Source organism: Anolis sagrei, chromosome 11, assembly GCF_037176765.1.
Source record: "Anolis sagrei isolate rAnoSag1 chromosome 11, rAnoSag1.mat, whole genome shotgun sequence".
NCBI classification, from domain to species: Eukaryota; Metazoa; Chordata; class Lepidosauria; order Squamata; family Dactyloidae; genus Anolis; species Anolis sagrei.
Window position 1 is genome coordinate 7,990,076 of NC_090031.1, and position 60,948 is coordinate 8,051,023.

A 60,948-nucleotide genomic window follows, 5' to 3' on the forward strand; every position below is an offset into this window, starting at 1 on the left:
TGTAATTCTGTAAGGTGGCTCTCTTGTTTGCAAATAAAGTGTGTGGGAAGGAGGAAGGGAGGGAGAGGGAGAAAAGGAAGGGAGGGAGGGAGGAAGGAAGGAAGGTAGGAAGGGAGGGAGGGAGGAAGGAAGGAAGGAAGGGGGAAGGGGGGAAGGAGAGAAGGAAGGAAGGAAGGGAGGGAGGGAGGGAGGGAGGGAGGGAGGGAGGGAAGGAAGGAGGAAAGGAGGAAGGAGGAGAAAGAGAAGAGAAGAGAAGAGAAGAGAAGAGAAGAGAAGAGAAGAGAAGAGGAGGGAGTGAAGGAGGGAAGGAAGGAATCATAGTGTTGAAAAAGACCTCGTGGGCCATCCAGTCCAACCCCATTCTGCCAAGAAGCAGGAAAATCGCATCCAAAGCACTCCCAACAGATGGCCACCCAGCCTCTGCTTCAAAGCCTCCAAAGAAGGAACCTCCACCATACTCTGGAGCAGAGAGTTCCACTGCTGAACAGCTCTGTCACACAGTTAGGAAGTTCTTCCTCATGTTCAGGTGGAATCACCTTTCCTGTAGCTTGAAGCCATTGTTCTGAATCCTAGTCTCCAGGGCAGCAGAAAAATAGATTTGTCCTTCCTTTCTATGACTTCCGCTCATATATTTAGGAAGGAAGGGAGGGAGGGAGGAGAGAAAGAAGGATGGAAGGAGGAATTGAAGGAAGGAAGGAAGAAAGGAAGGAAGGAAGGAAGGAAGGAGAAAGAAGGATGGAAGGAAGGAAGGAAGGAAGGAAAGAAGGAAGGAAGGAAGGAAAAAGGACAGAAGGAAGAAATTAAAGGAAGGAAAGAAGGAAGGAAGGAAGGAAGGAAGGGGAAGGGAAGGGAAGGGAAGGGAAGGGAGGGGGAGGGGGAGGGGGAGGGGAAGGGGAAGGGGAAGGGGAAGGGGAAGGGGAAGGGGAAGGGGAAGGGGAAGGGGAAGGGGAAGGGGAAGGGGAAGGGGAAGGGGAAGGGGAAGGGGAAGGGGAAGGGGAAGGGGAGGGAAAGGCGGGAAGGCAGGAAGGAAGGCAGGAGAGAAAGAAGAGTGGAAGGAAGGAATTGAAGGAAGGAAGGAAGGAAGGAAGGAAGGAGGAAAAGAAGGGAAGGAAGGAAGGAAGGAAGGAGAGAAGGAAGGAAGGAAGGAGCGAAAGAAGGACAGAAGGAAGGAATTGAAGGACGGAAGGAAAGGAAGGAAGGAAGGAAGGAAACGGAAGGAAGGAAGGAAGGAAGGAAGGAGAAAGACACTTCTTTGCATTTCCAGTTTCCCTCTCTTCTGTTTCCTTTTCCTTCTTATTAAACTGTATTAATTTCCCCCCTCTTATTTAACTCATAAGAGGTCCTCATTATCTCTACTCTAGACAAAGGACATAAATACACACACCAGTCAATCCATATATCTCACAACTCCAGCATTTTAGATGTATGGTCCATCTAAGCTTTGCAGAAACAAAGATGACCTCGTCCACCTTCCATCTGTATAATCATTAAACACCTCCTGCCATTGGGATGAGTCTCCTAAGATGGGTTTCAAACATTATCAGCCCACCATTTGGAAGATATACTTAATATTCCATTCCTTAGCCTTGCAGCCTTGAGCCGGCTGGACCTGCCTGGTTGCTGGAATGGATATTTAAGCCTTGTGTGCTTAGTGTGCTGACACAGGCAGATCGCACAAGACCAAAATGAGATACCGCAGGACCTTTTCTTCCCGTGCGACCGCAATGATCCAGCGATTTAGTCATTAAATGAAGTCGGCACTTCTGCTGCCCCGAAACACTAGGGAGGTATGCTGGAATGCTACAGATATTGGTTAGATTGATGTGGTGACAGACGGGTCAGGCCGAAGGGCCTTCACTGCCTTAGATTGGAGTGCCACCTGCTGTTTAGACTCCATAATGTTGAGTTTAAACTTTCTCAAGCTTTTGATGCTTTGGAGTTAGTTCCCGGTAAAGCATTGCTACTTGTTGGAATTTCAGATTTTGCTGTATTTTGCTACAACACGGCTATCGCTATCTATCTATCTATCTATCTATCTATCTATCTATCTATCTATCTATGTTATCCTAGATCAATGTTTCCCAACCTTCCTAATATTGCAACCCCAAAATACAGTTCCTCATGTTGTGGTGACCCCCAACCTTAACATTATTTTCGTTGCTACGTCATAACTGTAATTTCGCTACTGTTATGAATCGTCGTGTAAATATCTGATACGCAGGATGCTTTTTCATTCACCGGACCAAATACCCAATGCACCCAAATTTGAATACTGGTAGGGTTGGGGGGGGTGTGATTTTGTCATTTGGGAGTTGTAGTGGTTGGGATTTATAGTTTGCCTACAATCGAAGAGCATTCTGAACTCCACCAACAATGGAATTGAACCAAACTTGGCACACAGAACTCCCATGACCAACAGAAAATACTGGGTTTGGTAGGCATCGACCTTTATTATTATTTTATTATTATTTACTACTACCCGTCCCCTGCCACGCATTGCTGTGGCCCACATGGGGCTTCTGCGTAGAAGGTTTGGCCCAATTCTGTCATGGGTGGGGTTCAGAATGCTCTTTGATTGTAGGTGAACTATAAATCCCAGCAACTACAACTCCCAAATGTCAAGATTTTTTTTCTCCAAACTCCACCAGTGTTCACTTTTGGGCATATTGAGTATTTGTGCAGATCCATCATTGTTTGAGTCCACAGTGATATCTGGATGTAGGTGAACTACAACTCCCAAACTCAACGTCAATGCCCACCAAACTCTTGCAGTGTTTTCTGTTTATCATGGGAGTTCTGTGTCCCAAGATTGGTTCAATTCCATCATTGGTGGAGTTCAGAATGTTCTTTGATTGTAGGTGAACTATAAATCCCAGCAACTACAACTCCCAAATGACAAAATCATTTTTTTTTTTTTTAGTGAAGGACATACATTGGCCTGATAGGTGTCTTGTGTCCAAATTTGGTGTCAATTCCCCCAGTGGTTTTTGAGTTCTGTGAATACCACAAACGAACATTACATTTTTATTTATATAGATATTTGTATACCGCCCTTCTCAGCCCTTAGGTGACTCATGGCGGTTTACAGTGGCAATGATTTGATGCCCAAAAACACCATAGCACACTTAAAAACATTAACACATAATATATAACCATAGTAAGAATACTAAAAGCATACATCATTTACGTCTCCTAATGAAGACATTGTCCCATCTCGTCGTCCAGTCTTTCCAATTCTTTTGTTTTTTATCTTTAGTTTTGGAGTTGTAGTTCACCTACATCCAGAGAGCCCTGTGGACTCAAACAATGATGGATCTGGACCAAACTTGGCACAAATACTCAACATGCCCAAACATAAGAACATTGGTGGAGTTTGGGGAAAATAGAACTTGACATTTGAGAGTTGTAGTTGCTGGGATTTTTAGTTCACCTACAGATGGAGCCTTCTAATCAAGGTGAAAGAAAAAAGTGCAAAAGCTGGGCTGCAGCTAAACATCAAAAGAACCAAGATTATGGCAACAAGAATGATTGACAAATGGGAAATAGTGGGAGAAAATGTGGAGGCTGTGACAGACTTTGTATTTCTAGGTGAAAAGATGACTGCAGATGCAGACTGCAGCCAGGAAATCAGGAGACGCTTACTTCTTGGGAGGAAACCAATGTCCAATCTCGATAAAATAGTGAAGAGCAGAGACATCAGACTGGCAACAAAGATCTGCATAGTTAAAGCAATGGTATTCCCCATAGTCACCTATGGATGTGAGAGCTGGACCATAGGGAAGGCTGAGCGAAGGAAGAGAGATGCTTTTGAACTGTGGTGCTGGAGGAAAGTTCTGCGAGTGCCTTGGGAGTTTAAGTCCAAAACACTTGGAGGGCCAAAGATTGCCCAGACCTGCTCTACACTGTAGGATCAATGCAGTTTGACACCCCTTGGACTGCCATGGAATAATGGCTGTTGTGGTTTGGTGTGGCACCAGCATCCTTTGGCAGAGAAGGCGAACGAACCTTGTAAAACAACAACTGCCAGGATTCCATAGCACCGAGCCATGGCAGTTCAAGTAGGGTCAAAACAGCATGAATTCTACAGTGTAGATGCACCCGCTGTCATTATCTCGGCCACCCATTTTGCCATCGTGTTCATTCACCTCCCAGATCCATCTCGGTTGTCCGCTGCGTGGCCTGAGTCAGCAAGACAGTTCTTGTGCGGCTGTGATTGATCAAAAATCCTAAGAATGCTTGCCTGACTTCACAGAGGCCTCATTTCCAGCGGTGTGTTCACTTGCAGGACGTGTCACGAACAAGCCGTACAGAAGCCTCGCTTTGCCTGGGGAGGAAGGAGAAGCCTTGCATCTGGAGGAAGCGCTCCTCACGCACAGGTGAACCCAAACTCTCAGTTCTGTGCAGGGTCTCACCAAAGCCAAATACAGATCAAAGGCTGCTTTTGAACTCTCTCCAAGCACAACCCTTTGGCATCCCTACCACTTCATCACATTCTTTAAATACTACTGAGCCACCCATTTAAGAAACGGAAAGCTACTGTGTTCATCACGTAACATAGGTTTCAAGTGTAGGGTAGAGATACGAGGGTTGAATGAAAAATAATGCCTCCACCTTCGTAACTTCTCAACAGATGTCAGTGCTGGTATTCGGCAGGTACTGGCTTGTTCAGTAGACTCTCCTCTACGGCAGGTACTGGCTTGTTTAGTAGACTCTCCTCTACAATTCCATTTTGGCGGGAAGCCTTAGCATTGAATGGTTGTGTTTTTAAAATGCGAAGTGTGGAACCCTGCGCAGACAGTCTGTCAATGCTGCGCCACAGTCCTGGTGTGAATGTTGCCATTGGCCAGCTTGATTAGCATTGAATGGCCTTGCAGCTTCAAAGCCTGCCTGGTTGCTGACTGGGGGGAAGCCTTTGTTGGGGGGTGTTAGCTGGTCCTGATTGTTTCCTGTCTGGAATTCCCCATTTTTCTGTGTGTTGCTCTTTATTTACTGTCTTGATTTTAGAGTTTTTAAAATATTGGTAGTCAGATTTTGTTCATTCTCATGGTTTCCTCCTTTCTGTTGAAATTGTTCACACATTTGTGGATTTCATTGGCTTCTTACATACTCTGTTATTTACTTATTTATTTACGGCATTTATATGCCGCCCTTCTCACCCCGAAGGGGACTCAGAGCGGCTTACAATATATAATTCCATACAATATAGTATATAATTAGTATAGTACAATATCAGTATTAGATATTACTATATTGCACTATACCATTATATTGTAATATTATTAGTAATATTACATGTAATGTAAATATATAATTATAATATTGTATTATTATTGCTAGTATTATATTGTATTACATTATAATATTATAAATATTATAAGTGTATACAATATACTATATTATATTATTAGTAAAGACAAGATGGAAATGTCTTCTGCTCCCCTCTGCCTTTGCTCTGGCCAGTACTCTATGCAAAAGTACACTCTAAAATTGCAACAGCACAACAACAGAGAGGAAGCAGGCTGGGACATCTAATTACCTCTCAACAAAAGTTTGCTCCAGGCACAGTCAGGCCATTGTATGCTAATCAAGGTGGTCAGTTGAAACATTCACACCTAGCTCCAGCAGACAAGAGTCCTTTGTCTCACCCTGGTCATTCCACAGATATATAAACCCTTTTTCCTAGTTCCAACAGGCCTCACTACCTCTGAGGATGCTTGCCATAGATGCAGGCGAAACGTCAGGAGAGAATGCCTCTAGACCATGGCCATACAGCCCGAAAAACCCTACAACAACCCAGTACACCATCCTTCCAGGATTCCATAGCTTTTGAGCCCCGGCTATTGAAAACAATGGCATCCAATTGCACTCATTCATTCATTCTACAGTGTGGCAATACCACAGACAACCAAAAGGGGGCGTCAACCAGGAAGTGCACCTCTGCTTGTATAGATCTATCATGCAAGTCTGTGGTTAACTCTAAAGGCGGAAGCGGATGTGGCGGGGCTAGAAAACCGGAAGAAGGAAGAGACTAGGACTTCCGGGCCTGAGTGGTGGGCTGGTGGAGGCGAAGCCTGAGGGGCTCGCCCGCCATGTGAGGCAGGAGCGCTTCGCCGAGGGCCTTGCCTTTCAGAGAGGTGAGGCTTGGCTTGGGCTGAGGATAGGGAAGGAGGGGGAGAGGGGAAAGAGGTGGGGCTTGCCCTGGGGGCATCTGCACTGTAGGATTGACGCGGTTTCATAGAATCACAGCATAATAAACTCGGAAAAGACCACATGGGCCACCTAGTCCACCCCCCTGCTATGTAGGAAAGGCACCATCAAAGCACCCCTGACAGATGGCCATCCAGCCATAATGATGATGATATTAGAGTTGGAAGAGACCACATGGGCCATCTAGTCCAACCCCCTGCTATGCAGGAAAGGCACAATCAAAGTAACCCTGACAGATGGCCATCCAGCCATAATGATAATGATAATAGAGTTGGAAAAAACCACATGAACCATCTAGTCCAACCCCCTGCCCTGCAGGAAAGACACAATCAAAGCACCCCTGACAGATGGCCATCCAGCCATAATAATAATGATGGTGATGACATAGTTGGAAGAGACTACATGGGCCATCTAGTCCAACCTCTTGTCCTGCAGGAAAGGAACAATCAAAGAAGTCCCTGACGGATGGCCATCTGGCCATAATTATGATGATGATGATGATGATAGAGGTGGCACAATCAAAGCACTCCTGACAGATGACCATCTGGCCATAATTATGATGATAATAATAATAATAGAGGTGGCACAATCAAAGCACTCCTGACAGATGGCCATCCAGCCATGATGATGATGATAGAGGTGGCACAATCAAAGCATTCCTGACAGATGGCCATCTGGCCATAATTATGATGATAATAATAATAATAATAATAATAGAGGTGGCACAATCAAAGCACTCCTGACAGATGGCCATCCAGCCATGATCATGATGATGATGATAGAGGTGGCACAATCAAAGCACCCCTGACAGATACCATGCAGCCATAGTAATACTGATAATGACCATTCAGCAATAATAATAATAATAGAGTTGGAAGAGAACACGTGGGCCATATAGTCTAATCTCCTGTCATGCAGGAAAAACACCATAAAAGCATCCCTGACAGATGACCACCCAGCCATAGTAATACTGATAATAGAGTTGGAAGAGACCACATGGACTATGTAGTCCGACCCCCTGCCATGCAGGAAAAGCACCATCAAAGCACCCCTGACAAATGGCCATCCAGCCATAATAATAATAATAACAACAATAGAGTTAGTAGAGACCACATGGGCCATCTAGTCCAACCCCCTGCCATGCAGGAAAAACCCAATCAAAGTACCCCTGACAGTTGGCCATCCAGCCATAATAATAATATGGCAGCTAAAGTATCAAACAGTATTAATTATATGGTATAAATTCTCCTACAGACTCAGCAATCCTTATCTGGGAATCCAAAATGTACCATAATCTGAAATTGTTTGTGTGCTCTATCAGTTGCTCTTCTGAACTGCAACAGACCTTGTAAGGAGCAGGGTGACCATGTTGTTATTGTTGTTGTTGTCTTGAGCAGAGAATAGATTGGTTGTTTGCCCTGTGAAAGAGAAGAAATAAATCCTCTTCTATCATGACTTTCCTATGAATTACAAATTGGAACATAAAAAGAAATATGTTGGACGTGTTCCACTATTTTCATCATGACCAGCGATGAACAGCCCAAAGGCAGAGCATGAGGGCAACAGCAGACTCCTCTTACATTCCTGAGAACTGATAACGTTTTCCTAAGGGGAAGTCTGGCTGGTCATGAGAGGGAGAAAACAAATCACAGCCCTGCTTTCCTATTCGTGAACTAAATATTGTCTTTCCTTGCAGTCTGCTGATGAAATGGAGCCTGGGACCAATTCTTTCAGAGTGGAGTTCCCCGACTTCTCCAGCACCATCTTGCAGAAGCTCAACCAACAACGCCAACAAGGGCAGCTGTGCGATGTTTCGATTGTTGTCCAGGGCCACCTCTTCAGAGCCCACAAAGCTGTCCTGGCAGCCAGCTCCCCTTACTTCTGCGACCAAGTGCTCCTGAAAAATAGCCGGAGGATCGTTCTGCCTGACGTCATGAACCCCAGAGTGTTTGAGAACATCCTCCTGTCGACCTACACGGGACGGCTGGTCATGCCCGCTCCGGAGATTGTCAGCTACCTCACAGCAGCGAGCTTCCTTCAGATGTGGCACGTCGTCGACAAATGCACGGAGGTTTTGGAAGGGAACCCGTCAGTGCTTTGCCAGAAGCTGAACCGTACCAGCGACCATCAGTCTCCAAGCAGCAGTAACTACAACGGCCTCGTGGAAAGCTTTGAGCAGGCTGACTTTCACAAAGTGCAGGAACTGCGGGATGGGGAGAACGAGGAGGAAAGTTCCAAGGATGAGCTGTTATCTCAACTAACAGAACATGAGTATCTTCCGAGCAATTCTTCAACGGAGCATGATGGGCTGAGCACAGGAATGACCAGCCAGGATGGGGAAGAAGGAGTGAGCGATAGTGCGGATTATCAATACACGAGGCCACTTTACAGCAAGCCGAGCATCATGTCTCACAAGCGGTGGATCCACGTCAAAACGGAGAGGTTTGTCCAGGACTGTGAAGCTGTGGAAGTGCATGGCCCTTACGATGAACAGCAGGTATCTGAGTCTGTAAACACTGTCCAGGCTGACCACAGTGTCCAGACCTCCGCTGCCGAAGATCTCCGCGTCGGCGAGAAAAAGGTGGAAAGGGAGTATGGTGAGCGAGCCAACGAAGGCAGTTACGACGAGCAAGTGGATTTCTATGGCTCCTCCATGGAAGAGTTTTCTGCGGAGAGGGCTGATGGGACTTTAAGCCTCCAGAGACAGGATGTGGCTGGTTATGGGGAAAGCGTAGATGCGACATCTGGGATCAAAGAGGAAAATGCCCTCTCTGGGTTTTCTACAGCTGACAAGCTTTACCCGTGCCAATGTGGGAAAAGCTTTACTCATAAGAGCCAGAGGGACCGCCACATGGGTATGCACCTCGGGCTCCGGCCGTACGGCTGTGGCGTATGCGGTAAGAAATTCAAAATGAAGCACCACCTCGTCGGGCACATGAAAATCCACACGGGCATCAAGCCTTACGAGTGCAACATTTGTGGGAAGCGGTTCATGTGGAGGGACAGTTTCCACCGGCACGTCACGTCTTGTACAAAGTCATACCAAGCTTGTAAAGTGGAGCAAAATGCTACTGAGATGAACTAAAAAAATGGGGAGGGAGGGATGAGTTCACATATAAATACTTAGCCAAGTGAGCAGAATGAATGCTTTGCACAGGACAGTGCCTGGTACGTGTTGTTTTCAGTTTCTGGATGGTACAGAAATATATTGTCGAAGGCTTTCATGACCGGAAACACTGGGTTGTTGTGAGTTTTCCGGCCTGTATAGCTGCTTTCCAAAAGCATTCTCTCCTGACTCTGAGAATGCCTGCCGTAAATGCAGGCAAAATGTCAGGAGAGAATGCTTCTAGAACATAGCCATACAGCCCAGAAAACTCAAAACAACCAAGGTATAGAAATAAATTTGGCGGAGAACTTGTGTATGGAAAACAAATGATGTCGATCTCCAAGATGTTCCAAGAGGAGAAGTGGTACTTCAGCATGGTTATAATTATTATTATTTATTGTTTAGCGTTTTAGTAGCATTTGGGTTTCTCGTCAAGAGAGGGACATTTCTTCTTTTCCAGTCATCTCAGTAGCAGTCTGCTCAATTATTTCAGCTTGAGCAAATGTGTTATGTAGAGACATCCTCTATTAAGGGGCTAATTTCTTTAATTGTGCTGCCCAGCTTAGCAGTACTTGTGTTTTGAAGTCGTAAAACAGATGTGAAAGCAGTTTACCTGTTTGGAACCAAAGGGTGATATATTTATTTTTTCATATCAGGAGCAACTTGAGAAACTGCAAGTCGCTTCTGGTGTGAGAGAATTGGCCGTCTGCAAGGACGTTGCCCAGGAGATGCCCGGATATTTTGATGTTTACCATTCTGTAGGAGGCTTCTCTCATGTACCCGCATGGGGAGCTGGAGCTGACAGACGGGAGCTCACCCTGCTCCCCAGATTCGAACCGCTTACCTGTCGGTCAGCAGTCCTGACGGCACAAGGGTTTAACCCATTGTGCCACCAGGAGCTCCTAAAGGGTGATTAAATCAGTAAACATAAGTTGCTAGACAATTTTGAGGTGCCAACAGCTTTAACAGGTGGCTGCTTTTTGATCAGCCAGGCTTTTGTGTTCAATTCACTGGCTCTGTTTTGCTTTGACAGAATGTCTATTCTTCATTATTATTTGTAACTTTTTTTAGCACTTGGCTATATTGCGATGGACACTTTAGAGACAGAATATAACCTCATTCCCACCCCATACCCCCCACCTCCCACCCCCAGTTGTGCCTAAGGGAAGAGTTAAGCCCCTTCCACACCGCTGAATAAAATCCGACAATATCTACTTTGAACTGTGATGTATGGCAGTATGGACTCAGAAAACCCAGTTCAAATCAGATATTGTGGTGTTGAAGGCTTTCATGGCTGGAATCACTGGGTTGTTGTGAATTTTCCAGGCTGTCTGGCCATGTTCCAGAAGCATTTCCTCCTGGTGTTTCACCCACATCTATGGCAGACATCCTCAGAGGTTGTGAGGTGTGTTGGAAACTAGGCAAGTGGGGTTTATATATCTGTGGTCCAAGGTGGGAGAAGGAACTCTTGTCTGCTTGAGGCAAGTGGAAATGCTGCAGTTGGTCATGTTGATTAGCATTGAAAAGCCTGGCTGCTTCCTGCCTGGGGAATCCTTTGCTGGGAGGTGTTGGCTGGCCCTGATTGTTTCATGTCTGGAATTCCCCTGTTTTTTTTTAGTGTTGCACTTTATTTACTGTCCTGATTCTAGAGTTTTAAAAATACAGGTAGCCTGATTTTGTTCACACCACAGTCAGACAACACTCCAGACATGAAACAATATGGGCCAGGTTTTGTTTGTTTGTTTTGTTTTGTTTGTTTTTTGTCATGTCAGGAGCAACTTGAGAAACTGCAAGTCGCTTCTAGTGTGAGAGAATTGGCCGTCTGCAAGGACATTGTCCAGGGGATGCCCAGATGTTTTGATGTTTTACCATCCTTGTGGGAGGCTTCTGTCATGTCCCCGCATGGGGAGCTGGAGCTGACAGAGGGAGCTTATCCGCGCTCTCCCCAGATTCGAACCTGCGACCTGTCAGTCTTCAGTCCTGCCAGCACAGGGGTTTAACCCACTGCGCCACTGGGGGCTCCATGTGCCAGATAAATACCTCCCAACAAAGGAATCCCCCAGGGAGGAATCAGCCAGGCTTTGAAGCTGCAAGGCTAATCAAGCTGATCAATTGTAACTTTCACACTTGCCTCAAACAGACAAGAGTTCTTTCTCTCACCCTGGACATTATTCCACATATATGCAAACCCCACTTTCCTAGTTTCCAGCAGATGTCACAACCTCTGAGTGTACCTGTCATAGATGTGGGCAAAACGTCAGGAGAGAATGCTTCTGGAACATGGCCAGACAGCCCAGAAAACTCACAGCAACCCAGATATTGTGGGTTATTCCGCCTTGATATTCTGGGTTATATGGCTGTGTGGAAGGGCCCTTAGTCAGACGAGACTTTTGGCTGCTGCAATAGAGAGTGTCGTGTTTGTTCTCCAGTAAATACAAGTATGCTCTTCACTGGCGCTTATGGCTCAAAGCAGATATTGGTCCAGTTTTAGTTTAGTTGAAGCACTTAGAGAAGAGAATGCGATCTACTGATATCCACTTCAGGGCTCACAAAGGGCCCTATATCCCAGGATCTGATCCCAGGTTTTCTGTTTATCCCAGATTATCTGGCAGTGTGGACTCATATAATCCAGTTTAAAGCAGATCCTGGCATATAGGGCCTGCATGGAAGAGCCCAAAGTCAGATTATGGTACTAACTTCCTAACTTGAGTGAGCTTTGAATGGCAATGGAGGCCTAAAGAAGCTATGGAGGCTACTCATTGAGTAAAAATCCTCATGGCTTGAGCCAGATATTCTGAACCATCTTCAATCCTGAAGCACCTTCTGGACTCTTTTTTTTTTAAAAAAAGGAAGAGGACAATTTGAAAAAAAAACACTGGATTAATTCCTGTAACCCAAATATGGATTATAGGTTTTTATGTTATTTTGAGAGCTACTCTTCTTCCCTGTTCACCCGACACCCTATTTTCCTCATTCCTGCTGCAGTTTGAATGCACAGAATGGAGGCAACTTGGAATGGTCCAAACATTTGTGCTGCTACTTGATAAGATGGGGGGGAAACGGTATGAACAGAGGTAGGTTATGAGGTGCGTTCATGAAAGATGTCCCCTGACCCTCTTCCTGTGGACTAAGAGCAATGCAACTTGGCCCAGTTCTGAGTCTTTCTCTCCTCGGGACACACACTTCTCCCATCTTTTCAGCAAGTGTAAACATCACGCTTGTAGAAGTCAACTGGTTGCTCCAAAAGCCATGTTGTGACTTCGGAAATCAGAGTCTCATCCTCTGAAAAAAGCTTGCCCTTCAAAAATAACTTCATTGTTGGAAAGAGGTGGAAGTCCGATGGTGTTTTTTTGTTCGTTTGCTTGTTTTTTTGTCGTGTCAGGAGCGACTTGAGAAACTGCAAGTCGCTTCTGGTGTGAGAGAATTGGCCGTCTGCAAGGACATTGCCCAGGGGACGCCTGGATGATTTGATGTTTTTATCATCCTTGTGGGAGGCTTCTCTCATGTCCCCGCATGAGGAGCTGGAGCTGATAGAGGGAGCTCATCCGCCTCTCCCCGGATTTGAACCTGCGACCTGTTGGTCTTCAGTCCTGTCAGCACAGGGGTTTAACCCACTGCGCCACCGGAAGCTCCCCGTCTCATGGTGTGAGGTTGGGTGAATAAGGGGAAGCGGTAGGATTACAAAGCTAGGGGAGCATGCTTCTTCCATTTGGGCAACAGGAGAGTTGTGAACTGGTTCGTTTTCTTGCAGATGAGCATGCCATATGTGTGTCTTGGTTTAGATGGCCTCCCACAATTTCCACAGCAGTGAAGCATAGTCTGCCCCAGTGATCATGGTCCCCTTGGCTAGGAAAATAATAATAATAATAATAATAATAATAATAATAATAATAATAGTAATACTTTATTTACACCCCGCCACCATCTCCCCAAGGGACTCGGAGCGGTTTACATGAGGCCAAGCCCAACAATACATCAAAAACAACAAGTAATAATAAAACAAGCAATAAACAAAATAAACAATACAATTAATATAACTCACAAGTAGATAATAACACTCAAGAATTAAAAACCTATAGCTAGGAAATGCATCAGTACTCCTCCGTGCTGGTCCCAAAATACTGTGAGCATGACCTTGGCTGCCGAGAGTTGGGCACGTGCCATCAATGCTAATCAAGGTGGTCAGTTGAAACATTCACACCTAGCTCCAGCAGACAAGAATTCTTTGTCCCACCCTGGTCTTTCCACAGATATATAAAACCATTTTCCTAGTTCTAACAGACCTCACTACATCTGAAGATGCTTGCCATAGATGCAGGCGAAATGTCAGGAGAGAATGCTTCTAGAACATGGCCATATAGCCCGAAAAAACCTACAACAACCCGTTTCCAAGGTTGTTTCCTTCTTCCTATATTCACCCAGTTTAAGCAGTCTTTAAGTGAGAGGCTGGCACCAAGAAGGCTTTGGTTGGTTAGTAAAAGTAGTAGTTCTACTTCAACGTTGTTTGCAGGTTTTAAATTTTGTTTGAAAACCTATATACAATACAATACAAAACTTTATTATGGTCACTGACCAGCACAGAAAGCCCATATTGACAGCTTTTCCATACTGATCCTCTTCCCCCAGCCTGGTAATCTTTGAAATTACTTGCTTTCAGTAATTTGGCTTTTCAGGATCCGTTCGTCATTCCATTTTGATGAGTTCCGAAGTACCCCGGAGTGATAGCTGTCTGTGACTTGAACCTGAGCAAAACAAGGTAATTCATTGGGCAGGGATCTACTTGCGAACACTGTAACCTGCTCCATGTTTGGAAGCACTTTGTATTTAAAAAAACAAAATAATAAAGAAAAAAATCCCTTTATAAATGCATTTTTAAAAGAACTGAGATATATAAATATATATATATTCCTTTTTTGTTTGCTTATTCCTGTCGCCTGTCTAAAATGGTTCGTTTTTATTTTTAATTTTCTGGATTTTATAATGGGAAGAGGCTTTTGTTGTTGTTGTTGTTTACATAAGCATGGGTACTTATGGGGGATTTGTATTGGGATCCCAAGTCTCTGCTTTGAGTTGTGTGTCTTTATAATAATAATGATTTTTTAAAAAATCCTTACTGCCTTAGAAAAATGGCCAAAAAGCCATTTTTTATTGTTTCACAAATGACTGTGGGCTCAGATAGAGCAGGAATGGGCAAATTTTGGCCGTCAGGGTGTTTTGGACTTCAAGTCCCATAATTCCTAACAGCGTCAGGCTTAAGCGGCTGAAGTGAAAAAAGAAAGGGCCTGAGGCTGTTAGGAATTATGGGAGTTGAAGTCCAAAACACCCTGACGTCCAAAATTTGCCCGTGCCTGGTTATAGATGGTCTCTACTTCGTATTGCCAATGGAGTAGAAGTTCAGTCTTTGTGTTGTCAAAGTCTTTCATGGCTGGAATCACTAGGTTGCTGTGAATTTTCCAGGCTGTCTGGCCATGTTCCAGAAGCATTCTCTCCTGACGTTTCACCCACATCTATGACAGGCATCCTCAGAGGTTGTGAGGGTCAGAGGTCTGTTAGAAACTTGGCAAGTGGGGTTAATATATTATTATTATTATTATTATTATTATTATTATTATTATTATTATTAACTTTATTTGTACCCCGCTAGCATCTCCCGAAGGACTCGATGCGGCTTACAAAGGCCAAGGCCTCAAAAACATAACATAACAATACAAAACCTAAAGCAAATTAAAAACAATTAAAGCAATATTAAAACAACAAGCAATATATCTGTGGAATAATGTCCACAATATATTATTCCACAATATATCTGTGGAATAATGTCCAGGGTAGGAGAAAGAACTCTTGTCTGTTGGAGGCAGGTGTGAATGTTGTAATTGGCCACCCTATTTAACACTGAATGGCTTTGCAGCTTCAAAGCCTGGCTGCTTCCAGCTTGGGGGAATCCTTTGTTGGGAGGTGTTAGATGGACAGTAAATAAAGAGTCAGGATAATAAATAAAGAGCAACACTCAAGAAACTGGGGAATTTTAGACAGGAAACAATCAGGGCCAATACATAAAAGTACGTATTGTATTCGAGCTGAAAATAAGGATATCTTCTAGGTTTGGAAACTCTTTTCCCATTGCTGATCCTTAAAGGATTTTAGAAGTATTGACCACAGACCAACTAGAGATTTCTCAATACTTTGCAAACATAGCATTTCATGAGTCAAAGTGTGTGGGTTGATATATAAAGGCTGGTCTTGCTATTTTATTTAGCATTGAATGGCTTTGTAGCCTCAAAGCCTGGCCGCTTCCAGCTTGGGGGAATCCTTTGTTGGGAGATGTTAGATGGACAGTAAATGAAGAGCAACACTCAAGAAACTCGAGAATTCTAGACAGGAAAAAATCAGTTTTTGCTCAGATCCTATTTCTTCTAAAGTCAAGAGTGTCTATTTTGAAAGATATCTGTTTTATCTCGGTGGTTAACCCACTGATCTGCCAAACTTGCTGATCTAAAGGTTGCAGGTTCGAATCTGAGGAGTGGGGTGAGCTCCCACTGTTAGCCCCAGCTTCTGCCAGCCTAGCAGTTCGAAAACATACAAATGTGAGTAAATCAATAGGTACTGCTCTGTCGAGAAGGTAACGACACTCCATGCAGTCATGCCAGTGGCCACATGACTTTGGAGGTGTCTAAGGACAACGCCGGCTCTTTGGCTTAGAAATGGAGATGAGCACCAACCCCCAGAGTTGGACACGACTGGACTTAATGTCAGGGGGAAACCTTTACCTAGGGGAATGTTGGAACGTTGAGTTAGATGTCCACAATCAGGGACATCTAATCACCTCTCAACAAAAGATTGCTCCAAGCACTGCCAGGTCTTCAAATGCTAATCAAGGTGGTCAGTTGAAACATTAACACCTAGCTCCAGCAGACAAGAGTTCTTTGTCCCACCCTGTCACTTAAAGACTGCTTAAATTGGGTGAATATAGGAAGAAGGCAACAACCTTGGAAATGGGTTGTTGTAGGATTTTTCGGGCTATATTTATTTATTATTTATTTACTTTATTTGTATACCGCTCTTCTCAGCCCTTAGGCAACTCAGAGCGGTTGACAACAATTTAGGTATACACAATACAAAATCATTAAGCATTTAAAAGCAATAGCATCACAAATCATTAAACATCAATATCAATACATCACTACATCAATATAACAAATCCATCAGGTCTCGTCAATGAAATCAGAATCCAAACTCGTTATCCGATATTCCGTGTTCCGATAGTCAGTCAATCAATCACACTGCTTAGTCGAATGCCTGTTCAAACAGCCAGGTCTTTACTTTCCTCCGGAATGCCAGCAAGGAGGGGGTCGATCTAATATCTGCAGGAAGGGCGTTCCACAGCCGAGGGGCCACCACTGAGAAGGCCCTGTCTCTCGTCCCAGCCAGGCGTGCTTGTGAAGCCTGTGGGATCGAGAGCAGGCCCTCCCCAGACGATCTTAATGTCCTAACTGGTTCATAGGCCATGTTCTAGAAGCATTCTCTCCTGACGTTTCACCTGCATCTATAGCAGGCATCCTCAGAGGTAGTGAGGTCTGTTGGAACTAGGAAAATGGGTTTATAGGCCTAATCACCTCTCAACAAAAGATTGCTTCAGGCACTGCCAGGTCTTCAAATGCTAATCAAGGTGGTCAGTTGAAACATTCACACCTAGCTCCAGCAGACAAGAGTCCTTTGTCCCACCCTAGTCTTTCCACGGATATATAAAGCCATTTTCCTAGTTCCAACAAACCTCTGAGGATGCTTGCCATAGATGCAGGCGAAACGTCAGGAGAGAATGCCTCTAGAACATGGCCATATAGCCCGAAAAAACCTACAACAACCCAGTGATTCCAGCCATGAATGCCTTCGATAATAAATGTCCACTTCTTCTAAAATGCTGATATGTTTATTTAATTTGGATGGTTTGAAAAAGTCTAGCCGTTGGAGCCTCAAGCGGAAAACGCTGGGGCCCGATTGTATAATAAGAGTGGTAGCATCATCCTCCTTCTATTTTGCTTGAAGCTTGCCTCTTCTGTTCCTTGCTGCTGCGTCTCCTTACTCATTATCTTTCTGGAATCAATGTAAATGTTTCTCTACAAGTGAGGTGAACCTGAACTCCACTACAAAAGTTTCCCTTTTATGCATTGTCACTTATATAATATTACAATCCATATCCCTGTCGATCTTCTGTGAGTTGTTTTGCCTATATTGCAACGGTTGGATACTTGGATATCTCTCTAATACTGCTGTCCTAATAATATACAGCATGATTTTATGTGATATTGCTGTTTCATTGTTTTCTTCTTATAGAAGAGTCGGATGCTCTTTTATATAACATGTTTTAATAAATGTTATCTGCCTTTTACTGGATGCATCGATTTTTCTCCTTCATAGAGTATAAGAAAATACACACGTGGACAGGACTAAGCTATATAAATAAAAATGCAATATTTGTTTGTGGGATTAACAGAACTCAAAAACCACTGGACGAATTGACACCAAATTTGGACACAAGACACGTAACAACCCAATGTATGTCCTTCACTCAAAAAAATGATTTTGTCATTTGGGAGTTGTAGTTGCTGGGATTTATAGTTCACCTACAATCAAAGAGCATTCTGAACCTCACCCAACGATTGAATTGAACCAAACGTGGCACACAGGACACCCATGACCAAGAGAAAACACTAGAAGGGTTTGGTGGGCATTGACCTTGAGTTTGGGAGTTGTAGTTCACCTACATCCAGAGAGCACTGTGGACTCAAACAATGATGGATCTGGACCAAACATGGCACGAATACTCAATATGCCAAAATGTGAACACTGGTGGAGTTTGGGGGAAATGAATCTTGATATTTGGGAGTTGTAATTGCTGAGATGTATAGTTCACCTACAATCAAAGAGTATACTGAACCCTACCAACAATAGAATCAGGCCAAACTTCCCACACAGAACCTCAAGGACCAACAGAAAATACTGTGTCTTCTGATGGTCTTTGGTGACCCCTCTGACACCCCCTCGTGACTCCCCCCCCCCCCCAGCGGTCCCAACGCCCAGGTTGAGAAATGCTAATCTAGGCCAACAAATCAACAACACCATGTACCTTCTTTCATGCCCTTAGAAATATGGCTACTGAAGCCCTGCATGGATCTGGACCAAACTTGGCACGAATACTCAATATGCCCAAATCTGAACACAGATGGAGTTTGGGGGAAATAGACCTTGACATTTAGGAGTCGTAGTTACTGGGATGTATAGTTCACTTACAATCTAAGAGCATGCTGAATCCCACAAATGACAGAACTGGGGCAAACTTAGAAAATATGTACTTAAGGCCATCCAGTCGAACTCCCTTCACTAGGGCAAGAAAACGTAATCAAAGCCCTCCTGACAAAGAGCCATCCAGCCATAGATATTATCTATATAAATAAAAATGCAATGTTTGTTTGTGACGCTGAGAACTGGGAAGCCCTGGCCCTTGACCGCTCCAGCTGGAGGTCAGCTGTGACCAGCAGTGCTGCAGAATTCGAGGGGGGCACGAGTGGAGGGTGAAAGAGAGAAACGTGCCAGGAGGAAGGCGCGTCAAGCCAACCCCGACCGGGACCGCCTTCCAACTGGAAACCAATGCTTTCACTGTGGGAGAAGATGCGGGTCAAGAATAGGGCTCCACAGCCACCTACAAACCCACAAAAATAGTCATCAAGGAAGACCAAAATACCTTGAGAACCGCATCTCGGCCTACGAGCCCACGAGGACCTTGAGATCATCTGGGGAGGCCCTTCTCTCGGTCCCGCCTGCCTCACAGGCACGCCTGGCGGGGACAAGAGAGCGGGCCTTCTCGGTGGTGGCCCCCCGGCTATGGAACTCCCTCCCTGCTGAAATCAGACAGGCGCCTTCCCTCATGGCCTTCCGCAAGGGCCTGAAAACCTGGCTCTTCGAAAAGGCCTTCAACTAAGTGCTATGTTTTTGGAATGACCACCGGAATGGACTATGACTACGAGATTGTTTATGACCCTAACAAGACGAAGCGGATTTTTAGTTTAATTAGCTGTGTATTAGTAGGATGTGTGTTGTGGTCCTGATCTATTGTAAACTGTTGTCTTCTATGTTCTATGTTTTGTACACCGCCACGAGTCGCCCTCGGGCTGAGAGTGGCGGTTAACAAGTGCAAATAATAAATAAATAAATAAATAATAAGACCATCTTACTCGTCCAATGAGGGATCGCCTAAGTAAGTAAGTAAGATGGGGTTACACTCCCCCTGAAGATGCAGGTTCGCAGCTTGGGAGTGAACCTGGACTCATCGCTGAGTCTGGAACCCCAGGTCTCCGCCGTGGCCAGGAGAGCTTTTGCACAATTAAAACTTGTGCACCAGCTACACCCCTACCTTGGGAAGTCTGACCTGGCCACAGTGGGCCACGCTCTTGTTACATCCCGGATAGATTACTGCAACGTGCTCTACGTGGGGTTGCCTTTGAAGACTGTTCGGAAACTTCAGCTAGAAACTTCAGTGGATGGCAGCTAGACTTCTCACTGGAGCATCATACAGAGAGCATACCACCCCTCTGTTATGTCAGCTCCACTGGCTGCCGATTGAGCATGGTGATCAGATCATGATATGAATAATCATAACAGTTTAAATAATGTACCAGTAAGGCCTTCTCGCGGACACCATGAGAATTTCGGGGAGGGGGGGCTGAAGCCTGGTGAGAGCTGTTCAGCAGTGGAACTCTCTGCCCCGGAGTGTGGTGGAGGCTCCTTCTTTGGAAGCTTTTAAACAGAGCCTGGATGGCCATCTGTTGGGGGTGCTTTGAATGTGATTTTCCTGCTCGCCTTGGTGGATGACCTCCTCAGAGAGCAAGGCAAGTGGAGGATCTCCCTACTGCTTCTCCTGGATCTTCCTATCTGCATTATCTCCTGGGTTGGCTGATAAGGGGGCGTGGCCTCCGCCTTGTGCAGCCTTGTTTATCGGCAACGAAGGGGGCGTGGTCAGCAAGAAGGAGGGGTGGGGCCTCGACCTCCCCTGCGCGGGCTTGTTTCTTCCTCAGCCGGGAAGGGGCGTGGCCAGAGGGAGGTGGGGCGTGGTCTCGGGCTTGTGCCGTCCTGTTTCTTCCTCAGACGAGAAGGAGGCGTGGTTTTCTGGAGGAGGGCGTGGCCTCGCTCGTTTCTCGGTCGAGGAGGCGTGGTCAGTAAGAGGGGGCGTGGTCTCGGACTGAGTTTCTTACTCAGACGAGAAGGGGGCGTGGTTATTCGGAGGAGAGGCGTGGCCTCTGTCTTGTTTCTTAGTCGAGGAGGCGTGGCCAACGGGAAGGGGTGTGTGGCCTCGGCCTTTGCAGAGCTGAGTGATTATCCATCAAGAGCCGAGAAGGGGCGTGGTTATCTGGAGGCGGAGCGTGGCTTCGGTCCTGTTTCTCAGTCGAGAAGGAGGCGTGGCCAGAGAGGGGTAGGCGTGGCCTTAAACATTGCACTGCTGACTATTGATAAACATCCGATAAGGGGCGTGGTTAGCTGGAGGCGGGCGTGGCTTCGGTCCTGTTTCTCAGTCGAGAAGGAGGCGTGGCCTGAGGGAGGTGGGCGTGGCCTCAGCCTTTGCAAGGCTGATTATCCATCAATAGCCGAGAAGGGGCGTGGTTAGCTGGAGGCGTGGCGTGGCTTCGGTCTGTCTCAGTCGAGAAGGAGGCGTGGCCTGAGGGAGGTGGGCGTGGCCTCAGCCTTTGCAAGGCTGATTATCCATCAACATCCGATAAGGGGGCGTAGTTAGCTGGAGGCGGGGCGTGGCCTCGGTCCTGTTCCTCCGTCGAGAAGGAGGCGTGGCCATCGGGAGGTGGGCGTGGCCTAGGTCTTGTGCGGTGCTGTTTCCTCCTTGACTAAGAAGGGGGCGTGGCCTGCGGGGAGGCGGGGCGTGGCCTCGGCCTGAGCGGGTCTGTGCCTTCCTCGGCCGAGAGGGGGAGTGGCTCTCTGACGGGTGGGCGTGGCCTCGGCCTCTCCGCCCCGCCCTCTGTTCCCCAGCCCGTCAGGGGCCGCTCCCCGCCGATGGCGACCCGGTAGCGGAAGTGGGCGCGGAGTGGCTTCCGGGCGGCGGCGGCGGCGGCCGGGGGGAAGGCGGCAGTGGGGCCAGGGCCGAGCTCCCTCCCTCCCTCCCCTCCGGCGGGCCCGCCCTGTGAGGAGACCCCGAGGCCCCTCAGGTGAGTCAAGGGCACGGAGGGAGGCGAGGAGGAGGAGGAGATGGGGAAGGGCCCGCTTCCTGAGGAGGCTTCTGTCCCTTCGAGAGTTATACTCCCTGGAGGCTGGTTTGGGTCGCCTCTCAGCAACTATTAGGGGAAGAAAAGAATGGAAATCATGATGCCAATAATAATAATAATAGTAGTAGTAATAATAATAAACATGGACTGGAAGGCCTTTTCCAAGTCCCTGAATGTCTGGGCTCTTCCACACAGCCTTACAACCCAGGCAGATCATCCATAATAACATCTGCTTTGAACTGGGTTATCTGAGTCCACACTGCCATAAAATCCGGTTCATTGTATGTTGATTTTGCCCAGCTGTGTGGAAGAGGCTTCAGGGCACTTCCACACAGTCATATAGCCCAGACTATCCAGGCATTCACAATATCTACTTTGAACAGGATTATAAGAGTCCACACTTCCATATAATCCAGTTCAAAGCAGATAATCTGGATGTTATGTGAAAGTGTAGATTGAACCTTAGGGTCCTTTCACACAGCCGTTTATATAAACACAGATTATCCGATAACCCGCAATGTTATCTGGGTTATCCGAGTCCAGACTATCCAGGCAGATCATTCACAATATCTGCTTTGAACTAGATTATATGAGTCCACATTGCCATATAATCCAATTCAAAGCAGATAATTTGGATGTTATATGAACGAGTAGATAGGACCTTAGGGTCCTTCAACACAGCCGTATATATAAACATAGAATATCAGATAACCCACAATATCTTCTTTGAACAGGGTTATCTGAGTCCACATTGCCATATAACCCAATTCATTGTGGATTTTATATCGTTGTGTGGAAGAGCCCTAGAATCATAGAGTTGGAAGAGACCTCATGGGCCATCCAGTCCAACCCCCTGCCAAAAAGCAAGAAAATTGCATTCAAAGCACCCCCGACAGATGGCCATGCAGCCTCTGTTTAAAAGCTTCCAAAGAAGGCGCCTCCAGCACACTCCGGGATAGAGAGTTCCACTCAGTCTTAAGGTGAACATGAACTCATAGTGGGATGTAGCAGCAACAAAAGCCAATACAATTCTACAGGCTTATTATTATTATTATTATTATTATTATTTGAAACACAAAAAGATGAGTCCACAGCAAACAATATCACTCTGCTGGCTGTTGTAGTGGATCACACATCGGACACTTCCCAAATGTATAAGACTGTGTGATGTATAGGCAAATAATGTGTGCAGATCCGAGTATGGTGACATTTTGCAGCTGACAGATAGTAATTTTGTTAGCACTGATTGTGTTTAAGTGCAGGCCAAGGTCTAACAACTTGGAGTCTCAGAAATAGTCTCCCTCTGGCTGAGAGGTCGGCCAATCACAGAGTTCGATGGGAGGATTTGTCGTCAGTTTCTAAGAAGGAAGAGAAGGACAGGCGGAGAGCTCTTCAGCCTTCTCTGCCAAAGGGGTTCCGAAGACCATCAGAAATATATGTTTTCTGGTGGTCTTTGGTGACTCCTCTGAAACCCCCTCACAACCCACCCCCCGGGGTCCCGATCCCCAGGTTGTGAAACGCTGATCTAAAGAGAGGGGAATTTCATAAAAGTACCGATAGTTTCATAATACCATCCACCTCTTCCATATGTGATTGTACCCCTTCTGTCTACAAAAAGTTCAAGGCATACAGGGAGCATACCACCCCACCCCCTTGTTGTGCCAGCTCCAGTAGCTGCCGGTCCACTTCTGAGCTCATTTCAAAGTGCTGGTTTTGACCTATAAAGCCCTATATGATTTTGGCCCAGCTTACTTGTCCAAACGCATCTCCCTCTACGTCCCGCCTTGCAGTTTAAGATCATCCAGGGAGACCCTGCTCTCACTCCCACCAGCATCACAAATACATCTGGCGGGGACGAGAGACAGAGCCTTCTCAGCTCTGGCCCTCCGCCTGTGGAACTCGCTTCCCACCAAAGTAAGATTGGCTCCGTCCCTCCTGTCATTTAGGAAGAAATAGAAGTCGTGGTTCTGGGAACAGGCTTTTGGACAACAGACATAGATAGCACTTTGAGCATGGAATTGGATATGGAATTGACTGGAATTAATATGGCTATTAATACTGTTTTTTACTGTTTTAATGAATGATTTATTTATTGTTTTAATTGTTATTGTATTGCTCTGTTATATGTAGTGGCATCGAATTGCCGCCAAATGTAAGCCGTCCTGAGTCCCCCTTCGGGGGTTGAGAAGGAACGGGATAGAAATACTGAAAAGGAATGAATAAAATAAATAAATAAGGCAGTGTATTGGCTGGCCATACTCTCCCTTATCCTGACAACAGAGTAGATCATGTTGGCAGTGTGTGACCAACCTACAGTCATCTAGAGATTAGATTTCTGGACCCTCCTTTACAATCCAAGTGCCAGCCTGTTAAAATAATTGAATCCCAGAGTTGGAAGAGACCCCAACCCCCTGACATGCAATATAATCGAAGACACTGGAAGAACCATATAATCAAACTCCAAGGGCCATCCAGTCCAACACATAATATAAGCCCTCCTGGCAGATGGCCATCCAGCCTCTGCTTTAAAATTTCCAGAGAAGGAGACATCGCTAGAATCATAAGCAGCAGATTTCACTGCCAAAAAGCTCTTGCTATTGGAAAATATCTCTTAATGCCGTGGTTCTCAATCCTCCTAATGCCACGACCCCTTAACACAGTTCCTCATGTTGTGGTGACCCCCAAACATAACATTATTTTCGTTGCTACTACATAACTGTAATTTTGCTACTGTTACGAATCATCTAAATATCTGATATGCAGGGTGTATTTTCATTCACTGGACCAAATTTGGCACAAATACCTGATATGCCCACATTTGAATACTAATGGGGTTGGGAGGGGGATTGATTTTGTCATTTGGGAGTTGTAGTTGCTGGGATTTATCGTTCAATCAAAGAGCGTTCTGAACTCCACCAATGATGGAATTGAACCAAACTTGGCACATAGTTCTCCCATGACCAACAGAAAACACTGGAAGGGTTTGGTGGGCTTGACCTTGAGTTTTGGAGTTGTAGTTCAGCTATATCGAGAGAGCACTGTGGACTCAAATATCTCCTAATGCAGTGGTTCTCAATTCTCCTAATGCCACGACCCCTTAACACAGTTCTTCATGTTGTGGTGACCCTCAACCATATTATTTTCGTTGCTACTACATAACTGTAATTTTGCTACTGTTATGAATCGTTATGGATCTGGACCAAACATGGCATGGACACTCAATATGTCCAAGTGAACACTGGTGGAATTTGGGGAAAATAGACCTTGATATTTGAGTGTTGTAGTTGCTGGGATTTATAGTTCACCTACAGTCAAAGAGCATTCTGAATCCCACCAATGCTAGAATTGGGCCAAACTTCCCACTCAGAACCTCCATGACCAACAGAAAATACTGTTTTGTGATGGTCTTTGGCGACCCCCCTAACATCCCCCTTGTGATCTTCTCAGGGTTGCGACCCCCCAGATTGAGAAACTCTGTCCTGATGTTTACGTGGGATCTCTTTTCCTGCAATTTGAATCCAGAGCACCATTGTATCTCCTGAGAAGCAGGAAACAAGCTTGCTTCTTTCTCCTCAGTTGTGTTTAAGTGCAGGCCAATGAAAATACACCCTGCATATTACATTATGAATCATAACAGTAGCAAAATTATAGTGGGCGACCTCTCTGAAACCCCCTCGTGAACCCCCAAGGGGTCCTGACCCCCTGGTTGAGAAACCTTGTTTTAGGGTAAATAACTCTGCTAACAGAATCGTGTTGCGTTTCTTTTGGGTTCCAAAGCTACAAGGGATAAAGTGCATATTTGCAGCCTACAAGCCTTCTCCCCGTTAAATGTAGGGATGGGGCACGAAGGATGTGATAGGTACGTGGCTAATGTAAATCCCTGGGCAGGGTCTGCCAAATGAATGAGCAAATGAGGCTGAGAGGCAGCTGGAAACAGCGCAATTAATTTTGCTCCCACTGCTCCTGACCTCGTGTGTACCTTCTGAGATGCCTCTTGTGCTAATTCCATACATGCGCCTTGTTCACTCCCCTGCTAAAACATTTAGCCTATAATTTCATTTTGTGTACTTAGTATAATTTTAGTCTCTCAAGTGGGATGGATGTTTGGGTCGAAAAACAAAACCTCTGTTATAAATAGCCTGTCTTTGAGTGGACGTCTGTTGGTTATTTTCCTAAAGTGCCCCTAAGACTACATTCCACGTTTTAATAGTAACCCAGCATTTACAGTGCAAACCTTTTCAGTGTCTGATCTCCCAAATCACATCACTCCAAGGAGAAGGTAGAACTGTGCAAGCAGTTATGTTATTTGATATATTTTTTGCCAGAGACAAGAACTGACACACATCCACTGTCATGAAGTGAACAATCTGGTTTTGTGTCTTGATAAAATACCTTAATGGCTAAAATCAAAGTTTGTCTTTGGCATTTTAAAATATATTTTCACGTCCTAGATGCATGAAACATGGATATGGAGGGCAGGCTGTATTCCTTGCCTAAGGAAATCCTAAGGAATGCATGTTGTTGCCATAAGTTGAAAGACAACCTGCAGGCACATGTAAACATATCTCTTTGGGATTTACAGCAAGCTTTTGTATAAATAGGCCCCACAAAATGTCATTAATTGCCCTGCTTACATTATGAATTTCTAGCATATTAAGAGGGAGAAAGAATTACCATAGTTCGATTAACTGAAACGACCTTGAGCTTAGTAGTTTGGAGGTAATTCTGCCTTCAACACAAATGGTTGTGTTGTCGAAGGCTTTCGTGGCCAGAATCACTGGATTGCTGTGAGTTTTCTGGGCTGTCTGGCCATGTTCCAGAAGCATTCTCTCCTGGCGTTTCGTCCACATCTGGCCCAACTTAACTGTCCGAACGTCTTAACATATCTCCTTATGAACCTCTCAGGACTTTAAGATCATCTGCGGAGGCCCTGCTCTCAGTCCCACCTTTGTCACAAGCACAGTTGGTGGGGACGAAAGACAGGGCCTTCTCAGTGGTGGCCCCTCGGCTATGAAACACCGTCCCTAAGGACATCAGATCGGCCCCCTCCCTTTTAACATTTTGGAAGAGAGTTAAAACTTGGCTCTTTGAGCAGGCATTTGCAAATACAGGATAACAGACATAGGAAAATGGAATGGTGGACAATGTGACTGGGCAATGTTTTTAATGAGGAGACCCTAATGATGCATGTTTTTATTGATTTTATTGATTCTGTAATGGTTTTATTATTCGATTATTTCATTATATTGAAATTGTATTTTATAGTCTTGGTACCAACTGTAAACCATCCCGAGTTGCTTGCAGGCTGAGAGGGACGGTATATAAATATGGTAAAATAAATAAATAAATCTATGGCGGACGTCCTCAGAGGTTATGAGGTCTGTTGAAAACTAGGAAAATTGGTGGGTTGTTGTAGGATTTTTTGGGCTGTATGGCCATGTTCTAGAGGCATTCTCTCCTGACGTTTCACTTGCATCTATGGCAAGCTTTCATTCTAACTCTAGAGGAGGCACTTGGTCTGTTGGAATTAGGAAAATGGGTTTATATATCTGTGGAATGACCAGGGTGGGCCAAAGGACTCTTGTCTGCTGGAGCTAGGTGTGAATGTTTCAACTGACCACCTTGAGTAGCATTTGATGGCCTGGCAGTGCCTGGGGCAATCTTTTGTTGAGAGGTGATTAGATGTCCCTGATAGTTTTTCCTCTGTTGTTTTGCTGTTGTAATTTTAGAGTTTTTAAATACTGGTATTAAAAATTACCTCTGAGGATGCTTGCCATAGATGCAGGTGAAACCTCAGGAGATAATGCCTCTAGAACATGGCCATATAGCCAGAAAAAACCAACATCAAACCAATGATTCCTGCCATGAAAGCCTACGACAGTACATAGGAAAATTGGGTTTATATATCTGTGGAATGTCCAGGGTGGGAGAAAGAACTCTTTTGTCTGTTGGACGCAAGTGTGAATTCCAACAAAGGATGCCTCCAGGCAGGAAACAGCCAGACTTTGAAGCTGCAAGGGCCATTCAGTGTTAATCAAGGTGGCCAATTGCAACATCCACACTTGCCTCCAGCAGACAAGAGTCCTTTCTCCCACCCTGGACATTATTCTACAATCTACATATATATAAACCCCACTTGTCTAGTTTCCAACAGACCTCACAACCCCTGAAGATGCCTGCCATAGATATGGGCAAAACGTCAGGAACATGGCCATACAGTCCGGAAAACTCACCGTAACCCAGTGAAAAGACTTCTCCAACCTGACTTTTAAATTCAGCAGGAGAGATCTAGGGATGGTTTTTACCTGACATGACTGTGAACTCATTCTTGGACTAAGAAAGTGGTCAGATGTACACTTGAGTCTGATATTATGTTCTCTTCCCTTTGCCCAACCATTTTACATCTGGCTTTATTTCATGGATTTGAAAGGATGAGTGTAAAAGAAGTTCTCGTAAAGCTGAAGTCTGCCTTCTCAGCATTAGACAGTTCTTTAGAAATTGTGTTTACTCATCTGTAAAATGGCAGCATAGTTAAATAAAGCCAGGGTACATATGTTCAAGGCTGCTTTATCTACCGTGTGTACTTATTTGCCCATATTGTCACAGCAAGGCCAGAAGTCACTACTTTGGACCCCCAGCCTTCCATTCCGAAACCATGGAGAAAAATACCTTAAATAACACTTTACTCCCAAACATCTCTTATTCACCACACCACCGACACAACCAACAGTGATTGGTTAGCATATTCAAATAGTTAGCTCCTGCTATGTGATAAACCATAACAAGTGAACTCATACTGAGAAATCTGGAGTAAACTTTGCATATGTACGCTGTAATGCAAATGCAAAGTCGTTACTGTATTGCTTTAGGAATAAAGCTTGATTTAGCAGAGGAGATCTTTGAAGTAGCCCTAAGATTTCCCACCCCCAAATTTGCAGAAAAAAGTCTTAAGTCAAAAGAGAAAACTTTCCACAGCTCAAGAGAGCATTCTCTTCTGATGGTGGAAATTGCATGGAAGAGGAAACCAACCCGAGTTACCATATTGCAGTATTTCCTTGTATAGATCTATCTATCTATTTAAAAAAGGAGTTGTGTGCAGAACTGCTTTCCTTTGTTCTATCTGTTCTTTTGTTATTGTCATTACCTTTGGGAGCACATAACGGGAAGCCTCCCCAGTACGAAAATCAGCTCAACGAGAAAGCAAGCAGGGGCCAATCCCAGCTCCTTGCCTGCTTTTCGTGAGCACATGGTGCTCCATGACTCTTTCCCTTGGTAAGAGTGTGTGTGCGTGTGGCATGCAGGCCTAGAAAGTGCATGCCCCAACCTACAACTGAGCACCTCTTCTAGAGAAGATTGAGAACTTGCCTGTTGCCTCCTTGCCTTACAAAGAGAGTGCGTGTGTGTGGCGTGTAGGCCCAAAAAGCATGTGCACCTTCTTGTAGCCAAGTGCCTCCTCTAGAGTAAGAATGAGAATTTGCCTCCTTGCCATGGAAAGAGAGTGCATGTGTGTGGCATGCAGGCCCACAAAACGTGTGTCCCTGCCTGCAGCCAAATGCCACCTCTAGAGAAGAATGAGAACTTCCCTGTTGCCTCCTTGCCTTTGAAAGAGAGTGTGTGTGTGTGTGGCATGTAGGAAGGCATACATGCCTGCAGCTGAGCATCTCCTCTAGAGTAAGAGTGAGAACTTGCCTTGGAAACAGTGTGTGTGTGGCATGCAAGCCCAGAAAGCATGCCTGTCTGCCTGCAGGTGAGCACCTCCTCTAGAGTAAGAATGAGAACTTGCCTTGGAAATAGTGCATGTGTGGTGTACAGGCCCAGAAAAAATACATGCCTGCCTGCAGCTGAGTGTCTCCTTTAGAGTAAGAATGAGAACTTGCCTTGGAAACTGTGCGTGTGTGGCGTGCAGGCCCAGAAAGCCTGCATGCCTGTCAGCAGCTAAGCGCCTCCTCTAGAGTTAGAATGAGAACTTGCCTTGGAAACAGTGCACATGTGGTGTGCAGGCCCAGAAAGCATACATACATGCCTGCCTGCAGCTGAGTGCCTCCTCTAGAGTAAGAATGAGAACTTTCCTTGGAAACAGTATGTGTGTGGAGTGCAGGCCCAGAAAGCATGAATACATGCCTGCCTGCAGCTGAGCACCTCCTCTAGAGTAAGAATGAGAACTTGCCTTGGAAACAGTGTGTGTGTGGCATGCAGGCCCAGAAAAAATACATGCCTGCCTGCAGCTGAGTGCCTCCTCTAAAGTAAGAGTGAGAACTTGCCTTGGAAACTGTGTGTGTGTGGCGTGCAGGCCCAGAAAGTATACATGCCTGCAGCCGAGCACCTCCTCTAGAGTTAGAATGAGAACTTGCCTCCTTGCCTTGGAAAGAGAGTTTGTGTGTGTGTGTGTGTGTGTGTGTGTGTGTGTGTGTGTGTGGTGTGCAGGCCCACAAAGCGTGCACACCTGCCTAAAGCCACTCCTCTAGAGTAAGAATAAGAACTTGCCTCCTTGTCTTGGAAAGAAAGTTTTTTTGTGTGTGGCATGCAGGCATATATATGGATTCTGCTTTCAGGGCAAACCTTGACCCATTTCGTCCTGAAACTGGGAAGGCAGATAGCTGTTTTTGCTCTGGGGTGCCAAAAGATCAATTTTCTATTGGTCCATGATTGGGGAGGGGGGGGGGAGGCTTCCCAACCTCCCCTTCCCATCATTTTAGGCATTGAATGAATGAATATATATACACACACACACACACTCCAAATGTGAAAAAATGATTATTTCTCTCTCTTTCAATAGATAGTACTGTCGAGGCAGAGTTCCCCCTTCTCTCTCTTTTCAAAGAAACTGGAATGTAAAACAAACTAATTATTTTCTCTTCTAATTATCTGCACCAGAGATTTAGGGGCTCATAACTGCCTTAGCCCTCTAGAGACATTTCTACTCGACTCAATTTGGACATAAAGCTGACTCGTGCACAGTTTTAGCACCAGGTTGCAGCTTTGTAATATTACAGAAAACCTGAGAGTTTAATATTTTACAGCTGAGCAAGGAAATTATTTCTTTTGTTCTTATTGAAGAATAAGACAACTGTCAATTTGTTTCATAGAGCCTTTTAAAAAATAGGTGACTGCTCTTGATTTTTTTTAGTGAATTCAGAGCACAGTGCAAAGTGTGCAAGCCAAACTGGTCTGCTTCCAACTAACTCCCTTTTAAAATACAGGTGGTGAAGATGTTGCTATAATAAGTACAGCACCGAAGTGAAGTAAACGAGTAGCCCTTTTAGAGAAAGTTGCCAACGATTTCATACATGCTGAACATTTCAAATAAAGCATATAACTTTGTATGCAAAATGTTATCCATTTCTATATTGCCATAGTTACATAGTTCGTCTTTTAGTGTTGTCTCCTCTTGTCCGGAATTACTGTTGCCTGGTTTTAAGGAAATATAGAATGTATAACCCCTTTCAAAGTGATGGTACTCACCTTTAAGGCCTTGAATGGTCTGGGGCCGATGTACCTGAGGGACCACCTCACCCCCTACCAACCCCAGAGATCCCTCCGTTCTGAGGACTAAGATCTATTGGAAATTCCCAGTGTCAAGACCTTGCGTCTAACAGCAACCAGACGCAGAGCCTTTACAACAGTGGCACCATCACTCTGGAATACTCTGCCACCTGAAGTTCGTGCCTTGCGGGACTTACCAGCTTTCCGCAGGGCATGTAAGATATACCTGTTTCAACAGACCTTTGATTTTTGATATTGCTGTTTTTAAATTGTTTTAAATTGTCTTTAAATTGTGTTAGATTTTAGCCATTCTTATAAGCCGCTCCGAGCCTCAGGGGAGTGGCGGCATATAAGTTCGAATAATTAATTAATTAATTAATTAATTAATATGTTACACTGTTAAATCTAGTTATTTCTCATGGTTGGCTATCCTATTTAAGACTTTTTTTTGTCGTGTCAGGAGCGACTTGAGAAACTGCAAGTCGCTTCTGGTGTGAGAGAATGGGCCATCTGCAAGGATGTTGCCCAGGGGACGCCCGGATGTTTTGATGCTTTACCATCCTTGTATGAGGCTTCTCTCGTGTCTCCGCATGGGGAGCTGAAGCTGATGGAGGGAGCTCATCCGCGCTCTCCCCAGATTCAAACCTCCAACCTGTCGGTCTTCAGTCCTGCTGGCACAAGGGTTTAACCCAGGAGTCCTCAAACTAAGGCCCGGGGCTGGATACGGCCCTCCAAGGTCATTTACCCAGCCCTCGCTCAGGGTCAATCTAAGTCTGAAATGACTTGAAAGCACACAACAACAATAACAACAACAACCCTATCTCACAAGCCACACTTCCCATTGGAATACTAATAAGTTTATATTTGTTAAAATTGTTCTTCATTTTAATTAGTATATTGTTTTAAAGTTTTTTTTGCACTACAAATAAGATATGTGCAATGTGCATAGGAAGTCATTCATGTTTTTTTCAAATTATAATCCGGACCTCCACCAGTTTGAGGGACTGTGAGCTGGCCCTCTGTTTGAAAAGTTTGAGGACCCCTGGTTTAACCCATTGCGACATGGGGGGCTCCCACTGATGGATATTGTTACACCCCAGGCCTAGAGACACCTATGTGTTCCACACTGGCATATTCAGCAGCAGAGTAGCAAAGTGTAAGGGCAGATGTCTTCACTGTGTCTGGTTGTGATCCCTAGGTTGTGCTAGTCAGCTTTCATATGATACTGTTTCTAGCACCCACTTTTTGCTTGATATTCAAGCAGTGCTTCTTATACATCCGAGCACGGTCCAGAGTGACTCTCAGGTATTTGGGTGTGCTGCAATGCTCTAGTGGTATTCCTTCCCAGGTAACCCTCAGAGCTCAAGATGCTTGTCTGTCCTTAAGATGAAAAGATGAAATCTGAATTTACTGTTTATTCCTGTGAGAGGCAGTAAGAGCACCTAAAACTTCAGAGAACTTCTGTTCAGCCATTTCATAGCTCCCTGCTTCAGTGGTGATGGCACGATCATCAACATAGATGAAACTCTGTTACAAGTGTATATATCACAGTAACATAATATGCCCATAAGCATACTTAATAAAATTTGAGCAGGAAGCAGAAAACAAGAACATGGAAAACTTCCAGAATGTTTGAATTCTAAACCAAGATGACTAGCAAACTCAGGTCTAGCTTCTTACTCGAAAAGCAATGTTACCTGAACTAACTTTAATGTAAACAACTGGCTGCTAATGAGCACTCATGAAATCATGTTGTTTCCCACAAATTTTCACTTTCTCACATAATCTCCATGACCTACAAAGTCTGTTGTCTGCTCTCCCTTGGGAGTTTTCCATTTCATTTAGGCCTTTGCTCAACTCCTTATCTCATGATGTTTTTTCTGGCTCCTCTAACTGATCTTGGAACTCTATACAGTCAGAGCCAGTTTCCTTTCCCTGGTGCGAATCTTAATCACTTTGTACCTGGCCTGAATCTTCATCACTTTATATCCCAGGAAATATCATACGAAAGCTGACTGGCACAACCTGAGGATCACAACCAGACACAGTGAAGACATCTGCCCTTGCACTGTGCTACTCTGCTGCTGAGTACGCCTGCCCAGTGTGGAACACATCTCACCACGCTAAAACAGTGGATGTGGCTCTTAATGAGACATGCTGCATTATCAAGGGGTGTCTGTGCCCTACACCACTGGAAAAATTACACTGCTTAGCCGGTATTGCACCACCTGACATCCGCCGGGAAGTAGCAGCCAATAGTGAAAGGACCAAGGCAGAGACATCTTCAGCTCATCCCCTGTTTGGGTATCAGCCAGCACGTCAACAACTTAAATCTAGAAATAGTTTTCTAAGATCTACAGAGACACTCACTGGGACACCTCAGCAAGCGAGAGTCCAAAAGTAGCAGGCTCAAACCCAGAACCTCAACCAATGGCTGATACCAAATGAGAGATTCCCCCCGGGCACACAGAGGACTAAGCGACTTGGAAGGCGCTGCTGGCACCACGAGATGCAGAGCCAACCTTCAGAAATGGGGCTACAAAGTGGAATCCTTGACATGCGAGTGTGGAGAAGAGCAAACCACTGACCACCTGCTGCAATGCAACCTGAGCCCTGCCACATGCACAATGGAGGACCTTCTTGCGGCAACACCAGAAGCACTCCAAGTGGCCAGATACTGGTCAAAGGACATTTAATCAACTACCAAACCCACAAATTTTGTATTTTGTCTGTCTGTTTGCGTTTTTCTGTTAGAAATGTAATATAATTGACTGGTTTCCCTGACACGACAAATAATAATCCCAGGAAATCCCACAATCCTTTCTAAATCAGCGGTGAACCCATCAGCCCCTAGCTGAGCTACAACAGGTATTGCAATCCAAAGCATCGCAGAGTTTTACCTTTGGTTCTGGAATCTATCACAAAATCATTAGCATTTGTTTCAGTTGTTCTCTCTTGCTAGCAAAGACTTGTTCAAAAGTCTGCCGTGAGACTAAATGAAACATATCAAATGTAGGACAAATTGCATGTACTTCAGACACTTGGACACAATTCGGAGGAGCTTCTGCTGACAAATTGTAATTGAAATCAATGCGAGCTTTCCATTAAAATGTATCCGCAGCATCCAACAAAAGTATCAATGAGCCAAATTCTCATTTCAGTTTTTCCCTCCTGCTATTGTGACCTTGACACATATCTATTGCTTCTGCTTGTCACAAAAAGGGATGGAAATCTGAAAAAAATGCTTACATATTTAAAATGAATATAGATTTGCATAATTTAGTCTGACTGCACAGTTTGCATTTTTGAGGGTCGTACGTTGAGATTTGGAGCCATTTCAATAGAATAATTCAGCATTTTTGCTGTAGCAGCTAATGCAAATAACTGGATTTTAATGCATCTGCTGTAGAACCGTGGTATACCTTTGGGGATCCTGTACACATGCCTTTAATTCCTAGGCAACCAGATGGCTCTGACACCACACAGCTTTGGGGACAATACTTAATATGCAAGAGGGTGCGCAATATGCATTTGTAGTATAAATCTATTTGACTTGCCTTCTGGATCTCTCTTATTCCCGGCATCTCTTGCTGTGTACATATGTGTATGTATGTGTGCGTGATTAGCTTGAGAATATAGAAAATGGTGCTTCAGAAGGATTGTTAATAAACATTTGTTTCTTCTCTCATTTTTGGAACAAACAAACAAACATTGCAAACAGAAAGCAGTTGTAATGAGGGAAGGGGGATTATGCTTCTTCACACTTTGCTTAAGAGATCAGCTTGGAAACAAACAATTTAATGGGTTGGTGTGAGTTTTCTGGGCTGTCTGGTTGTGTTCCAGAAGCATTCTCTCCTGACATTTCGCCCACATCTATGGCAGGCATCCTCAGAGGTTGTGAGGTCTGTTGGAAACTAGGCGAGTGGGGTTTATATGCCTGTGGAATAATATTTAGAGTGAGAGAAAGAGGAATGTGTAAATGTTGCAATTGGCCACCTTGATTAGCATTGAATGCCCTTGCAGCTTCAAACTCTGGCTATTTTCTACCTGGGGGAATCATAGAATCAAAGAGTTGGAAGAGACCTCATGGGCCATCCAGTCCAACCCCATTCTGACAAGAAGCAGGAATATTGCATTCAAATCACCCCTGACAGATGGCCATCCAGCCTCTGTTTAAAAGCTTCCAAAGAAGGAGCCTCCACCACACTCCGGGACAGAGAGTTCCACTGCTAAACGGCTCTCACAGTCAGGAAGTTCTTCCTCATGTTCAGACGGAATCTTCTCTCTTGTAGTTTGAAACCATTGTTCCGTGTCCTAGTCTCCAGGGAAGCAGAAAACAAGCTTGCTCCCTCCTCCCTGTGGCTTCCTCTCACGTATTTATGCATGGCTATCATATCTCCTCTCAGCCTTCTCTTCTTCAGGCTAAACATGCCCGGATCCTTAAGCCGCTCTTCATAGGGCTTGTTCTCCAGACCCTTGATCATTTTAGTCGCCCTCCCCTGAACACATTCCAGCTTGTCATTATCTCTCTTGAATTGTGCTGCCCAGAATTGGACACAATATTCCAGGTGTGGTCTAACCAAAGCGGAATAGAGGAGTAGCACGACTTCCCTAGATCTAGACACTATGCTCCTATTGATGCAGGACAAAATCCCATTGGCTTTTTTTGCCGCCACATCACATTGTTGGCTCATGTTTAACTTGTTGTCCATGAGGACTCCAAGATCTTTTTCACACGTACTGCTCTCGAGCCAGGCATCCTCTATTCAGAGGTGTTAGCGGGCCCTGATTGTTTTCTGTCGGATATCAGAAGAGCTGCAAGACCAAGAGTAAGCAATGAGAATAAAGAGAAAGATCCACCCAGAGGAAAAGTGTTCTTGCCATACATCAAAGGAAACACTGACTGCATAGGGAAGCTGATGAGGAAACACAACATACAAACTATTTACAGACCCACTAAAAAAATCCAACAAATGGTACATTCAGTAAAGGACAAGAGGGATCCTCTCACCTCTGCAGGAGTCTCCCGTATCCCATGCAGATGTGGACAAGTCTCCATAGGGACCACCAAACGCAGCAGCATTGCCCAGACACGAATCAAGGAACATGAAAGGCACTGCAGACTACTTCAACCAGAGAAGTAAGCCATAGCAGAGCACCTGATAAACCAGCCTGGACACAGCATATTATTGGAGAACATAGAAATAGTGGACCACTCTCACAACCACCATGTCAGACTACACAGAGAACCACTGAAATCCACAAGCATGTGGACAATTTCAACAGAAAGGAGGAGACCATGAAAATGAACAAAATCTGGCTACCAGTATTTTTAAAAAAAACTAAATAGTAAATAAAGAACAAGGATAGTAAATAAAGAACAACACTCAGAAACAGGGGAATTCCATACAAGTGTCAATCAGAGCCAGCTAACACCTCCCAACAAAGGATTCCCCAGACAGGCTTTGAAACTGCAAGGCCATTCAATGTTAATCAAGCTGGCCAGTTGCAACATTCACACATGCTTCAAGCAGACAAGAGTTCTTTCTCCCACCCTGAACATCATTCCACAGATATATAAACCTCACTTGCCTCGTTTCCAACAGACCTCACAACTTCTAAGGATGCCTGCCATAGATGTGGGGGAAACGTCAGGAGAGAATGCTTCTGGAACATGGACATACAACCCAGAAAACTCTCAGCAACCCAGTGATTCTTGACATGAAAGCCTTTGACAACACATCGGTTTTCTGTTTGTTAGCAGCAAAGTCAGCTTTATATTCCAACCCATACAATTCCTGACATTGAACTGCTGAAGGAAAGAATGCAGAGAGCCAGTTAATCTATTTGACAATATGGCTGTGTTTCTCAAATAATCTGCAATCTTCTTACCTTTTAGTGTACTTATTGAACTGTATTTTTATACAATATAGGGTTTTTTAAAGCCTTTACTTTATTTTATGGTTTGCAAACTGATGAAGCAGGAGTCAAAGAGGCCTAGTGCTTGTTACTGTTTTATTGTATCTACTAGCTGTACCCGCCATGCGTTGCTGTGGCCAACCTTCCCTCTTTCTCTCCTTCTTTCTCTCCTTCTTTCCCTCCTTCCTTCACTCCCTCTTTCCTTCCTTCTTTCCTTCCCGTCTTTCCTTCTCTTCTTTCTTCCTTCTCTATCTCTTTCCTTCCTTCCTCCTTTTTCTTTCTCTTCTACTGTCTCTCTTTTCTTCTCTCTTTCCTTCCCTCCCTCTTTCTCTACATCTTCCCCCATTCTTCGCTCCCTCTTTCCTTCCTTTACCCTTTTTTCTTTCCTTTTCTCCTTCCTTCTCTAACTTTCTTTCCTTCCCCCTTTTTCTTTCTCTCCCTCTTTCTCTCCTTTCTTTCTTCTCTACCTCTTTTCTTCCTTCCTTCCTTCTCTCTTTCCTTATTTCTTTCCCTCACTCTTTCTTTTCTTTTCTTTTCTTTCTTTCTTTTCTCCCCTTCCCTCCCTCTTTACTCCTTTTTTCTGTATTGTCATTTAGCTTTTGGGGGCTTTTTTTAGTCCCTTCTGTTGTGTTTTTCAGTGTTTTATGAGTGAAGGACATACATTGGGTTGTTAGGTGTCTTGTGTCCAAATTTGGGATCAATTCGTCCAGTGGTTTTTGAGTTGTGTTAATCCCACAAACGAACATTACATTTTTATTTATATAGATTTGTATATTGTATACTTCAGATGTTTTCGTCTTGTTACGATCTAACCCTTTTTAAGGCAACAGTTTACAAAAAGAGCTCCCATTCATGTTGTTGTTGTTGTTGTCATGCCTCTTGCTTTAAAGTAACAGGCAGGGTTTGCGTTCTTCCTTTTGCTGCAATGATTTGCTAGAGCGACACTTGAGAAATCCTGACTTAGAGCCATGAAAGGAAGGAACCGTTGCGTGTTGCAAAACCTTCTGTAAGCCCCTGTTGATGTTGCGGGGCGTATTGGTTTACATCAGCGGTATTTGAGCCCAACAGTGCTGCTTAAGGGCTTCGCTCAGATTGAGTTCCATGCCCTTGCATGCTCAGTTCTGCACTCCTGGTGTTGTTAGTCTCATAATTCCAACAACGTTTGCAAAAGAGTCATAACAGGCCTGATAGGAAGACAAATTGGTCATCTGAAGCACTCTTAGCCGACTTTAACTATCCTTAAAACAGTTTGCTATAGGCAAACCAGTTTGGTACTGAATAGAAATGGTGTTTACTGGTTAGAGCAAACATGGGCAAAGTTTTTAACTTGGGGACTTCATGGCATGCTGGAGCGGGGTGGGTGGGCCAGGAGAAAGGGGGTTCTCTCCAAGCCCTGCCTTTTCCTCCCCTTCCTTTTCCCTTTCGGAGGCAGAAAGTGAAGGAAAGTTGAGGAACTTTTGGAAGGGTTAGCCTTGCTCAGGTTGAGATGTTGGATGGGAAAGAAAAGGTTATGCATTAGACCTCGTATTGCCTAATCGAGTCAGATTAAACCGCTGAGCTGCTGAACTTCCTGAGTGAAAGGTCGGCAGTTCAATCCGGGAAGTGGGGTGTGCTCCCAGTGCTAGGCCCAGCTTCTGCCAACCTAGCAGTTCAAAAACATGCAAATATGAATAGATCAAAAGATACTGCTTCTGTGGGAAGGTCACAGCGCTCCATGCAGTCATGCCAGCCACATGACCTTGGAGGTATCTATGGACAACGCTGGCTCTTCAACTTAGAAATGGGGATGAGCCCCAACCCCCAGAGTTGGATACGAAAAACTTAATGTCAAGGGGAAACCTTTAACCTAATAAAATAATAATAATAGAGTAAAATAATAGAAATGTAATAATAACATTGAACAGTAAGGTAAAGGTTTTCCCCTGACATTAAGTCCAGTCGTGTCCAACTCTGGGCGTTGGTGCTCATCTCCATTTCTAAGGCGAAGAGCCGGTGTTGTCTGTAGACTCCTCCAAGGTCATGTGGCCAGCATGACTGCATGGAGCGCTGCTACCTTCCCGTCAGAGTGGTACCTATCTATCTACTCACGTTTGAATGTTTTCAAACTGCTAGGTTGGCAGAAGCTGGGGCTGACAGCAGGAGCTCATGCCATTCCCTGGATTCGAACCTGCGACCTTTCACTCAACAAGTTTAGCAGCTCAGTGGTTTAACCCACTGCACCACGGGAGGCTCCTAATAACTTTGATAAATACAGTAAAATAATAAATGTAACAATTACAATAATTATAAAGTAAAATAATAAATGTAATAATAATAATAATAATAATAATAAATAGTCAAATAGTAAATGTGATAAAATAATAATAGAGTAAAATAATGGAAATGTAATAATACGAATAACAGAGTAAAATAATAAATAACCTTGACTCGAGTGTAAAGGGGGTTTTTTTAGAGCCTAAAAAGGGGCTGAAAACGCAACTTATATTCGAGTACTATAGGATATGTAAAGGTGTGAAGTTTGCAGTCTGAGAATTGGTGGCCCGCAACCCCTTAGTAGCCATTTTTTTGTTTTCATCAAGTCATGGTATATATAAAAATGTCATTCATACCAATGAATTGTTTGCTCTCTTTAAAGCAGCATCACACAATTTAAGCCCTACTCTATAAAAATACTTCTTTTGTGCCTATTGCAGGTTACACTTCACATCAGAAGACATGGACAGCAGCAGTTTCATCCAGTTTGATGTTCCTGAGTACAGCAGCACCGTACTGAGCCAGCTGAATGAGCTTCGCCTGCAGGGAAAGCTTTGTGATATCATTGTGCACATCCAGGGTCAGCCCTTCAGAGCTCACAAGGCCGTTCTAGCTGCCAGTTCTCCCTATTTCCGCGACCATTCAGCATTGAGCACCATGAGTGGCCTGTCAATATCAGTCATCAAGAACCCCAATGTCTTTGAGCAGCTGCTCTCTTTTTGTTACACTGGAAGGATGTCCTTGCAGCTGAAGGATGTTGTCAGTTTTTTAACCGCCGCTAGTTTTCTACAGATGCAGTGTGTCATCGATAAGTGCACGCAGATACTGGAAAGCATTCATTCGAAGATCAGCGTTGGCGAAGTCGATTCCGTCACCGTGGGGGGCGAGGACCCTCCAGAAAATCACAACGGAGTGAAAGACAGTAGTTACTTTGCCAATCCCGTCGAAATCTCTCCTACGTATTGTCCCCGGGTGCGGCAGTCTGCATCTGGGTGCGACCTCCAAATGGAAACAACTCCAACGAAGGGCCTGCGTAGCCGCCTCCAAGAAGAAGGGCATTCGGACCGGGGAAGTAGCGGGAGCGTTTCCGAATACGAGATTCAGATCGAAGGCGATAATGACCAAGCTGACTTGGTCATCCGAGAGAGCCCGGCCGCCGAGGTCAAAGTCAAAATGGAAAAAAATGACCGGCCGAGTTGTTCGGATAGCTCTTCACTGGGCGATGATGGATACCATACGGAAATGGTCGACGGGGAGCAAGTGGTGGCCGTCAACGTTGGCTCCTACGGCTCCGTCTTACAGAATGCCTACTCATACTCTCAAGGGACGTCCCATTCTGCTGGAATATCGGAATCCTTTGGAAGTCTGAGGAACTCGAGCTCTTCGCGGTCCATGCTGGGCTCTTTCCGAGGCCGAGGGCGCCAGAAGCGGGTCTCTGCGAGCCACTTGCATAGCGACATCCCAGCCCTGGCGCAAGGAGGAGATGGCGAGTCGGCAGGAAGCCAACCAAGCTACGATGACAGTCCGAGGGAAAGGAATGTCAGAGGTCACTGGTACGCCTACAGCGAAAGGCTCATCTGTATATACTGCGGGAAGTCTTTCAACCAGAAAGGGAGTCTCGATCGGCATATGAGGCTACACATGGGGATAACCCCCTTTGTGTGCAAGTATTGTGGGAAAAAGTATACGCGCAAGGACCAGCTGGAGTACCATATCCGCGGACACACCGACGACAAGCCTTTCCGCTGCGAGGTTTGTGGAAAATGCTTTCCTTTCCAGGGAACCCTGAACCAGCACCTGCGCAAGAACCACCCCGGGGTGGCGGAAATAAGGAGCCGAATGGAGTCTCCGGAAAGAACAGAGGCCTACGGCGAACCGAGAGAGGACGACGCCTCGGCCTCTGAAACCTTGGATTACAGCATGGACATGCACACGTCGGATTGAAAACATCTGCGTCCCCTCGGCACAGCCCAAGCAAAAGCACATCGATCAACGCATTTCCTTCTTGTTGCTTTTGATCGTTTTGTCAACAGATGACAACAGCATTGGGATTTTCCTTCCCTTTTTTGTTTTGTTTTATGAGCAAGTCTTGTGGATGTTGTTTCTGAGTAGAAAGCTAATGTTTTGTTTTGAAGGAAGTAGGGGTAGCTTTATTCCCTAAAGATTTTATATATACATACATACATATATATATAAAGGGAGAAAATACATATTATAGAAATGATGCACTTGCAGTGGGTGGGGCTATGGCAATGACAGATAAATAAGGCAAGTATTAGAGGCCGACGCACCGAGAGAGTGTGTTGTGCTTTGTGCACCTAATCCTGTTGCATGTCTACTTGGAAAGAAGTCCCACTGAATTCAGTTGGACTTACCGTATATACTCGAGTATAAGCCCACCCAATATAAGCCAAGGCACCTAATCTTATCACAAAAAACTGGAGAAACTTATTGACGAGTTTAAGACGAGGGTGGAAAATGCAACAGGTACTGGTCAATTTCAAAATAAAAACAGATACCAATAAAATGATATTAATTGAGGCATTTGTAGGTGAAATGTTTTTGAATATTTACCGTATTTCAAAGAAAAACAGTAAACTATCTCTGTATGTGGAAAAGTACGGTCAACAAAAACAATATCGTATCCACAATAATACTACTATTACTATAATAATACTTGATTTGTATCATGCCCTATCTCCCCATGGGGACTCAGGCTGGCTTCCAACATAGTAACAGGCAAACATTCAATGCCTATATAAAAATAATGTATACATATAGATACAGATATACAGATACATGGAAATCTCTAGATATCTATATGTATATAGGATTTGCAAAGACTTGCAAACATATGAGAGGGAAATTCATATATAAAATTAATGTATATAGTTAGATACAGATATATAGGTACATAGGGATTGCAAAGGCTTGCAGGGGGGAATGCCTATATATCTGTAGGAGAGATTAACAAGTATTACAGGGGGAAATTCTTTTGTAAGATGAATGGCTATCCCTGACTTGCAAGGACTTCTCTCCCTCTCCAGCGATCGAGGGAGGATTTGGAAAAGAAAACACACTGCTAAGGGAGGGGAAGAGGAGAGGGAAATATTTCATATATTGCAAGCAATGACCTCCAGGCTCCGCTTCCCAGCTTGACCCCATTATAAGCTGAGGGAGGTTTTTTCAGCCCTGAAAATGGGGCTGAAAAACTTGGCTTATCTTTGAGTATATACGGTAACTCCTGGTCCATCTGCTAGGATTGCAGCCTTAACCAAACAAATGCATAGGAATGCCTCCCAGAGATCCCATCCATGTGTCATACTAAGTTCGGGGCTTGGGTGGGTTTTATTTGTTTTTTTTGGAGTAACTATTTTGATAGCTTTGAATTTTATATAATATATATTATTATTATTATTATATATAAACGTATATAAAATGTTCACTTTTTTCTCTTCTGGTTGAGGGTGAATGTAGAAATACCTTTACATGGGAAAAGAGGGGGGGAAAGCCTCTCTATAAGACTTTCAACTGTTAATATATATATATTTTTCTTTTGGGGGGGAATGTTTTCATGAAGCTTTCCTTCCCTGCTGTGCGCAATTCTTGTGTCCAAAAGTGAACAAACCTTATTCCAGAATAAGGTTTGCTCCATAGCATATATAAACCAAATGCCATAAATGTATTAACTTACGATGGGGATTGTTTGGGGGCTTTTTAAAAATATCTTGTCTAGATTACAAACTGGACAACCTGTGGTGCTGAATCCCCTCTTTTGTACAAAAAAAGTGTTGTTATATTAGCCAACCCAAAAGTAGCATTGTGGTTTTAGCTGTTTTGTACTATTCCTCAGAATCTACCTTCATATCGTACTGTAGAAGCATACCAGGTGAATCAAGCTTACCTTAATCACTCTTGAGTTGATGTAACAGTTGACTTAAAGAGATGTTGTTGGGAAATCTACAGTATTTCAGATCAGTATTCTCGCAGGTTCTCTTCCAGAGAGCTCTTTTTCAGGTGCGTCGTGAATTTCTTGTTTACCATTTTCCAGTAAAGCTGAAGCACTTGTATTTTTACTTTTTCTCTAATGATAATATGTTGGAATTATGAGCAATATCTCCCATTGTATTAGATAAGGTTGGGGTCGGGGTTGTTTTCGCTGTAATTACAGTGGCTGCTCCGTATTTTTTTTCCGCAGGGCCAATAAGTATCTTTACACACACGCTATATACGAGGGGCATTCATGGAAGATTTCCCCTGACCCACTTCCTGTGTACTGAGAGCAATGAAACTTGGCCCTCTTCTGAGTCCTTCTCTCCATCGGTGCCACCTCAGGACCCACACTTCTCCCATCTTTTGAAGCAACTGTAAACACCTCGCTTGTAGAAGTCGACAGGTTGCTCCAAAAGCCACGTTGCGACTTTGGAAATTGGAGTCTCGTCATCTAAAAAAGGCTTGCCCTTCCAAAATAACTTCCTTGTTGGAAAGAGGTGGAAGTCCGATGGTGTGAGGTCGGAGGAATAAGGTTTCTCACCTCCAGCTGTGTTGCTGTGGATTAATCTTCTCTGAAAGAATATGCCAAGACGCATAAGAGCTGAAGATACCAAATGACTTTATTGTTCAGAATACAAGAGTCTCACACTACTGCCTGTCTATATAGGCCTAGCTACAACACCATAAATCACTCAAAAGTTCTGGCAGATGGAGCTTGCCCCTTTCCACATTCTAAAGCCCACTTCTCCCCCACCTTGGGTCAATTGACTTTTATGGCTGATTCATGTGTCTTGTCCTCCCTTTTGGCCCATAGCCATGTGCTGTGTGTCGAATGGCATGAGATAGAGATCATGTCACCCATCCTTTTAAGCAACTGTAAACACCTCGCTTGTAGAAGTCAACAGGTTGCTCCAAAAGCCACGTTGTGACTTTGGAAATCAGAGTCTCAACATCTGAGAAATACTTTCCCTTCAAACATAACTTCCTTGTTGGAAAGAGGTGGACGTCCGATGGTGCAAGGTCAGGGGAATAAGGGTAATGTGGTCAAATTTCAAGCCAGAGGAGCATGCTTCTTCCATTTGGGCAACATGTGAGTTGTGAACTGGTGCATTGTCTTGCAGAAGGCAGACCCATTTCGTGAGCATGCCACATTGTCTCTTGGTTTTGATGGCCTCCCGCAATTTCCACAGCAGTGAAGGATAGTCTGCCCCAGTGATCATGGTCCCCTTTGCTAGGAAATCCATCAATCCTACTCCATGCTTATCCCAAAATACAGTGAGCATGACTTTACCTGCTGAGAGTTGGGCACGTGCCTTCTTTGGAGACGGAGAGTCATGATGCTTCCATTGCATCGACTGGACTTGAGTCTCAGGATCAGAGCGATGGACCCAGCTTTCACCCTGTGTGATTAGTTTGTTGAAAAGGTTCTCCTGGTTTCCATGGAACATCATTGTCAAGAAAGCCTGAGAGCATTCGACTCGTCCCTGCTTCTGGAAAGGTGTGAGCAGCTGGGGGACCCAGAGAGTAGATACCTTATGCATGAGAAGATGGTCTTGGATTATATTTTCCATGGACTCCACACTCATCTTGACATTTTGGGCAAGGTGGCAACTTTCCAAAATGGCGACCTCAGTTGCTGGAGCAATAGCAGAGTGGGGTAGCCCTGGAATTGGAGCTGTTTGCACCAAAGTCCAATCAGATTGGAATTGACGATGCCAGTTCCTGACTCCATCATATGATGGGGAATCCTCACCATAAACCTCTTTCATCTCATCGAATGCCTCCTCTGGTGTACGGCCTTTCAAACAAAGGAACTTGAGGACTGCTCTGTATTCCGCTGGGTCCATTCTCAAACCTCACACCACTTCAGCACCTCTAACATCAAGACCATTCTCCATCCTGAATTGTAAATTGGCAGGAAACCTATAGAGACTTAAAGCATTATACATGTGCAGTTTCAGCATCCTGTGCTAAATAGAAGTGGGTCAGGGCCAATCTTTCATGAATGCCCCTCATATATCATGTTTTATCTATCTACACTTGGTAACTTCCTAATATGGTGCTATTTTTCTCTCTCTCTCATAAAACAGCATAGCATAGAAAATAAGAAAGCTTAAGTTGCGGGGAAAGACCCTGCATAGCTTTCCAGATTGCTTAAAAACAGACCTCAAAATTGTGAGCTGGCAAATGTTACTGTATGGAAACTCTACATCATATTGTTTTTTTCTGAAGTGTATACTTGGTATAGTCAGGCTTGGCAAAATGAGATGCTTTCCTCTTTTTGTATTGTGTTGAGTTGGGAAGAAAACTTTTGAGTAGCACAAGATTTATTTGCTGTTTGTCTGGGATTGCGTATCTGGATGCATAAAGTGGTTTATAGCAATGCATTGTTGAAGGCTTTCACGGCTGCAAACACGAAGTTGCTGTGAGTTTTCCAGGCTGTCTGGCCATGTCCTGATATTTTGTCCACATCTGTGGCAGAGGTTGTAAGGTCTGTTGAAAACCGGGCAAGTGGGCTTTATTTATCTGTGGAACGTCCAAGGTGGGAGAAAGAACTCTTGTTTATTTGAGGCAAGTGTGAATGTTGCATTTGGCCAGCTTGATTAGCATTGAATGGCCTTGCAGCTTCAAAGCCTGGGTGTTTCCTGCCTGGGAGAATCCTTTGTTGGGCGGTGTTAGCTGGCCCTGATTGTTTTTCTTTTTTGAGTGCTGTTCTTTATTTACAGTCCTGATTTTGGGGTTTTTTTAATACTGGTAGTCAGATTATGTTCATTTTCATGGTTTCCTTTCTGTTGAAATTGTCCACATGCTTGTGGATTTCAGTGGCATCCTTTGTAGTCTGATTGTTTCAGTTAGGAAACAATGAGAGCCAACGAATCCCTCCCAAACAAGGATTCCCCCAGGTAGGAAGCAACCAGGCTTTGAAGCTGTAAGGCCATTCAGTGCTAATTAAGGTGGCCAATCACAACATTCTTACTTGCCTCAAACAGAGAAGAGTTCTTTCTCCCGCCCTGGACATCATTCCACAGATATATATCTACAGTCTCACGTGCCTAGTTTCCAGTTTCCCCTTTGCTTGAGCTTCCAGCTCATCACTTGCACGTCATAACTTGCTGCTTCTGCTCAAAGCCAATTGGACAGATGTAGGATTTATTTTTCCCTTCTTCGCTATACAAAACGGTGGGAACGAGTGACTCCTAGGAATCTAGTGACACCTCTGCCAAATCAGCAGTTTGAGAACATGTGAATGAATGTCTTGCTGACTTCCAAGCATATTTATTATTTTTATTTTTTAGTACATTGACATGTCTGAATCTGAGCCTCAGCTTTAGTCTTTGTATGATTCCCTAGGCTTCTCTAACAACTGTGAATCTTAACCCAAGAAGACGCATGTGGCTTTCCTTGTTTTGGAGTTTCCTAACCCTTTAGTGATGTTTTCTTTCCGTGAAGGCTTCTTGCATATTTGAAATGTATTTTTCTGTGGTTTAAACACTGAAAACACAGCTGTGGTTTTGCTTCGGATGGGTGGCTGGCATATAATGACTGGAGCTTGTGAACATCTATTCTGAAAAGTACTCTATTTGGGCTATATACACTTCTGGTTTTTCTTCTCCTGGTTTCCATTGATTGAGAGATGCATTTTCTGGCTTGCAGTGGTTTAAGGGCTTCAAAGTGTTGTTTGGTATTTTAATGAATCTAGCCAACTTGGAAAATAGAGTGTTGCCTTTTTTTTTCATTTCGGGTAATCAGGATTAGTGTAACTAACTGCACGCATGTTAAATCAGGTTTAAATTGCATCAGCCCTCTCATAAAGCTGCCCAAGAATCCTCCTTCTGCATCTCTAAAGTGAATGTTTCATTGTTGTTTCAACAACCAGAAACAAGAATCAGGATCCGAATGGTCACAGACAGCTTTTGTACAGTAGAGTCTCACTTATCCGACATACACGGACCAGCCGAACGTTGGATAAAAGAAAATGTTGGATAATACGCAGTCTTCTAATGTTGCTCCTACTGTTACCTAGAATACTAACTACAGGGACTCAAAGGGTTAAGGCAAGGCAATGCTTCAGGGCTAGAACGGCCCAACCGGAAGTGCCCGGATGTGGAAGAGGAGTGTGGAAATCACAGAGGGAAGGAGGGAGGACGCTTCCACTTCCGGTCCTGCCTCATTTCCCCTTTTCCTCTCTCCTACTCTTCCTTGTCTTGCTTTTTTCACTTATTGGGAATGGAGAGCGTTGGGGAAATTATTATTATTGTTATTATTATTATTATTATTATTATTATTGTATTTCTACCCCACCCATCTCCCTCCGAAGGGGAACTCAGGGTGGCCTCACACAAGCAACAAGCATCATATGATGCTATCATCATATAAACAATCAAAAATTACATTTAAAACAGTAAAAGTCATTAAAAAGCTATACAAATTCATTAAACAATAAATTAAACATGCCAGTTAAAACCAAGTCCAAATCAGGGTAAATCCAATGTTGCAGATACCCTAAGTTTTCTTGCCAATTGCCTAGTCCCAAAGCCAAGTCTTCAGTTGTCTTCTAAAGGACAGGAGGGAGGTGGCCAACCTGATGTCCTTAGGGAGAGAGTTCCACGGATGGGGGGGGGGGGGGGGCACTACCGAGAAGGCCCTATCTCTCGTCCCCACCAACCACATTTGCGAAAGTGGTGGGCCTCTCCTGACGATCTTAAACTTTGTGATGGTTTGTAACAGGAGATACGTTCGGACAGGTAATCTGGACCAGAACTGTTTTAAGGCTTTAAAAGTTAAAACCAGCACTTTGAATTGTGCTCGGAAGCTGATCAGCAGCCAGTGGAGCTGGCGTAACAGAGGAGTTGTACGCCGCTCCAGTGAGCAACCTGGCTGCTGACTGTTGGACTAGTTGAAGCTTCCGAGAAGTCTTCAAAGGCAGCCCCACGTAGGGAGCGTTGTAGTAGTCTATTTGGGATGTTGGAGGAAAAGAGGGGCATCGGATAAGAATGTCGGATAAGACGGAATGGCGGATAAGCAAAAGTCGGATAAGCGAGACTCTACTGCACTACATCTTTTCTCCCTGTTTAGTTGGGGATTTTGTAGGCCCCTATGGATCCTTTGGGTAGATTTAATCTCTGCTCTTGCAAAGACATACAAAGATACCATATATACTCAAGTGTAAGCCGACCCGAATATAAACCTAGACACCTAATTTAATCACAAAAAACTGGGAAAACATATTGACTCAAGTATAAGCCGAGGGTGGGAAATGCAGCAGCTACTGGTAAATTTCAAAATAAAAATAGATACCCATAAAATTACATTGATTGAGGCATCAATAGGTTAAATGTTTTTGAATATTTCCCATATTTCAAAGAAAAACAGTAAATTAGCTGGAGCTGACAGACAGGAGCTCTACCCGCTCCCTGGATTCAAACCACCAACCTTTCGGTCAGCAGTCCTGGCAGCACATGGGTTTATCTTTTGCTGAAATAGTCTTGCATTTGACAGACCTTCCACTAAAACCCAAGCCAGGCAGTTACAAATTGTCTCCTTTGGACTGGTGCTGTGGTGCCTTTAAAGCCAGTTGGTTTCTTCCATAGTATCCTGAATTAAAGAAGAAAGGGTCAATTAACTTTGTGTGGTCCCTGACTTTCCCCTACTGTGTTTGTCTTAAGAACTCTTCTCAGTTTATCAACTTGTTTGAGCTGGTTTCGGTTTACCAAAGAGTGACTTACCCAAAATTCTGCAGAGTTCCAATTTTACAGCTTTCAGGATCAAAAACCTTATATTGAGACTGTTAATAGCCTAATAGTGATTGACATCTTCCTCAGGCCAGTTTTGTTAGTTCGATGTCTTGCTCACTTGTGTCAATACGTTATTTATCCCTTCCTCCTGCTTCCTGGGGTTAAGAATTATTATCAAGCCATAATACAGTACTGTAAAGATCAGAGGGAGCTTCTTAGAACATGCAGGCAGGTCAGAGTGGAATCGAATCAGGACAAGTTAACGTACTTGTTTTATATCCAGTGGGATGTAAGCTTGGCTAAAGGATGCTTCACACAAGTCTCTCTCAGCACTTTTTGGCAGCAGGGCAGAGCAAGAAATCGGTTAAATCTCAGTCTTGAATGTGCATTGGGATGGACAACGTGTAGACCAAGCAATCTCAAAGTATGGACTAGGGGTGTTCATTAAAGATTTCCCCGGACCCACTTCCTGTGGACTGAGAACAATGAAACTTGGCCCAGTTCTGAGTCATTCTCTCCATCGGTGCCACACTTCTCCCATCTTTGTAAGCAAATGTAAACACCGTGCTTGTAGAAGTTGACAGGTTGTCCAAAAGCCACGTTGTGACTTTGGAAATCAGGGTCTCGTCATCTGAAAAAGGCTTGCCCTTGAAAAATAACTTCCTTGTTGGAAAGAGGTGGAAGTCCGATGGTGCGAGGGTGGGTGAGTAAGGGATGAAGTTGAATTTCAAAGCCACAGGAGCCATTTGGACAGCGTGTGAGTGGTGAACTGATGCATTGTCTTGCAGAAGGCAGACATCTTTGATGAGCATGCCACATTGTCTCTTGGTTTTGATGGCCTCCAGCAATGTCCACAGCAGTGAAGCCTAGTCTGCCCCAGTGATCATGGTCCCCTTTGCTAGGAAATCCATCCATACGTCTCTGTGCTGGTCCCAAAATACTGTGAGCATGACCTTGCCAGCCAAGAGTTGGGCATGTGCCTTCTTTGGAGGCGGTGAGTCGTGGTGCTTCTATTGCATTGACTGGACTTTAGTCTCAGGATCAGGGTGATGGATCCAGCTTTCCTCCTGTGTGATCAGTCTGTTGAAAAAGTCCTCCTGGTTTCTGTGGCACATCGCTGTCAATAGAACCTGAGAGCATACGATTCGTTCCTATTTCTGGAAATGTGTGAGCAGCCAGGGGACCCAGCAAGAGGATACCTTATGCATCTGAAGATGGTGTGGGATGGTTTTTCCACATACTCCACACATACAACTCCATGCTGGTCCGAAAATACTGTGAGCGTGACCTTGCCTGCCGAGAGTTGAGCACATGCCTTCTTTGGAGGCGGTGAGTCCTGATGCTTCCATTGCATCGACTGGACTTTAGTCCCATGATCAGAGTGATGGACCCAGCTTTCCTCCTGAGTGATGAGTCTGTTGAAAAAGTCCTCCTGGCTTCCATGGCATATCATTGTCAAGAGAGCGTGAGAGCATTTGACTCATTCTTGCTCCTGGAAAGGTGTGAGCAGCTGGGGGACCCAGCAAACGGATACTTTATGCATGTGAAGATGGTCTTGGGTGATTTTTTCCATGGACCCCACACTCATCTTGACATGTTGGGCTAGGTGGCAAATGGTTATGCGGCAGTTTTCCAAAATGGCGTCCACCACTTGCTGGATGGTGTGTTCCTCAATAGCAGAATCACCCCGGAATTAGAGCTCTTTCCACCGAAGTCCAGCCACATTGGAATTGACAATACCAATTCTTGACTCCATCATATGAAGGGGAATCAACACCATAAACCTCTTTCATCTCATCAGATGTCTCCTTTGGTGTACAACCTTTCAAGTCAAGGAACTTGAGGACTGCTCTGTATTCCAGTGGGTCCATTATCAAACCTCAAACCACTTTAGCACCTGTACCATCAAGACCGTTCTGAGTTGTAAATTGGCACATAACCTATAGTACACATGTGCAGTTTCAGTGTCCTGTGGTAAATAGAAGTGGGTCAGGAGACATCTTTAATGAACACCCCCCGTCCCCCCGTAAGAAACAAACAATACACTTCAAATTGAGATGCCGCAGCATCTAAACCGTGCCTTGTCACATCATGATCATAGGGTAATATCTCTGTATCAACTCAAAGTTCATCCCTTATGTTCATCCAGGTGTGAAGCATGCTGTGAACTATTTTCAATAATTTAGTGGGAAAGTGAAAACCTACAGATTGGTGAACAGTTTTAGGTTGGTCAATAATAATGCAGAAATTGAAGAAGCAGGGGTTTGAAACATTGGGTTGAAGTATGTGAATTTCTACAGATTGCTTCATAATTGAGTCTCTTAATCTACCTTTTAGCTATATAGACAATGTGAAAAAAAACCACCCAGCAACAGTGTCCTTTTTTTATTTTTACTTTCGGTGTTTTAACCTTCTATACAAACTGTGAAAAAGGAAATTTTATACTTCTTTGTGAACCTTTGTGGTTTGGAGCCGCGGTGGATTTCTTTTTCCTAACCGACTTACCTTCCATATAGTTTTTACTGAAGTTGTAAATAAACTCAAGATGATAGCTCTGTAAATAAGTGAGTTTTGAATAAATACAAAATTAGGCAGGCTGATTCTGTATTAAAGTGTGAATGCTTTTAGCGGCAGGAAGGATACTGTCTATTCACTGTTTGGACAGGATTTTACTGTAAGCCGAAGCCAGGGCTGATCCTCTCAAGAGGAAACTTGTGGGGTTGCAGTAGCCTTACATAGGGATGTTTTAGAGTATGGTGTATTCCTGTTGTGTTTTGCTCATTTGGGGTGTTGCAAACATAATGGGCCTGATTGGGGTCAGATTTCCGCATTGAAGCAAATCATGGTTTGTGTTGAATATGGTTCTCAACCTGTGGTTCCCCAGGTGTTTTGGCCTACAACTCCCAGAAATCCCAACTGTTAGGATTTCTGGGAGTTGAAGGCCAAAACATCTGGGGACCCACAGGTTGAGAACCACTGGCATAGGTGATGACCAAACAAATGATCGCATGAGTAATTCCATGCCAAGTGGTCTAAAAATTTTTTAAGTCCCCACCATCATGTTCTCCAATTTTGTTCAAATTTTAGCTGTAGTGCTAGTCAGGTTGTAAACTTACGTTTCCCAAAATGTGAGGTCTCTAACTGGTGGGGATTCTGGTTGCAGTATGATAACCAGTAATGGTTCAGTCATCCTGGACCAATGCAATATGTTATGCACACAAAATACAATACGTTGTGTATCTCCATTGCCATAGAAGCCACACCAAAACATCTGGAGACCCACAGGTAGGCAGTTGTGGAAGCAATCCCGAGACAAACCAGAGTTGCGATTTTGGACATCACAACAAATCATAGTTGAAATAGGCAACAACAACAAACCATGGTTTGTGATTAATTCATAGAGACTTCTCCTGCCTCATGTTCCAGTGGTTAAGACTGATAATGTGACAATATTAACTGTAGTTGAGACCCGTTCTTACTCAGTTTGAGAGTCCTGGTTAAGAATAATCATTAGGGCTATAACCTGGTTAAGTGTGATCAATTTTAAAATGAGATGGGCCACTCGACATTCGGCCTTTTATGTTATTCACATCTCAAGTGACACAGGTGAAGGCTTCTCCAAACACACTTCTTGAGTCTGAACACTCCTGGCCTAAATCTCTTTCTTTAGAAGTCTCTTAAAATTCCCAGACTCAACATCCAGAAGTCTTTTCATTGGTTTCTACATAAAATTAAGTTGTGATTTCAAATTACTCTTATTCGCTAACATGCAGATAGCAGATTTCTTTTTTAAGGGCTGGGAAAAGATGGTGTGGTTGAGCTTTACAGAAATGTATCTTGAATTATGTTTTGTTACCTATTTAGTTTACTGTGACTACGGACTTCTTTCTTTCTTTTGTCGTCATCTGAAGCAGGTTTCACATTGAAGCCACTGAAAAAGGGACTCAAATATGCAACACCTAATCTATTTTCTAAGGGAATTTTTTCCCCCTCGAATGGTGCTTTTAGACTGGTCAGGGTTATTTATTAAATTTTTTATATATTTTAAAACTATTTGGGAATTGTGTAAATCCTTTATATATATAAATATATATAAATCTATATATATGAATCTATTTAGTTCATGAATTGTAAACAACCGTAATACTCAGCAACTGGACCCCAAAAAGTTCAGTGAAGTCATTCAGATTGTTCAGAGTTTTTGGCAGTCATGCATCACTTCCAAGCAAACACGTTGACAGGTAGTTCAATGCACTCTTGTTTATACTGAACCTTCCCAAAAGCGGTGCATTAATCCAGATTCATATACATTAAGTTTATGCTCAAAGGTGCATTAATTCGCTCTGTGTCACTGCTCCAAACTGACGTCTGAGAGCATTCTCTCCTGTCCTGGAACAAAATAGATTTTGGTTGTATATAACCTGTTCGTGAAGGAATACAGGACATGGCTATCTCGCTGCTGGTACGCAACAGTGGTTTTCAAAACTATTTGGTGGTTGGTTGCTCCTTTGAAAGCTTAAGGTGAGCTTTCCAATGAGAAAACGCTTGAGTGTCCGACTGTTTTAATCTTCAGCCAGTAAGGAGAATTGTCAGCTGTGCGTTATGACATCCTCATGTCACAAAAGACCTGGCTGAAATGAAGAGTGCGTCTTAGAGCGGAGGTGGGCAGACATCAGGATGAAACATTCTTATGTTTTAGTTGGAAGTTTGGTGCCTGAGGCTCTATCTACCCTGCCAAGTAATGCAGCTTGAGCTAAATTATATGGTCAGTGTAGACTAGTGGTTCCCAAGCGGTGGTCCGTGGACCACCAGTGGTCTGCAAGAACGAAAATATGGTCCGCAGCCACACCAAACTACCCCGTTGCCTCGAAACCACACATAAATTAGAGCAACGGGTCTTGTGAAACCCTCTTATAGTGCCGAGGCAATGGGGATGTCAGGAGGAGAGAGGCTGACTAACTACAAACGATTAGTACTACCACATCAGCTCTAGATTATTAAATATGGCTTTCTGTGGGTGAGCAGATGGCCACTACTGGATGGCATATGTTCTGTGTCAGAAACTATTGCTGATGTGATCTATCCAATGCAGTTTTCTGAATCGGACCGCCAAATAACCAAACCGAATCTGAAGTTGACCAAAAACCGATTTGTAGCCCTTTTGGTACTCATGTTGGAGAGTGGTCCCTGATGAAGTGGTCCTTGGTCAAATGGTCCCTGGTCAAAGTGGTCCCTGATCAAAGTGGTTGTTGGTCAAAATGGTCCTTGGTCAAGCAGTCCCTGGTCAAAGGGATCCTTGGTCAAGTGGTCCCTGATCAAAGTGGTCATTGGTCAAGTGTTCCCTGGTCAAAGTGGTGCATGGTCAAGTGGACCCTGATCAAAGTGGTCGTTGGTCAAGTAGTCATTGGTCAAGTGGTCCCTGGTCAGAGGGATCCTTGGTCATGTGGTCCCTGATCAAAATGGTCCCTGGTCAATTGGTCCCTGATCAAAGTCGTCGTTGGTTAAGTAGTCCCTGGTCAAAGTGGTCCATGGTCAGAGTTGTCTCTGGTTGAAAAAAGATTGGGAACCATAGGTGTAGATACACATAGTGCTGTTCACACTGCATTATTTGGCAGTGTAGATCCATCCTCAGATGTCTCAGGCAAAAGCTAGTGTTTCATGAAGAGAGCCCTTTCCTTGGGCTGAGTGACGCAACTGCCTCAGGCAGCCAATGAGTGGGAAGGCAGGAATCGCAGCTCCTCGGCTATTTAGTCTGATCCTCTTGGACCTCTCCACCTTCTTGGAAGAGAGAGATTTGTGCCTCACAAACTTATCTTAAACCTCTGCTGCCATTTCATTGCCAGTGTTTTGTTGCCAGTCCAATCAGCTTCTGTACATGGAGGGAGTGTTTTGCGTGCTTTCTTGCCCTTGGACTTGGGCATGGAAACGTCTCAATGGGCACACACTTTGAAATTAGATAGCAGGGTAGTAAATGTATGTTAAGCCAAGACAGAAACTGAATTTGGAAGATGGGAAACCACTGGTCTACCGAGCAGCGAGTCTTTGGACTTTGCTGAAGGCTTTGTTTACACATCTTTTGATTGAACGAGAAAACTCACGACTGATTTGCATGGCTTTGTTTGCTTTCCCAGAGGGGGGAGAAAATAGTATTTTTAATCAAACTCTCGTTTGATGGCTCGCTTTTTGTTTTTCCTTGTGAATCTTTGAACACTTTGAATGACTTACCTCAGTGTCAATACCTTGCAATACAAAACCCGGTAACCTCACAAAACTCCACACTTCATCACGAAATGAAGTAAATGAAGCTAGCTAAAGCGGATGCTGTTCAAAGCAACTAACTTGCCATTAAGGATTATTTTATAGCATGGGATATTTTAAAGTATTTATTCCAAATGATATTTTACTCTTGTACTCAAGAATATTTTTTTTGGTTGTTGTTTCTAGATTTTTTGTGACATGAATATTTCAGTGCTGCTTTATTATGATTTTGTTTTTGTTCTGATGGGTTTCTTGTTCCTTGCTTGTAAATTGCCTTTTTTATGGTATAAGGTCAATGGGAATTGCTGTTTATAAATTAAAATGCTTCTGAAGCACACGTCGGCCTCCGTGTCTTGAGTTTATTTAGCTGAAATACTTATAATAATAATAATAATAATAATAATAATAATAACTTTATTTATACCCCGCTACCATCTCCCCAAGGGATTCGGTGTGGTTTACATGAGGCCGAGCCCACAATACATCAGTAAAAACAATAACAACAGTAATACAAATCAATACATAACTCATAATAAAAATAAGCAGTAAACATTAACAATAACACCACGACATTTAAAAACCTATGGCTGGGCCAAATGTAATAATTAAAATTTTAAAAATAATGCTGAGCATGACCAGAAAATTTTCAGAGAGGGATGGGGCGTGCAGACAATCCTAGATCACTAATAAAGCGCATTTAGGGACATATTGCTGGGAATTTCCTTATTCTGGGAAGGCACACTGGAACAACCATGTTTTCAGGTTCCTCCTAAAGACTGCCAGGGTTGGGGCATGCCTGATGTCCTTGGGGAATGAGTTCCAGAGTCGAGAGGCCACCACCGAGAAGGCCCTTTCCCTCGTCCCCACCAATCGCGCCTGCGATGGAGGTGGGAGCATGAGCAGGGCCTCTCCAGATGATCAAAGAGATCATGTGGATTCATACACAGAAATGCGGTCATGCAGGTAGGCGGGTCCCAAACCGTTTAGGGCTTTGTAGGTAAGAACCTGCACCTTGAATTGGGACCGGAAAATGAACGGCAGCCAATGGAGCTCCTTAAACAGGAGGGTTGATAGCTCCCCTGTAAGGAGCACCAGTTAACAACCTGGCCACTGCCCATTGAACCAATTGAAATTTCTGGGCCGTTTTCAAGGGCAGCCCCATGTAGAGTGCATTACAATAGTCCAATCTGGAGGTGACTAAGGCACGGACCACCCTGGCCAGATCTGCCTTCACGAGGTACGGTCACAGTTGGCGCACGAGTCTTAGTTGTGCAAAGACCCTCCCGGCCACCACCGATGCATGAGCTTCAAGCGTAAGTGATAAGTCCAGGAGGACACCCAAACTGCGGACCTGTGACTTCAGGGGGAGTGCAATCAACCAGGTGGACCTCTGTTTTTCCATCACTAACACTGCCAATGGTAAATATCATTTCCCATCCATTGTGGCCTTCCATTGATATGTTCAGTTTCCCTTGAAAATCATCTAAGTCAGTGGCTAGCATTGCACTGAAAATGTATTTTCGAGCTTGAAAAGCGACCAAAATATGCCAAATAAAAGGCAGGGCACACTTAGGAATCAAATAGAGGGGATTCTCCTTCTGTCTGTCTTTTTTTCTTTGCCGCTAGAGGGTGCAGGAAGATCTAAGGATGAGTTTCCCCATTGAGTCTAGACACTCAGAATTTGGTCTTTGTTATCTCTTGCCTTCATATAACAGAGATAAATGTTCAGAGAAGATGCAAAGAGAGGGGAACAGAGCAGCAAGACTACAAAGTGTGCATTATGCATTGAATGCTTGTATTTGGTTTCATGGCAACCTTCAGGATATGGAAAATCTAGGGTGCTGCCCATATTTGGCACTGAAGTGTTCGGCCTGATTATTACAGGGTGCAGCAGCATAACTTCCTTTTTTCAACACTTAATAAAACCCATTGTATGAATCATATTTTTTTATAATGTAGGCGCATACCTAAAGTTTTGTTTTACATAGTTTTGAAGATCAAATTAGGTAGGTGACGTCCCCCATTCTCCATACACTGAGTAAACCGATTTCTGGCGTTTGTCATGACTCTTGCCAGCATAGCAGGCGTGATGTTGGCAATTCCTTCCTGGATGTTGGTCTTCAAATCTTGTAGGGTCCTTGGACAGTTCACATAAACACGGGATTTCACAAAAACCCCATAGAAAACAATCACAAGGGGCCAAATCTTGTGAGCGGGCCGGCCACTCCAAATCCCCCCTAATTGAGATGAGGCACTCTGGGAAGTGTTCCCTCAAAACAGCCATCGATGCTCTTGAAGTGTGTGCAGTTGCACCGTCTTGTTGGAACCACATGTCACCCAAGTCCAACCCATCTAGCCGTGGGAAAAAAATTCCTGTAACATGTTTACATACCGGTCCGAATTCATTGTCACTGCAACTGGGAGGGATAGCCAATACTCCAGAGGACAGGAGCAGAATTCAAAACGATCTTGACAGAATAGAGAGATGGGCCAAAACTAACAAAATGAAGTTCAACAGGGACAATTATGCCTAACGAGTTGCAGTTAGAATTAAAAAGACCTCCCCCGCCCCCTCATAAAAGGCACCACTATAGCTATAGGCAGGAAAAATGAAATGCAGATACAGAATGGGGGACAATGGCTGGCTCGAGAGCAGTATGTGTGAAAAAGATCTTGGGGTCCTCGTGGACAACAAGTTAAACATGAGCCAACAATGTGATGTGGCAGCAAAAAAAGCAAATGGGATTTTGGCCTGCATCAATAGGAGCATAGTGTCTAGATCTAGGGAAGTTATGCTACCCCTCTATTCCGCTTTGGTTAGACCACACCTGGAATATTGTGTCCAATTCTGGGCACCACAATTGAAGGGAGATGTTGACAAGCTGGAATGTGTCCAGAGGAGGGGGACTAAAACGATCAAGGGTCTGGAGAACAAGCCCTATGAGGAGCGGCTTAATGAGCTGGGCATGTTTAGCCTGAAGAAGAGAAGGCTGAGAGGAGATATGATAACCATGTATAAATATGTGAGAGGAAGCCACAGGGAGGAGGAAGCAAGCTTGTTTTCTGCTGCCCTGGAGACTAGGACACAATGGAACAATGGCTTCAAACTACAAGAAAGGAGATTCCATCTGAACATGAGGAAGAACTTCCTGACTGTGAGAGCCGTTCAGCAGTGGAACTCTTTGGTCTGGAGTGTGGTGGAGGGTCCTTCTTTTGAAGCTTTTAAACAGAGGCTGGGTGGCCATCTGTCAGGGGTGATTTGAATGCAATATTCCTGCTTCTTGGCAGGGGGTTGGACTGGATGGCCCATGAGGTCTCTTCCAACTCTTTGATTCTGTGACTTCATTTTCCTCCAAGAACCAGGGACCAATAATTCCAGCTGAGGAAATTGCACACCACACTGTGATTTTAGGTGAATGCAAAGGCCTTTGATGCAATTCTCGAGGATTGTTGTCAGCCCAGTAGCACATGTTTGTTTGTTGACGGATCCACACAAATTAAAATGGGCTTCATCATTAAAAAAAATAAATAGCGTCCTCAGGAACAACTTTGAGAAGAACCTCACGCATTCCTCCGAGAATTGAAGTCACGTTCAGAAAATTCCTGCACAATTGCCATCTTGTAAGGATGGAAATGAAGATCATCATGAAGAATTCTCCTCACAGAATGATCGGAAAGTCCAAGGGCAGACGAATGTTTGCACACAGAACGCCGTAGTGATCACAACATTGAAGCTCTCACTTCCTCAATGTTCTCATGTCATCTAATGGGCCAAGGGACTCCAGTTCTTCGTCTTGTCGCACTTGCAGTTTGTCTGAATGTAGTGACCCACGTCATAATTGATTTCCGGTCCGAGACAGGGGCCAATGGGGCTAAATTAAAGCGATTCCGAAAGGCGCACTGGGTTGCAATCACAGAACATCCGCTCGAAAAGTAGGCCTCAATGGCAAAAGCATGCTCCTCACTGTTCCAACGCATGATGGTGACTGAACTGTGTCAGGACAAAACTTTATACTCCCACCTCTCGAACAAGACCACTAGCGCTCCGCTATGTCTTCAACCAACTGAATGGCGCGCATTTTAAAAAAGGAAGTTATGCTGCCACACCCTGTATTTCCATTTGATTATAGGAAGCTAATCTGCACAGCTATGTGAAGGTTTCCTCCATCTTCCGCATGAGAAAGGAGAAACCTTCTGTTTGTTTCCTGCCAAATACTTCTTTTTTTAACCATAGGAATTGCATGAGCTCCGGTATATAGCCAGCCCCAAATTAAAACACTAACAATTACTTCTAACGAGTTGCAGTTAGAATTAAAAAGACACCCCCAAAAAAGGCACCACTATAGCTATAGGAGAGCTGGCATTGTCTATAGACACCTTCAAGGTCATAAGGCTGGCATGACTGCATGGAGCGCTGTTACCTTTCCACCAGAGTGGTACCTATTGATCTACTCACATTTGCATGTTTTCAAACTGCTAGGTTAGCAGAAGCTGGGGCTAACAGCAGGAGCTCACATCACTCCATGGATTCGAACCTGCGACTTTTTGGTTAGAAAGTTCAGCAGTTTAACCCACTACGCCTTACTTATTTACTTAGGCGATCCCTTTTTGTCCGAGTAAAATTGTCCTCCAAGTTCAGTGTCTTGGGGGTAGATTGTGGAGCCCTATTCTTGACCTGCATGTTCTCCCACAGTGAGGGTATTGGATTCCAGATGGAAGGCAGTCTTCTTCTTGGTATGTTTCTCTCTTTTGCCCTCCATTCGTGCCTCTTCAAATTCTACAGCACTGCTGGTCACAGCTGACCTCCAGTTAGAGCGCTCAAGAGCCAGGGCTTCCCAGTTCTCAGTGTCTATGCCAGAGATTTTAAGGTTGGCTTTGAGCCCATGTTTAAATCTCTTTTCCTGTCCTCCAACATTCCATTTCATTTTCCTGAGTTCGGAATAGAGCAACTGCTTTGGGAGACAATGATCAGGCATTCAGACAATGTGGCCGTCCAGCAGAGTTGATGGCGTAGGAGCATCGCTTCAGTGCTGGTGGTCTTTGCTTCTTCCAGCATGCTGACATTTGTCCGCCTGTCTTCCCAAGAGATTTGTAGGATTTTTCGGAGGCAACAGGGCTCCTATCATATTATTAGTAATGAGAATAACAGAACAACATGAGCCAACTTTGTAAGCATTTTAGTATTCCTCCATGTATTGTTTGTTTGTTTGTTTCTGTGTTTCTTTCTCTCTCTTCAAAGAAAGTCAAAGTACCAAACAATTATACAATATACAACTTAAAACCTAAACACTATAAACAGGATTAAACCTAGGACTATTTAAAAATAAATAGTTAAGCTGTATTTAAAATATGTAAAACATCACATAACATCCGCTTGCTCAGTCTTTCAAAACTTCCTTCATAAACATTTTGAGAAGTTGTATTCCTTTGAGTACAAAATGAATAAGGTGCCATTCTTCTATGTTATTTCTTGTTAAGAAGTCCCCAGTGGCACAATGGGTTAAATCCTTGTGCCAGTAGGATTGCTGACTGAAAGGTTGGCGGTTCGAATCTGAGGAGCAGGTTGAGCTCCCGTCTGCTATCTCCAGCTTCCCATGCAGGGACATGAGAGACGCCTCCCACAGGATGGTAAACATCAAACATCCGGGCAACGTCCCCTGGGCAACATCCTTTCAGGTGGTCAATTCTCTCACACCAGAAGTGACTTGCAGTTTCTCAAGTTGCTCCTGAT

General features: G+C 44.3%; 2 protein-coding genes and 1 long non-coding RNA gene across 3 annotated transcripts; all 3 read left to right on the plus strand.

Moving 5' to 3' along the window:
* The first annotated feature begins 6,011 nt into the window (after nt 1-6,011).
* Nucleotides 6,012-11,548, plus strand: ZBTB43 (zinc finger and BTB domain containing 43). The gene is made up of 2 exons (XM_060757399.2): nt 6,012-6,134; nt 7,904-11,548. The coding sequence occupies exon 2, from the start codon at nt 7,916-7,918 to the stop codon at nt 9,290-9,292; it is 1,377 nt and encodes a 458-aa protein (XP_060613382.2). The 5' UTR covers nt 6,012-6,134; nt 7,904-7,915; the 3' UTR covers nt 9,293-11,548.
* Nucleotides 11,549-21,389: 9,841 nt separating this feature from the next.
* Nucleotides 21,390-43,307, plus strand: ZBTB34 (zinc finger and BTB domain containing 34). The gene is made up of 2 exons (XM_060757397.2): nt 21,390-21,519; nt 39,672-43,307. Exon 2 carries the CDS (start codon nt 39,694-39,696, stop codon nt 41,173-41,175), a length of 1,482 nt encoding a protein of 493 aa, XP_060613380.2. The 5' UTR covers nt 21,390-21,519; nt 39,672-39,693; the 3' UTR covers nt 41,176-43,307.
* Nucleotides 43,308-46,186: 2,879 nt separating this feature from the next.
* Nucleotides 46,187-55,554, plus strand: LOC132763685 (uncharacterized). Its single transcript, XR_009630271.2, has 2 exons — nt 46,187-51,810; nt 51,925-55,554. It is a non-coding gene; the product is annotated as an uncharacterized lncRNA (long non-coding RNA).
* Nucleotides 55,555-60,948: the final 5,394 nt, after the last annotated feature.

Bases quoted from the DNA above. Each gene is read 5' to 3' on its own strand.
- ZBTB43 (XM_060757399.2), top strand. From the start codon at position 7,916: ATGGAGCCTGGGACCAATTCTTTCAGAGTGGAGTTCCCCGACTTCTCC.
- ZBTB34 (XM_060757397.2), top strand. From the start codon at position 39,694: ATGGACAGCAGCAGTTTCATCCAGTTTGATGTTCCTGAGTACAGCAGC.